Genomic DNA, 72,089 nt, shown 5'->3' on the forward strand with positions numbered 1-72,089 from the left:
AACATTCATCAATACCAAAATCACAGACCCATTCATTTACAAAAAAGTCAACATTGTTTCTGGGGAATTTAGACTCATCGATTGACCCTCAAGCCATCTAAAGTACGTTTTTCAATTATGGTACAATCTTGGGCATTTCTTGGAAACAATACAGATCATTCGCTTTTATCAAGTTTCAAACCACAGATCAAGCCTCTCTGGTGGTTGAATCAATGAACGGTAAATTACTCCTTGGCCGTCTTTTATTTGTTAATTATGCTAAGAAAGATATGAACACCAGGTTTGTGCCCAGGTACGACCAAAACACCACCAACCCAGTCGATCTTAAACCTAATCCGACAACCCCACCTTCTTTGAAACCTGTAATCAATCTTGCAATCAACCTTGAAACTACCAATCACCTCAAACTCTCTGCCCTAATTGTTGATAGAATTCCAATCAAAGCTTTAAAACTCTTTAAATGGCTAAAACAGAGGTCTATTGTCGTTGAATCTGTTTCCACTTGGGGTCACTACGGGTATACAGTTTGCTGTAAAGACGAGTCTAGTTATAAACGTATGATTAGTGGCCCTTTGAATAGTGAATTGGAATTTTTAGATATCATCCCAATGTCTGAAAAAGCAAACAAGTATTCAAGGATCACCAAAATCGCCATTAGAGGTGTTCCTTTTAACTGCTGCTCTTCGAATTGCACCATCGAAGTCGCCAGTTATTTTGGACGCATGATTCAGGTCGATAAACTATCCCACGATCTTCAGAGACCGGATGTGCTACACGCAATTATTGAAACAGACGATCCAGGGATTATTCGACAATATGTTGAAGCAAAAATTGAAAATAAATTCTTTGGTAAACTTTGGATTGGAGAAGTTTATGAAGATGATATCATGGAAACAATTGATAATGTTATCATTGAGGAATACAATGAATTAACTTTAGCCAATTTGCAAGCTTTTAATGATGTTCAATCCTCACCGGTAAATGTTTCTCCGGATATGGCTCTGGTTCCACCTGTCATTATCCTAGAAGAGGGGGAAATTAAAGTTGAAAAAACTCGTTTGAATTTTGAATCGCCAAAAAAAACCTTCAACAATTTTTCAGCTAAAGTACCTAGAGATATCCATAACTCTATGGAAAAGGTTACTTGTGCAGTCAAAAAACAAAAAGACAGAGGTGTTATGTTTAAAAAGGCAGAAAAAGAAATCAAATCAAATCTTTTTAAAGTACATAGTGTGGCTTATGTACCTGACAATGTAAGTGTAGAAACAAGTGATTTGCCTCTTTCAACCCCTACACCACCTAAGGCACATGCTCCCTTTTCTCTAAACCTTAATGACTATCCTACCCTTGCTCTCCATTCCCCAAAAACTTCACCCATTTTACCTTCCAAATCTGTTTCTCATCCTTCTTTGGCCGATATTGTTAAGTCCTCCAGCCCCCACTAAAATAATTCAGGCAAACTCGTGTTTGGACAAAGGGTGTAAATCTTCTTGTGAAAAAATAAAAGCTAGGTGTGTTCCCTCCAATACTGAACCCAGTTTTCTTCAACAAGACATCAAGTCCCCTATCAAAAGCAACATCCAAGTTCAAGAATGGAGTGAACAAAGTCCAAACCTAAATGGATTTTTTGATACATCAAATGAAATCAACCATGTTAATAGAGAAGAACAAGCTTTGAAAGATAAAAATATCTCTGTTTCTCAATTTGGGGGCAAGAAATTAACTTATCATGAAGAACTAGCAGACTTTGGGGCCATGATGCATAATATGGCCGAATATGACTCTCCAACCCCTAAATCAAAGCCATGAGGCTCGCCTCGTGGAACACCCTCGGTCTCGGTAATGGTTCAAGAGGTCGTATGGTGGGTGCTTTAGCTAACCGGTTCCAATTACAATTCATAGCCATTCAAGAGACAATGGTCAAGCAAGTCAATCAACCGACCCTTAATGAGGTATGGAAACACTTCGCCTTTGACTCAATTCAAATGGAAGCAAATGGGCGTTCGGGTGGTTTAGTATCAATGTGGAGACTCGACTTTTTCTCTTTGATTCATAGTTGGTGTCGTCAACATTGGATTGCCACTATTCTACGGTACCTCCCTACCAACCAAATCATTCTCATTGTTAACATTTATGCACCCCCATACCGAACATAAAAAACAATTCATTTGGTCTCAATTATCTAATATGGCAAAACAATGGCCGGGTCCATCATGTTTTTTGGGTGACTTTAATTCGGTATGCACACCCGAAGAAAGATTACGTGAAAACATCGATTTTAATAGTATTGACTCGTTTAAAAATTTCATTAACCATGCTAATCTTATCGATCAAGTGTTATCCAATGATGTTTTTACATGGGAAGGTCCGTTAGGAAAATTCTCTCGCATTGACCGCGTGCTTATCAATAACAAATGGGCACTCTTATGGCCCGATGCTATTCTTCAATCAGCCCCTCCTGATCGATCAGACCATAAACCACTGATCTGGGCAAAAGTGTTAGTTAATTGGGGACCGAAACCTTTTAGATTCAACCATTCTTGGCTCTCAAAACCGGGCTTCCTCAAATTTTGTGAGGACTTGTGGAACGAATTTGATGTACAGGGGTGGGCAGCTTTCAAGATTGCAAAGAAATTGCGTCTGTTAAAGGCGTATTTGAAACTTTGGAGTTCATCCCATCAAAATAATGATGAAGTCAGCCTTAAGATTGTAGAAGGTTACATTAAATCATTGAAGATGTTTTTTCAACAACGTGATCTTTCCAATTCAGAAATTTTAGAATTGGCTGCCCTCAAAAAAAGGAAAAAAGTGTTATCTGTTCGAATTGAATCAAAAAGGCGTTTACACTCTCGTTTTAAGTGGCTGCGATTAGGCGACAAAAACACTCATTTCTTTCACATCGTGTCTCATATACGGCAACAATCATCTTACATTGCAGGCATGATGGTTGATAATGTTTGGTCAGATGACCCTGATGTTGTTAAGGAAGCCACTGTAACGTTTTTTGAATCTCTGTTCAAGTTGCAACCTTCACTCTCGGGCTTAATTGATTTATAGTGGGATTCTTTGAATTTATCCCATGTCCCGCCCCATTTAATTCCTAGTCTTGAAGCCCAATTTTCATCTACTGAAGTCTTTAATGTCATTAAGGGATTCGATGGGTCCAAAACACCGGGTTCGGACGGTTACTCGCTACAATTTTTTAAGAGAGGTTGGTCCTCCTTGAAAACGATATTATGGATATGTTCAATCAATTTCACGCACATCCATCTTTTCCAAAGGGTTTTAACTCATCATTCATTATCTTAATTCCTAAATCCAATTGTGCTAGAGTGATTGAACAAATGCGCCCTATTAGTTTGATCAATGCTCCTTACAAAGTTTTGGCCAAAACTGTAACAACCCCAATCCGTTACACCAAAAATGGAGTACATTTTTTTTTATTAGTTAGGTCCCATTAATACAATACATTTTCAACCTTGTTTTAATCAAAACATAACATCGTAATGATACGTTTAACAACCTATCATGACCCTTGGTACACAAATTACACTTTACAAAATCATTTGTAATAATGACCCGATCACAAGAAATACGGGTTAATACACAATAACATAACCCGATACCAAGAGCATAATCCCGGGGACTACCAAATCCCCCATCCGCGTCCAAATATCCAAAAGCTGCCCCGTCGAGCCCAAGCGCTCCTAAGCATCTAGTCTACAACTAGCTAGCTTCATAATCACAATACCTGTAAAAAGGTAAACAACGAGAGGGGTAAGCTTAACGCTTAGTGAATGCAATAATTATACACATACATATATAATCTACTTACTTGCAATCACTTACACAATTACCGCATATACGCTAGCAATATAATTAGCATACCATTGCAAAGTATAACGCTAAAATCTCCAATATGCAAGCTAGCACAAACAATAGCATATAACACGAACAATATAATATGCTACGCTACATCACACCAAAAATAGTGATGTTCACAACATCCATTAGTATCCAAGATTTCAAGGCTAGCCCCGCGAATGGTATCGTCAACATAGAACTTAAACCCCATTCGCCCCATTTAATGTGGTATCGTCAACATCAAACTTAAAACCCACATATGAGGTATCGTCAACATCGAACTTTAACCCCTCATCAAAATCACTACAATAGTGGAATGGCATCGTCAACATCGAACTTTAACTCCATACATGAGGTATCGTCAACACCGAACTTTAAACCCTCATCCAACAAACAATAAATGGTATGGCATCGTCAACATCGAACTTTAACTCCATACATTAATTAGCAACTCGCACGAGGATATGGTATCGTCAACATCGAACTTTAAACCCATACCCCACAAGTAAATAAATCATATATATACATATATAATTATTTCACTCACCTCGTGAACTCGAGCATTACAAACCATGCGCGAAATCTTCACCACACGCAACCGAGCAAGATTTTTGATAATGCTAAAAACGAACATATATTTCATAGCATTATTCCTCAAGAAAGACAAGCTTTTAGTTGCAATTGTTCTATTTACAAGTGATATTCGTTTAAATAATAAAAGGTGAAGACAAAAGACAGATTCGACGAATTGAAGACGCAAACGACCAAAAATCTCAAAAGTACAAAATACAATCAAAGAGGTTCCAATTATTGATAAGAAACGTCTCGAAATTACAAGAGTACAAGATTCAAAACGCAAAGTACAAGATATTAAATTGTACGCAAGGACGTTCGAAAATCCGGAACCGGGACCAGAGTCAACTCTCAACGCTCGACGCAACGGACTAAAAATTACAAGTTAACTATGTATATAAATATAATATAATATATAATTAAGTCTATTAATTATATATATTATATATATAAAATAAATCGTCGGCAAGAAAGACTCCAAAATGGGTGAGCTATAAAAGTAAACTCCGCGACTCGCGGAGTTTGAAGGTAAAATTGGCCGCGAGTCGCGGAGCCCCAATTTCAGAAACTCCCTATAAAGCTCGCGCATTCTGATCATAAAATCATCTATCTTTCTCTTTTCTCCATTCATACGATATATTTATATTTATAATTTATATTTTAATTTTAATTTTAATTATAATTCTAATAATAAGGGTATGTTAGCGAATATTGTAAGGGTGTAAGTCGAAATTCTGTCCGTGTAACGCTACGCTATTTTTAATCATTGTAAGTTATGTTCAACCTTTTTACATTAATGTCTCGTAGCTAAGTTATTATTATGCTTATTTAATCCGAAGTAATCATGATGTTGGGCTAATTACTAAAATTGGGTAATTGGGCTTTGTACCATAATTGGGGTTTGGACAAAAGAACGACACTTGTGGAAATTAGACTATGAGCTATTAATGGGCTTTATATTTGTTTAACTAAATGATAGTTTGTTAATGTTAATATAAAGATTTACAATTGGGCGTCCCTATAAATTACCATATACACTCAATCGGACACGATGGGCGGGGTATTTATATGTACGAATAATCGTTCATTTAACCGGACACGGGAATGGATTAATAGCCACTAGAATAATTAAAACAGGGGTGAAATTATGTACAAGGACACTTGGTATAATTGATAACAAAATATTAAAACCTTGGGTTACACTCAGTCGACATCCTGGTGTAATTATTAAACAAAGTATTAAAATCTTGTTACAGTTTAAGTCCCCAATTAGTTGGAATATTTAACTTCGGGTATAAGGATAATTTGACGAGGACACTCGCACTTTATATTTATGACTGATGGACTGTTATGGACAAAAACCAGACGGACATATTAAATAATCCAGGACAAAGGACAATTAACCCATGGGCATAAAACTAAAATCAACACGTCAAACATCATGATTACGGAAGTTTAAATAAGCATAATTCTTTTATTTCATATTTAATTTCCTTTATTTTATATTTAATTGCACTTCTAATTATCGTACTTTTTAATTATCGCAAGTTTATTTTATCGCACTTTTATTATTCGCAATTTCATTATCGTTATTTACTTTATGCTTTAATTTAAGTCTTGTATTTATTTTTAATATTTTACATTTGGTTTTAACTGCGACTAAAGTTTTAAAATCGACAAACCGGTCATTAAACGGTAAAAACCCCCCTTTATAATAATAATATTACTTATATATATATATTTGTATTTTTATAAAAGTAAACTAATATAGCGTTAAGCTTTGTTTAAAAAGATTCCCCGTGGAACGAACCGGACTTACTAAAAACTACACTACTGTATGATTAGGTACACTGCCTATAAGTGTTGTAGCAAGGTTTAAGTATATCCATTCTATAAATAAATAAATATCTTGTGTAAAATTGTATCGTATTTAATAGTATTTTCTGTAAAAATATAAGCTATTTTATATACTACTCTGCTAAAACATCAAGTATTTTTGGCGCCGCTGCCGGGGACCGATTTTAAAAGCCGGAAGTGCAACGCTAATATAAAAAAAAAAATTTAGTTAACTTTTATTAAAATTTGTTTTTGTAAAAATACGTTTTAATTATTCGAAAATATAAAAAGAAAAACAAAAATTTATGTATTTTTAGGAGTTTGATAAATATTTAAGTTTTATAAAGTTTCTTTAGTTTGTAAAAATATAAGTTTTATTTAATTTATTTTATAAATATATTTTATAAATAAATAAAAAAAACCGAAATATATATATATATATATATATATATATATATATATATATATATATATATATATATATATATATATATATATCTAGCTTTAAGATTTTTATTTATAAAATTATAAAGTAGTCTATTTTTTTTTATTCTAGTTTTGTTTTAAATATAAGTTTTTATTATACACATATTTTTTTATATATATAAACAGAAAAATATAAAAACAGAAAAAAAAATAATAATAAAAACGCGTCGAATTTTTAAACCTGTCAGTTGAATTTTGAAACCCCGCGAGTCGCGGGGTTTGATGCTTTGAATACCGCAAGTCGCGGAGATAACCTGACACGCCGACAGAACCCTAATCAGGCATTAATTACGAATTATTATTATAATTATTAATATAAAACCCTAATTAGGTTTTAATTAAATATGTATTTTAGTTTTTATTAATATTTTGTTTAATTAGTTTAATTAATTTGTAAAATTAGTAGTTTTAATAAATAAATAATATAAAAATAATATTTTTATAAAAATTGTACTTTTTACAACTTTTTGTATATTTTTATATTTTGTCCCTTTTCAATCGTTTTAACGTAATATTTGTATTTTTAGCTCATATTTAGTTTTAAACTTAGTTTTTGCCATAGTTATTTTTACTTCTAGATTTTTAGGCTTTGCCGTAAAATCCCTTAAGTGCTTTTTATTTAGACTAAGATTTAGGTGCTTTAGAATTTTGCGACGCCTTTTTAAGTTTTAGTTTCTTTTTAAGTTATTTCCATTTGGGATATAGTTTTTCCTGTAAGCTTTAATATTTTTAGACACCTTTTACTATGTATCAATTATCATTCCAATTAGTAATCTCAATTTGCGATTATAATTTTAAGTTAGTTGTAGTAATAAGGTTAGGTTAGTCAAGTATTTTTAATTTTTATAAGTTTCTTTTATTTTTCCGTCACCTTTTATTTTTCAACCATTTTTCTTTTTCGATCTTTTTCGACGAACTCTTTTTCTTTCTTATTTCTCGCTTTTCTAGTTTTAGAACATAGATTTTTATTCTACTTCTTATCTAAATTTCTTAAAATTACGAAAATTTATTTTAAGTGGTTAAATTGATAGACATCAAAATTTTCTGGTTCGTAGTAATAGTTGGATTTGTACGTGAACCGGGTTATTGGAGCCAAACAGTCCTCAATTATATTGAGACCAAACGAATCCTGCCCCTCTGCTGCATCTTTTGGCTATTCGAAACGTGGGCAAAATCAGAAAAGTCTATTGGTTGGATAACTTATTATAATTTTTCTTTCCTTTTAAAAACTAATAGGATATTCAGTGAATGCACCGAGCAAGACGATCACCACCTTTTGTACGTTCACCACCTGTAACTAGATCAAGACATTTAGCAAATATAACCGCCGTTGATTTTTCTTTAGAATCGTCATCCAGTCGACCAAGTACTTCAGTTCAAATTTCCGATAATCCATTTTTTGAACCCGACCTCACAATTGAGAATCCGGAGAATATTCAGGAACGGTTCGTAGATCCTGAACCATTAAACTTTCCTCCGGAACCACCAATCATTCAAACAGAGATTGTTGAGGAACGAACCATTAAATCAGAATCCTCTAGTGATTCCGATTCAACAAATTCAATTATGGAGAATCTGGAACCTTTAAGTATGGAAGACCGAATGATAGCTAAACGCACTGGCCAAGGTCACGCAATTACTCATCCAGACATTAATGCGCCAGATTATGAAATCAAAGGACAAATTCTACACATGGTGACTAATCAATGCCAATTTAGTGGTGCGCCGAAGGAAGATCCAAATGAACATCTACGTACCTTTAATAGGATCTGCACACTATTTAAAATCCGAGAAGTGGAGGATGAACAGATATATCTCATGTTATTTCCCTGGACTTTAAAGGGAGAAGCCAAAGATTGGTTGGAATCGTTACCTGAAGGGGCGATTGATACATGGGATGTTTTAGTTGACAAATTTCTTAAACAATTCTTTCCGGCATCTAAAGCCGTAAGACTTCAAGCAGAAATTGTTACGTTCACACAGAAACTGAATGAAACTCTATATGAGACGTGGACAAGATATGGAAAGTTATTAAGAGGATGTCCGCAACATGGTTTAGACACCTGTCAAATAGTACAAATATTCTACCAAGGATGCGACATCACTACAAGGAAAGACATAGATATAGCAGCTGGTAGTTCTATTATGAAGAAAACCGAAACTGATGCTTACAAAATTATTGATAACACTGCTTCCCACTCACATGAGTGGCACCAAGAAAAAGATATCGTTAGATCATCTAAAGCAGCTAGAGCCGATTCTAGCCATGACTTAGATTCCATTTCCGCAAAGATAGATGCTGTGGAGAGACGAATAGAAAAGATGACTAAAGATATTCACTCAATACGAATTAGTTGTGAGCAGTGTGGAGGACCACATTTGACAAAAGATTGTCTCAATATTGAATTAACAATGGAACAAAGAGAGAATATTTCATACATAAACCAAAGGCCTGGAAATAATTATCAGAATAATTATCAACCGCCAAGACCGATTTACAATCAAAACCAGAATTATAACCGAAATATTCCATACAACAACCAACAAGGTCCTAGCAATCAACAAGTATCCAATAATAATTACAATCAGCAAAGACCGAATTTTCAAAACAAACCACCACAACAAACAGATGATAAAAAGCCGAATTTAGAAGATATGATGACGAAGCTAGTTGAAACTCAAACGCAGTTTTTCACCTCTCAGAAACAAACCAATGAACAAAATGCTCAAGCATTTAGAAATTAACAAGCTTCTATTCAAAATCTGGAACAAGAAGTAAGTAACCTAGCAAGGTTAATAGGTGAAAGAAAACCGGGAAGTCTACCTAGTGATACAAATGCTAACCCCCGAAATGAAACAGCTAAAGCCATTACCACAAGAAGTGGTACAACACTTAAACCACCGGAAATACGTGTAACTTCTGATGAAACTATTCCTACTCCACAAGAACCACAACCTGATCAAGATAAGGAAAAAGAACCGGTAGTTGAAAAGGTTAATGAAGATAACACAGTTAAGGATAAACCTTATGTTAAACCATACCAACCACCACTTCCTTACCCGAGTAAAATGAAGAAAGAGAAACTTGAAGCCGAGCAATCTAAATTTTTGGATATGTTTAAATAGATAAATGTAAATCTTCCTTTCATTGATGTGATTTCAGGAATGCCTAGATATGCTAAATTCTTAAAAGATCTAATCTCAAATAGAAAGAAAATGGAAGAACTCTCGGCTGTTACTATGAATGCTAATTGTTCAGCAGTGCTGTTGAATAAGATACCAGAAAAATTATCTGATCCAGGAAGTTTCACAATTCCATGTTTTCTGGGTAGTCTTAGTTCAATAGAAGCATTGGCAGACTTAGGTGCTAGTATAAATTTAATGTCGTATTCACTATACACTAAACTAGACCTTGGAGAATTGAAACCAACCAGAATAAGCATACAACTAGCCGATAGATCAATAAAATATCCTAGAGGGATAATGGAGAACATGCTAGTTAAAGTTGGTACTTTAGTATTTCCAGTAGATTTTGTTGTTTTGGACATGGAAGAAGATTCTCAAGTTCCTCTCATATTAGGAAGACCATTCTTAAACACGGCTAAAGCAATGATAGACGTGTTCGGTAAGAAACTGACCCTAAGTATAGAGGATGAGAGTGTTACCTTTTCAGTTGATAGAGCAATGCAACAACCACAATCTGCAGATGATACATGTTATTATATTCAAACTATAGATGCACATGCAGAATTATTAGAAGAATTTCCAGAATTACAAGGAACAGGAGAATGTTCTTTAGGAGAAGGTAATGAACCAATTGATGAAGCTGAAATGTTAGCTACACTTATAGCTAATGGATATGAACCAACAACAGAAGAAATTCAAATGCTAAAAGAAGAAGACAAATATCGATACAAATCATCGATAGAAGAACCTCCGAAATTAGAGTTAAAGCCACTTCCAAACCATTTGGAATACGCTTATTTACATGGTGAATCTGAATTACCTGTAATAATATCGTCTTCTCTTACTGAAAATGAGAAATCACAACTCATTTCTGTGTTGAAAGCTCATAAACCAGCCATTGCATGGAAGATTCATGATATTAAAGGAATAAGTCCTTCGTATTGCACACATAAAATCCTTATGGAAGAAGGTCATAAAACGTATGTGCAACGCCAACGAAGACTAAATCCTAATATGCAAGATGTAGTTAAGAAAGAGATTATTAAACTGCTAGATGCAGGTCTAATTTATCCAATCTCTGATAGTCCATGGGTAAGCCCAGTTCAATGCGTGCCTAAGAAGGGTGGCATGACTGTCATTACAAATGAGAAAAATGAGCTTATTCCTACTAGAACCGTAACAGGATGGCGTGTGTGTATTGATTATAGAAAATTAAATGACGCCACCAGAAAAGATCACTTTCCCTTACCTTTCATAGATCAAATGTTGGAAAGATTAGCCGGAAATAGTTACTATTGTTTTCTAGATGGATTTTCCGGATATTTTCAAATTCCAATAGCACCCGAAGATCAAGAGAAAACCACATTCACGTGCCCTTATGGTACTTTTGCTTACAAACGCATGCCATTTAGACTTTGCAACGCCCCTGCAACCTTTCAAAGGTGTATGATGGCGATTTTTCACGGCATGATAGAAGAATGCATGGAAGTTTTCATGGATGACTTTTCAGTCTTCGGTGATACATTTGAATCATGTCAAGTTAATCTGGAACGAATGCTTCTTAGATGCGAACAATCAAATCTAGTACTTAATTGGGAGAAATGCCATTTCATGGTTAAAGAAGGCATCGTTCTTGGACATAAAATTTCAAAAGAAGGAATTGAAGTGGATAGAGCTAAAGTAGATGTAATTGCTAAACTTCCACATCCCACCAATGTTAGAGGAATTAGGAGTTTTCTAGGGCATGCCGGTTTTTACCGACGTTTCATAAAAGATTTTTCTAAAATTGCCACTCCTATGAATAAACTCCTAGAAAAGGATGCTCCATTCATCTTTTCAGATGAGTGTATCAAATCTTTTAATATTCTTAAAGAAAAACTCACTAATGCGCCGATCATGATAACACCAAATTGGAATCTACCATTTGAACTAATGTGCGATGCAAGTGATTTTGCAATGGGAGCCGTTTTAGGACAAAGGATTGAAAAACGATTTCAACCTATATATTATGCTAGTAAGACGTTACAAGGAGCACAAATGAACTATACAACTACTGAAAAAGAACTCCTTGCTATTGTCTTTGCTTTTGACAAATTTCGATCATATCTCGTTCTAGAAAAAACGGTGGTCTATACCGACCATTCTGCTCTTAGATACCTATTTTCAAAACAAGATGCTAAACCAAGATTAATCCGTTGGATCTTACTCTTACAAGAGTTTGATATTGAAATCCGAGATAAAAGAGGAGCAGAAAATCTCGCCGCTGATCATCTTTCTCGTCTTGAAAATCCCGAATTAGAAGTTCTAAATGAATCGGCCATACAAGACAACTTTCCTGATGAATATCTATTGAAGATAGATTATAAAAAAATCCCATGGTTTGCAGACTATGCAAATTATTTTGTATGTGGATTCCTTGAAAAAGGATTATCGTACCAAAGACGAAAGAAATTCTTCAGTGATATAAAACACTATTTCTGGGAAGATCCACATCTGTTTAAAAGTTGTCCCGATGGAATAATACGCCGATGTGTATTTGGAGATGAAGCTAGTAAAATATTAAACCATTGTCACACAGGACCAACAGGAGGGCATTATGGGCCTCAACTAACAGCAAGAAAAGTTTATGATGCTGGATTCTATTGGCCTACAATTTACAAAGATGCACACCTTCTTTGCAAATCCTGTGATGCTTGTTAAAGGGCCGGCAAAATAAGTCAACGTGATGAAATGCCACAAAATGTCATCCAAGTATGTGAAGTATTTGACATTTGGGTATTGACTTTATGGGTCCATTTCCAAAATCTCATAATAATCTATATATACTCGTAGCCATTGATTATGTATCTAAATGGGCGGAAGCACAAGCTCTCCCAACTAACGATGCACGAGTTGTAGTCAACTTTTTAAAACGTCTTTTTGCAAGGTTTGGAACACCGAAAGCTTTAATAAGTGATCGAGGTACTCATTTCTGTAATAATCAACTTGAGAAAGTTCTTAAAAGATATGGAGTAACTCATAAAATCTCCACCGCATATCATCCACAAACAAGTGGACAAGTTGAAAATACCAACCGAGCCTTAAAACGTATTCTAGAGAAAACCGTAGGATCAAATCCGAAGGAATGGTCCATTAAATTGGAGGATGCACTCTGGGCTTTTAGAACAGCCTACAAAACTCTGATTGGAACCACACCTTTTAGACTTGTTTATGGAAAAGCATGTCATCTTCCAGTAGAAATTGAACACAAAGCATTTTGGGCTTTGAAAACATGTAATCTTGATTTACATGAAGCTGGACGTCTACGATTAAGTCAACTAAACGAATTAGAAGAATTAAGACATGAAGCATACGAAAATTCGTTAATCTATAAAGAAAGAACGAAGAAATGGCATGATAAAAGAATCAGAAGTTCAAAAGAATTTAAAGAAGGAGACAGAGTTCTTCTTTTCAATTCACGATTCAAGCTATTTTCTGGAAAATTGAAATCAAGATGGTCTGGACCATTCATAGTCAAAAGAGTTTTCCCATACGGAACGATAGAATTAATAAATTCAAATGGGATTGAATTTAAAGTTAATGGTCACAGAGTTAAACATTACATACATGGTCCGATGGAAGTCGACAACGAAGTTAATCACAATTTCGACACCACAGCTAACTAAGTGTGGGGAGAATCAAGTCTTTAAAGGATAATATGTATTTCTGTTAGAGTTAGATTGTCTGTTTTCGTGTAGTTCTCAAAAATGGAACCCGAATGGTCTTTCCCTAGCAGACCCTAAAGAACTAGTCTTCTCCCCCCATTCTGAATTTTTATTTTTTTTAGGTTTTTACAAAATGAAGACTGCCTGTGAACTAAACCATGGTCTAATGCTACACGCTTTGATCACTAAACGTAATAATGACATACTACCGAGTGAATTAGTATCAGTAATCAGAGAAAGAATGGACGGAGTTAGAAAAGAATCCAGATGCGAAAATAATAAATTACAATTTGGTAAAGGAAAATCAAAATCCGCAGCGAAAAGAAGAGCACGACACCTAGAAAGATGTCACAAATGCGGAAAATGGTCACATGGAGGTAAATGTTCAAAAAATCAAACCTATTCAAATACCGAATTTGTTACTTTATGCAGAGACGGACCGTTCATATGTTTAGAAGAAAAGACACTGAATGCTCGAGGTTACGCCTATGTAGCCATGGAAAACCAATTAAACCGACTATCTTATGAATGGGATAGATCATATAACTAAGAAATCTATTTCACAGGTATGTCTGTACAGTTTTTATTTTTATTTTTATTTTTAACCTTTTGATAATAAACGCTAATTTGTTCGCTAAAAAGTATTAAATTGGTATTGAATAAAATTAGGTTTGGCGACCGAAATTATTGATATCATTCAAAAATTTATTACATCACTGCGAAATTTAACGTTTATTCTTAAGGTATAAATATCTTTAATCAATCAACCCAAAATATTTCAAAAATTCGTCATGAGTTAAATTAGGTTTTGGAACCGAAATTACTTTACCGAAAAGAGGGGCTCATATTTTTGATAATATTTGATTGATTAAAGTGGGATAAAAAGCCAAAAAGATTTTTAATTTTATTTTTACCATGTTTTTTTAAAAATTAATATTTAAAACTTAAATTAATATTGTAAACTTTGTAAAAACAATATATTTAAAATTGTAAATATTTGAAAAATTAATATAAGTTTGGTGTGAATTTATAATATGAATTTTTAAATTAAGATTGGTGTGAATTTTTTTAAAAATATGAATTTTTAATTTTATGCATTTCAAATTTTAAATTTGGTGTGAATTTTTAATATTAATTTTGAATTTTATATTTAAGTTGTGTGAATTTAAAAACAAAAATTTACTTTATCTCATTAAGTTAAAAATATGATTTTTAAAATTCGTCGTAAGTTGAAGACTAGGTCTTTGAACCGAAATTGCTTTACCCAAGGGAGGGACGAGAACTTTTATTATCATTATTTTTAATCTTATTGAATTAAAGTATGCCAAAAACATTAAAAAACCAAAAATCTTAGCTTTTAAAACAATCGCTACAAAAAGACAAATTTTAAAATTTTGTCGAGGGACAGACTAGGACATCGATCCGAAACGACCTCGTCCTAAATAACAAGGGAAACAAAATTTTAAAATTAATTACTTAATTGTTTTATAAGTTAAAGATTATAAAAAAAAAAAAAAATATACCAAACTCCGCGACTCGCGGAGTTTGGAGGTTTAATCCCCGCGAGTCGCGGGAGGACCGAAATCCAGAAAAAAAAAATATAAACTGATCGAATTAATCAGTCCACACACCACAAAACCAAACCTGCAAAATAAACCCGAAATACTGCGCGAAAATACACCAAAAACACCCCCAAAATCACAATTTTTAACCGTTAATCACCAAATCTTTTACTAAAATCATGTTGAGAAGGATGCTATCTAGGAATTACTCAAGAAAAACGGTAAATTTCTACACCTAAACACCATTTAATCCGAAATTTTGTGTTCTTGAGCAATTTTTTCCCCAATTTGATTTTGATGTTTTTTAGTGTAATTAGGCTTAAATTGTTTATGTATTATGCTTGTATAACCTAGATTGATGCTATTTAACATGATTAGAAGCCTTAAAACTTCAAATTTTGAGTAATCTAGGGTTTGTGTTCTTGAGCAAATTTGGGGCTTTTTGATATAAACAGGTTATGGCCGATTTTTGTCATGAATTGTTGCTAAATTAAGTAGTGTAACATGTCTAGGTAGTTAAATGATCCAAACTTTGAGCCTAAACATGATTTTGAGAATTAAAGTGGACTTTTTCAAGTCCAAAAATTCATGAACTTGATTTTTGAAAGATAATGCCATTTGAAACTTGTTTAATTGCTAGTAATGATTATTTTGACATGTTATTTGAATTGAATGCTTATGAACCTGGCGAACATTTTCGTATATGCTTATTTGAAAAAGTGTAGATTTGATGAAAATATGAAAATAAGCTTAAGTTTGATATAAATTGATCATGTTATTGTAATTATTTTGATTGATGATTTTGCTGACACTAATGCATATTTGGATGCACAAAAAATTGTGTTTGATGTGTTTTGCAGACTGAAAGGGGTGAATCTTCATCCCAAGCCCGCAATGCTCCTGCTGAGAATGCGGAACAACAGGAGGTGGATAACTACTACAAGCAGGATATACCTCATCCGGTCATGACCTTTTCTGATATGCACTTGGAAGAGTTGCACCCGAACCTGAGATTTGACAGACTTTGGATAGATTATCCAAAATACCAAAAGGGTCTGCATACTCTTCATTCTAAGGTTGTTGAGGTACCGAGGGTCATAGAATGGGGACCCTTAGAAGCTGTAGAATTGGCCGGGCCAATTAGGGAATTACTTGTACAGAGGTATGGTAATTCTACTTTTAATGACTGGGTACGTTTATTCACCATGCGTAGACCTGTATATAAAGTATGGTGTGAAGAATTGTTGTGTAGTATAGAGTTGAATGATCGGGTAGCTAGTTTAACCGATCGTTCTTTTATTAGATTTTTGTTAGGCGGTTCGATGCGCCACATGTCTTTACTGGACATGGCTCAGGCTTTACGTATATATACGCCTGAGGAGTTAGCATCTGCCGATTGTAGAGGGTTGATACTAAACGGTAGAAAGATAGATGAAAATTTTGATACACACGGTGTGTGGAGTCAAATGACAAGCCATCATCATTTCAAAGGGGGAAATTACTCTTATTTGGATATAGATAGAGCCGAATTAAGAGTGATTCATAGGTTTTTAGCTAATTCGATTGCACAAAGGGGTAAGAACAAGGAAAAGGTAAATGAACAGGATTTGTTTTACCATATGTGTATTCGAGACCCACAAAGCGCTGTAAGTATACCGTATTGTGTGGGTTATTATTTATCAGCTATGGTTCGGGGGATGAGACCGCATAGCATAATAGGAGGTGGTATTTTTATTACTTTGATTGGTGAATATCTCGGTGTGGATATAAGTCGGGGCGAATTATTAGTAGAAGAACCAGAACCCCGCGATACTATAGGTTTAAATGTATACCATGGTGCGAAAGTTTTGAAAAGGCAAAATAACGCCGCAGTACCATACCATGGTAGACATCCACAGGTTGAGAGAAACCAACAGCAAGGTAATGTAGGAGGGGGAAATGAGATGCAAGAAATGCAAAGGTTTATAGCTTCACAAGAGTACGAAAAGGCTAGACAGAGAGCATTTGAAGATTGGCAAGTTCATCATAACCAAATCATAGCTCATTGCCAACATATAGGTAGAAACTATATTCCTACACCGAAACCCATCTTCCCTCCCTGGTCTATAGAGATGCAACCACCGTATCCTACGTATAACCCTGCCGAAGCATTCTATAGCACCTATGGTTATGCCTGGAACCCCTATTGGTACCAGTATCATCCCTAGCATACTTAGTTTTATTTATTTTGTAATGATTGATACGTTTAATACTTTTGTTAATATTGTAATAGTTTTTATAATTGTCTAACTTTTATTCTTAGATTTTAATAATTTTTGAATGTGGGGTAATATACCAAACTTCAAAAATATGTATATATGTTTGCAGTTTATCTTATGTACACAACAGGGTAAAACAACGCATTTTCAAAGACTGGCATTAAGTTCAGCAAAAGCAACTAATTTTGACGACAAGATGCAAAATATATGTGAAATAACAACAAGACGGAATGAACAAATGATGTGCACCATTTATCATTCAGCAAACAAACGCCAATATATTTGGAAACTTTGGTAAAAATTTAATCATTTTCACACAAATCACCCTCAATAATTTAAATTATTACTGATTTCTTGCAAATGAGGGCATTGCAAGATCTTAAGTGTGGGAAGGGGTTAAATTCTTTCGGATTTTAAAATTTTTTTTACTTTATACACTTGGTTACCATTAAAAATACTAGTAAAGCAGTAGTTGTATTAGAATCTAGTGCTCTCTGATAATAAAGAACAGCCCTAGTCTTATATACTGACTACCCAATTCTAGTAAAAATTTTCAAAATTTTCAATTAAATGAACTCAAAATCATGTTTATACATATTTATGAACGATAAAACTAGGTTTTAACACCGAAATTATTGTTACCTCGGAAAGGACATAAATTGAGAAACAAACCAAAATGTTAAAATTCATTTAAAATGGAATAGAGGACGATAAAAAGGAAAATAAAAGCCAAGTGTGGGAAAATTTACCAAGTTATTTTAAACATATGTCACATATATCTGTAACAAATAACTGAAAATACTTTTGCTTTGGACTAAACTAAACTGTTTTACCCGATGAAAGAAAAGAAGAGATGGATCTACACGATGAATCAATTCCATCATTAAAAGGAAGTAAAGTCTTCCGAAAAAGGAACGCGCTTCTTGATTTAGGTCATGAAGTTGTCGTCCAGGCCAGCTGTAGGTTGACGAAAAATCCAGAAAAGTCATCACTAAAATCAGCAGGAAATCCACGGACCTCAGCATTAAACAGGGTCGCCAAGTAGTCAGATTTATCCTAACCATGAGAAGGATTTATCTTGTAAAATGGGGGGGCACCATGCAAATTAGCTGGATAAGACTAATGAATCAGATCCCCAGAAAGGATAATCTCCTTAAAGATTAAAAATCAGCTTTTAAGACTGATATTACTCAATCCTAGAGATTGACCTTAAAGATTGAGAATTACAAACTCATGGAATTCAATGATATCTAAACTCGAGCTTGAACGAGAAAATATTTTGATCAAAATTACAAACCGATTTGTTTTCTGAAAACCCTATTTTCAATGTGTTCATTACCATTGAATGTAAAATCCTAGGAATTCACCTGGAATTCATTAGGTCACCTGAACCAAATCGGGTGTCAACCGTAAGAACGGTGGTTGCATAGCATGGTCAAAGACAAGACCTTGTACCAGACCGAAAAATTATAAGGGTGAGCTTTACTATTGCTCCTACCAAGGATAGTAATTGCGTCCGACACGTTATAGACCATAATTAAAAGCATGTCAGGGGACATTGCCTTAACAGTTGCTTGTTCAACGCTTTCCTTTACAACCGGACGGTAGTTTACCAAAAGGTAATATACGGGACAAGTAAACTGGACGTGTTGCTTTCCAAATACAAGGTTAGCAAGTGGGTGACACAAAACCATAAGTTTTGAGCTAAAATTTTCAAATCTGAAACCCACCAAACCCACAAAAATATTTTGCAAACACCGGTAAAGGGTTATTCCGGAAAACTTATCTAGGGTAAAAACTAGATTTAATTTTCAAAAGATCAAATGTTTTCATAAAGATCCAATTTCCTTAATGGATCTAAATTTTTATAGTCATGTGGGACTGTAAACCATATCGTTACTATCATTTTTTATACCACCGTATAGAAATCACTGATGTACAAAGTGTGAAGAATAAAGAAGTGATTCTAGTATTTCAAGACGATATTGCTTGAGGACAAGCAACGCTCAAGTGTGGGAATATTTGATAATGCTAAAAACGAACATATATTTCATAGCATTATTCCTCAAGAAAGACAAGCTTTTAGTTGCAATTGTTCTATTTACAAGTGATATTCGTTTAAATAATAAAAGGAGAAGACAAAAGACAGATTCGACGAATTGAAGACGCAAACGACCAAAAAGCTCAAAAGTACAAAATACAATCAAAGAGGTTCCAATTATTGATAAGAAACGTCTCGAAATTACAAGAGTACAAGATTCAAAACGCAAAGTACAAGATATTAAATTGTACGCAAGGACGTTCGAAAATCCGGAACCGGGACCAGAGTCAACTCTCAACGCTCGACGCAACGGACTAAAAATTACAAGTTAACTATGTATATAAATATAATATAATATATAATTAATTCTATTAATTATATATATATTATATATATAAAATAAATCGTCGGCAAGAAAGACTCCAAAATGGGTGAGCTGTAAAAGTAAACTCCGCGACTCGCGGAGTTTGAAGGCAAAATTGGCCGCGAGTCGCGGAGCCCCAATTTCAGAAACTCCCTATAAAGCTCGCGCATTCTGATCGTAAAATCATCTATCTTTCTCTTTTCTCCATTCATAAGATATATTTATATTTATAATTTATATTTTAATTTTAATTTTAATTATAATTCTAATAATAAGGGTATGTTAGCGAATATTGTAAGGGTGTAAGTCGAAATTATGTCCGTGTAACGCTACGCTATTTTTAATCATTGTAAGTTATGTTCAACCTTTTTACATTAATGTCTCGTAGCTAAGTTATTATTATGCTTATTTAATCCGAAGTAATCATGATGTTGGGCTAATTACTAAAATTGGGTAATTGGGCTTTGTACCATAATTGGGGTTTGGACAAAAGAACGACACTTGTGGAAATTAGACTATGAGCTATTAATGGGCTTTATATTTGTTTAACTAAATGATAGTTTGTTAATGTTAATATAAAGATTTACAATTGGGCGTCCCTATAAATTACCATATACACTCAATCGGACACGATGGGCGGGGTATTTATATGTACGAATAATCGTTCATTTAACCGGACACGGGAATGGATTAATAGCCACTAGAATAATTAAAACAGGGGTGAAATTATGTACAAGGACACTTGGTATAATTGATAACAAAATATTAAAACCTTGGGTTACACTCAGTCGACATCCTGGTGTAATTATTAAACAAAGTATTAAAATCTTGTTACGGTTTAAGTCCCCAATTAGTTGGAATATTTAACTTCGGGTATAAGGATAATTTGACGAGGACACTCGCACTTTATATTTATGACTGATGGACTGTTATGGACAAAAACCATACGGACATATTAAATAATCCAGGACAAAGGACAATTAACCCATGGGCATAAAACTAAAATCAACACGTCAAACATCATGATTACGGAAGTTTAAATAAGCATAATTCTTTTATTTCATATTTAATTTCCTTTATTTTATATTTAATTGCACTTCTAATTATCGTACTTTTTAATTATCGCAAGTTTATTTTATCGCACTTTTATTATTCTCAATTTCATTATCGTTATTTACTTTACGCTTTAATTTAAGTCTTGTATTTATTTTTAATATTTTACATTTGGTTTTAACTGCGACTAAAGTTTTAAAATCGACAAACCGGTCATTAAACGGTAAAAACCCCCCTTTATAATAATAATATTACTTATATATATATATTTGTATTTTTATAAAAGTAAACTAATATAGCGTTAAGCTTTGTTTAAAAAGATTCCCCGTGGAACGAACCGGACTTACTAAAAACTACACTACTGTACGATTAGGTACACTGCCTATAAGTGTTGTAGCAAGGTTTAAGTATATCCATTCTATAAATAAATAAATATCTTGTGTAAAATTGTATCGTATTTAATAGTATTTTCTGTAAAAATATAAGCTATTTTATATACTACTCTGCTAAAACATCAATTTTACCTATAATACGCATATAGGTATATACATAATCAACATACAACCCCATTTGGACTCTCGACCAGCCCAAATGAACAACAAGTGCAGAATACACCCTTTTGCACTTTTAACGCTACCCGAAGGTCCAAAACTAATTAGACTAGTTCCCGCGTTCCCGAAATACCCAAATATGCAACTTTAACCTCTAAACGCATACTAGCTCGTATTTTACACAAAACCCATTCCATGGTTGACCAAGTTTGACTTTATTGCTAAAACACCAAATTTTAACCTAAAATCACTTCTCGTGAGTAAATACATCAAAAGCATCATTTAACACTTAACAATTGCGTTTAACATCCAATTAATCCAATTTAGTGTCATCCTCAATTTTGGCCCAATTCAAATTGCTCATTTTGACCAAAGTCATAAAACGCCCCAAAATCACTAACGACTAGTGATTATATTTCCAAGACAACCACTAACACTTAAATCAAGTATTTACCTACTTGATTTACCAAAACTTGAATTAAAACTTAATTTGACACCGAATCAAGCTTACTTGTCCCGAAATACCCATTCGACCCGTTTTGACCTAAATTAGGGTTTACACCCAAAAACCAAGTCAACACAAGTGTTCTAACGTTTAACCAACACACGTAAGACCCAAACTCATAATTTCATCACTCGAAATCCATTTTGACACATAAACCCTAATCTTGACCCATTTCAAAATTAGTCAACTCAAATACACCCAAAAGGGTTCCAACGCTTCCAAAATCACTAAACTAAGTGATTACACCCAAAACCAAAACCTAATCATGGCCAAAACGTCAATCATCCCAAAACCCACCATGTAACAAAAATAACTAGTTTCCATAAACCCACTTCATCATCTAAATGGGTTTTACAACTAAAAAGCTTAAATCCCTAACTTGAATATCAAATCATAAAGATGAATTTCAGAGTTAGAACTTACTACAACAACCAAAACGTAGCCAAGAACGAGGAGAACAACTTTAATACTCGGACCTTTGATCGATTCAAGCTTCTCATTCCCCAAATCTCTAACTCTCTCACTAGAAATCTCCCTCTCTCTCTAAGATGAGATGAGAGAGTTGTGTGGATGTGAAAATGATCCAAAATTGGATCCCAAACTGATATTATGGCTACAAATCCGTCCCAAGTGAAAAGACACAAATACCCTTCATTAAAACTCAAAATATCAAGAAAATCACCAAAAATGCGTTTCCAGCCGCAATTTGCGCCTACTGGCCGCAAATTACGGCCAGCCGCAAAAGTGGCCGCAATAATACGCCCATTTGGGTGCTGAAGAACCCCCGCCAGCCGCAAATTGCGCCCACCAGCCGCAATTTGCGCCTGGGCCCTTTTTCGCATTTTTCTAACACTTGTTTTGGTCGTAACTTTCAAACCGTAATTCCATTTTCGATGAATCAAATATCGTTGGAAACGTAATAAGATTTCCTTTCTAATGGTAAGGTTTTGAAACATCAACTCAAACTTTATTTGGCGTCAAAAAGGTACGTACACACCTTGTAACCCAAACAACGTCCAGTTTTCTTCGACATTCGAACAAGCAACACGTACATGCTTGGTACCCTTCATACACGCTTCGTACAATCATATTTATACAATTACACAACCAAGTATGAACATTCTAAAGATCAATTACGTACCTCGGACATGTATGAAGAAAAACGGGATGTTACAAAAACCATTGCTAATAGATTAAAGCTCGTAATTCCTTTAATTATTAGCGAAAATCAAAACGGTTTTGTTCCATCAAGATTGCTTGTAGATAGTGTAATGGTTGTTAGCGAAGTGGTCCATATGGCAAAGTTAAAAAAGAGCCCCCTCATTTTGATTAAACTCGACTTTTCAAAAGCTTACGATTGTGTATCCCACGACTTCCTTCTTTTGATTCTTCATAGAATGGGCTTCGGACTCAAGTTTATTTCATGGATAAAAACGTGCATTTCAATTATTAATTTTTCGGTTCTTGTAAATGGTTCACCCTCACGAGAAGCATCACTTAATCGGGGTTTAAGGCAAGGTGATCCGTTGTCTTCTTTTTTGTTCATCATAGTGGCCGAAATTTTGAGTAAGCTACTCTCAAGAGACTTGAATAATGGGTTCTTAAAGGCATGTAGGTTTGCTAATAATCTTGTCATCAATCACTCGCAATTCGCGGACGATACGATTATTTTTGCCCAACCAAATGTTTGTGAACTTAATCGTATTAAGTTTATATTGGGTTTGTTTTATCAAGTTTCCGGGCTTCAAATGAATTCCATAAAAACGACTCTTTATGGCATTCATGTGTCTAAGGAAGACATGGTTTCCTTTTCGGCTTTGTTCGATTGTAAAGTCGGATCTTTTCCCATGGAATATTTGGGTATCCCGATAAGTTTATCTTCAAGCAAATGTGATATGTGGGATCCAATCATCAACAAATTCAAAAAGAAACTAGCCGGGTGGAAAGGTAGATGCCTTTCGTTTGGTGGTCGTTTAGTAATGGTCAATGCGGTTGTTTCCAACCTTCCCCTTCATTATATGGCTATCTACAAAGCCCCGGTTGCTATCATTAAGAAACTTGAACGTCTTCGAAGAAACTTTCTTTGGGGGGTGATTGCTTAAAAAAGAAAACTAGCCTTGTGAAATGGGACACGGTTTGCTTACCCAAAGAGCTAGGTGGTTGGGGGTCACCCCTCTTCGTATCAAAAATCTTTCAATGCTTTGCAAATGGTGGGCACGTTTCAATGGTCACAAGCCTTGTCTTTGGAAGTCAATTGTTTCTTCTTCCTTTGGTCCTTCATTCCAAGGTAAACTCATTAACAATACCTCGTCCTTACTATTTTCGCAAATTTCGCCTATTTGGAGAGATTTGATTAATCTACAAAGTAATACTTCTCTTCATGGTATTATTAGGCCCAATGCTTGGAGGTGGAAAGTAGGAAATGGGGCTTACATTTTATTTTGGCATGATAGATGGGCAAATGATCAACCCATAAAAGATTTATTCCCTTCTATTTATGAATCTTGTCGTGTTAAATATGCTACTATAAGCAATTTTAGATCCCTTGATCCTTTATTGTCAAAATTTTGTAAATGGGATTTTAAGCTAGTGCACCCACTGTCTCTTTTTTGTTCCTTGTGCCACGATAATCTGATTACTATGTTGACACATGTGGAGCTTGATGACTTGGTTGAGGACCAAGTCGAATGGCCAGTCTCTTCTAATGGGGCGTTTTCGGTTTCCGACGCTATTTGCACTTTGATTAATTCTAACGGGTTCATTACTCCTACTTGGTCGAAACTTATATGGGGTAATAACGTCCCTACAAACGTCATATTGTTCCATTGGCTTGCAATTCGCAATTGTATTCCCGTCAAAGATGTGCTCATTAAAAGACATATTTTACCGGCTTCGCAATCGAATTTGTGTATTTGGTGTTGGGAAGAATACGAAACTACCATCCATCTTTTGTTACATTGCAAATGGTCTTTTAAATTATGGGCCGAATTATTTTCTTGGTGGAATATCTCTTGGGTTCTTCCGGGTTCAATAGAAGCATTCTCGTTTGATTGGTTTTTTGAAATGGGAATTAAAGCTTCTAAGTATTGGAAGTTAATTGGCCCCGCCACTATTTGGGCGATTTGGTTGGCCCGTAACGACTTCATCTTCAACGGTAAGTTCACTTGTCGCTCGGCGCTAATTCGTAACATCAAGTTGAAGACGTTTCTTTGGGCTTCAAATCTCAATCTTTGTAACGGCAATCAATCGCACGTGTGGGAGCACAATCCAAGTTTACTTTGTTTTTAATTACTCGCAATGTATTTTTCAATTTGTTCAATTTCAAGCTAGACCGATCATTGCTTTGATGAAGATCTTTGCACTTAATACAATTCAACTTTTCGCCTTACTAAAAAAAAATAAAAAAAAAAAAAAAAAAAAAAAAAAGTACTACTACTATGTTATGTTTACATCGGTGATTACAAGTACATTTGGATTTAACAGTTACCTATTAAATTTAATGATAGTAGAGACAATACAACTAGCAGATAATATGAGTGTTGTATTGTACATTTGTATCTGATCAAGTACGAAATTTCATTTTTCAAAGTAATGCAACATTTACTTGTAATATACAATACAAGTCATACATGCACAATTTTATTTTTCTCTTTCCATCCTTCTTTCCATTTCCCTTCTCCCTTCCATTCTCATATAGTCATACCTGCAACTCATTTCAATTATGACTGGTTGCACTTTAAGATTATCAAAAAAAACTATGAAAAATATACACTTCGTCATCTTGATTGACTGGTTGCACGTGCTACCACTCCGAACAACGTAGATCCGCCCCTGTGCAACATGTATATATGCTTTTTTTAACGCAAAACAGTAACTATATAAATCATGAAGGAATATAAAAGTGCAAAAATGAGTGGGATGAGTACTATAATAAAACCTACCAACATTTTTACAAATAATAACAGTAGAAATTATAATCAAATGCAGGCCCCGAACAGTATATATGTAGCAGCAGTAGCAGAAAATGTGAAAGAGCAGTAGCAGCATTAACCATAAACAATTAACAAATATACATGAAAACATGAAGCTAAGGCGTTGGCAATAATGAGGTTAGCCGATGCCAACGCGATTAGAAGGTAGAACGAAGAAACTCGGATTGATTAGACCAATCGAGATTCGCTTTTCTATATCTTTTGGAGATCTATTGAAAACTTTTAAGTTGTATGTCACTGAGAATATATAGTCGATGCATTCCATTTGTCTTTACAAAATATTTTGTACTTTCGCCATTTCCAAAGAGTATCTCCACAAACCCACTTCGATGCTGGCCAAATGTGTCTTCCCGAATCCGATTTAATTTCTTAATCCTCACATGAAAATGTTTCCACGATGTTTCCAATCGTTGCAGTATTAAATCCCCACCAACAGAAAAACATATTCCAAATTGTTTTCACGAGCTTGCAATCGACTAAAATATGATCGACAGTCTCTAGCTCATCATCGCATAAGCTGCACCGCAATGTTTCTAAATCAAAACCACGTTTATCGAGTTCAACTTTTACCGGGAGCCTTAATGAAAATCTCAACCTTTAAATGGATAAGATACTAACAATGTTGTTAGTATCATGAGTCAAATGGGTCAAACAGCATGAAACTCTGCCAGAATTGTCATAAGATACTTGCAACATTGTTTTAAAATCCAATATACATATAATACTCCGTACATCAAAAGGCAAAACAGCAATAGTACAATACCACAGTCTACAAAAAACGTTAACAAAAGCATAACGTGTTAGAACATAACGTTAACAAAAGTGTCACAAATTGTTTTTGTCCCTGAACATACTCCAACCGATGAATAAAAAAAGGCACAAGCTAACGTTAACTAAAGCATAAAATATATTCACCTCCCTAGATTCATAGTTAGATATGTCCATGTGCCAGTAACATTAATCCAAATGTCAAAATTATCAACGTTCGGAATTTGTACTGGTATGAGGATTATGACTCTCAGATGGTTGACCTCCGTTTTCGATGGTTTCCAAAGCAGTGTCGAAGTCTGAGCTGGCGCCTGAGTTTCCTGTGCGGATTGGACGGAGGAAACCTTGCATCCTCAACAGATAGCTTTGACTTGATGGTTGACTTCTTAAGTAACGTGATGTTGAAATGGTCACCCGGTCAGGGTCAACAGGGATGGTGGATAGAGCACTAAGGTCAAGGTTCGGGAAGACAGAACATCGACATCTAGGGCATTTCACGTTCAACCGAAGCCATTCATCGATGCATGCCACATGAAAGTTGTGCGCACAAGGAAGTCCACGAACCTAAACTCATTTTAGCAAGAAATAACAGTTTATTGTTACTTTATATATATTCAATTGATAGATTACCAGTATATAACCACCAAAAATACAGAAATTACCTTAAGAATTTTACAAAATCATGGCAGCAGAACCCAATACCACATAAGTGGTGTATGTGGGAGGTGAGATGTAGACAATCTTTCCCCTATCCGAGAATAAAATCAAGTCATTTCTTCACCTAGAGTGAAAACACTCTCAAAAGTAGGGAAAATCATCCCTCTCTCTATTCGACGGATAGAGAAATTGCTTCCGAGTGGACCTCCGGCCAATAAGTAGGAAAAAGCTATTTAAAAAATAAAATTGAGACGCCATGAAAATGGTAAAATCAAATTTCCATGGGTTCTAAATCCTGCCTAAAATTTAATTTAGGCTCTAAGAGTCAGTCAAGTCGCCAATAAATCGACGCTTGTTGTTGACTCAATAACTAGAGCCCATTATAATCATAATTATCGTTTTAGGTTATTTATTTTAATAATCATAATTATCGTTTTAGGTAAACGCAAACATTGACATGTCAGCATTAATTGCAAAATTCCTAAGAAAATGACTTAGAGCTAGTAAACTTAGTCAGCATAATTGATAGATGAGATATTAGGGTGCATTTGATTACCTTTTAATTGAATGATTCAGCAATGAATGCTGAACTATTCGGCGCATTTGTTTCTGACCTCTGAATGAGATATGACAGAGATTAAATACTCTCTTAACCATTAATCACTTAATTTTAATGTAAAATTATCTTTATATTATATAAAAAACACTTATCAAACAACTATATTATATTATTTTTTTTATCAATGCAACATGTTAATAAGGTAAATTTACATCTATCACATTGTTCATTTTAAATGATTATGAAACAGGTTTTTCTCATTCAGAACTTTTGAATCATTCAGCGCTTACTCATTCAGCTTTATGAAACGCACCCTTACATTATAATATGATATATAGACATATAGTGGATATAAAGAGAATATGCAGTACCTCGTTTCCAACGTGGAACTCTTCCAAACAAATCGGGCACTCGCTACAATCAGTCGGAACAGCTTTCAGCATAAACTTTGGAAGTTCTTGAATTAGTGCCTCCACTGCTTCTCTCTACATTAAAAACAAATCTAATCTAATAAATATATAAAACTTACCAGTTTTTAAAAATCTCAAAAACCTAACAAAAGATTCAAGATTTGCGTGTGCATACTTGGGGTTCGGTTAAGTACAGCCCAGGATGATATGAAGCAGTATCTTGACCCATACCTCTCATTTCTTGACCAGCAGCATTTTCAAACGCCCAATCTGGTACACGAACCATATCAACCAAAACCTGAAACACAGAGTTAATGTATTATAATAATTAATAATAAATAATACAGTAATAAATAAAGATGTGTGCTTAAACAAATAGTAATTAAAACTCTAATTAAATGGTTACCCCATATTCAGAAATAGGAATTCCTTGTTGAGCACGTAATAAATGAGCTTTCCTTCTTGTTAACCACTGCACAAAAGACATTAAACTTTAAACATCAACGTTAAAAAACATCCAATTCTGTTAAAAACGCCATTGCGTTGTAATAATATTTCTTGTACCTTTTTCATACACAAGACTGCAATGCAAACGAGCCCACTGTAGCTAAAAAGCAACCAAATAAAGAAACCCCATTTCTGACCTTCTTCGGGCAGCTGAAATGAAAAATATTTATAACGTAACGTACGTGTAATAGGATGCTTGAGGGACCCACTCGGTAACATTGATAACTTGAAATCTAAAGAGTAGATAGAAGACATACACACTCTTTTGCACTACTGAACCATAGAGAACCGATTATAGTCCATGCCCATAGAAACGGATAAAGAAACACGGACATAATAGATAATACAACTACTCTTCCACAAAAACGAGCTTGTCTCTGTTGACGACCAAAATCCCTACACCGTTTTAAATAAATAAATAAAATAAAATCAGACTTAACATTGTACGAAATGTTCTCTACCTTAAGGCAAATAAACTCATTAACTTAAGGTAGCATATTGATGAGTGATGACTCATAGCATCCTCAAAAAGTTCAAAGTTTTACGGGTGTTTTGATGTACATCTAAAGTAATTATGATTGTAGTTTCTGAATTTTAACTATTTAGGCCAAAAAATGATCAACTATGTCCATTTAGCTAGTACTGATTCTGATTCAGACTCACAAAAGAGCTATAATCACTACTATAATACATATTAAAACACTCTATGAACCTAAAATGCAATTTTATAGCTATAAAGTGGCATACACATAGTTTCAACATTAATCACTAACTTCCAACAATGTTTTAATATAATTAAACTAAAAATAAGAAAAAAGCATCAAGAATGTAAATGACTTACAATCCCATTCCGGCAGCAAGGCCATTATCCACAAACATCAACAACCGAAAAATAAAAATTGTGGAATAGTCAACCTAAGTCAAATAACCAAAACCACCAAAAAGTAAGCTAACAAAGATTAAACCAAAATAAAAAAAGACAGAAAAGATCAAAACTTTATTCACTAAACTACCCACCACGATCCATATGTGTAGTGGGTGTGTGCACAGATGATATCGCTTCCAATTAATAGCAACAATAATTCTATGTTATTAACAATATTCAAGGATCAACAACCCTAAACAAAAAACTGAATAAAACCCAAATATTTACACTAAAAAAAAAAAAGGATACATGCTAGTGGCAAGCATTGACAGAAAAAACCCATCATACCTGCAAAAAAGTACAACTCAAAATTAAACTGTTGAATTTTATAATAAAGTTTAATTATTATAATGTGTGAAAAATGGAACTAACCACTTAAAATCAACGCCCCTAACCGCCATATTTAAATGATTATAATGGCAATAAATGTATAAAATCCAACAGATAAATAAACCCTAGTTATTGCAGAAGAAAATATCGAATTTTGGGTAAGGGTTTAAATAAAAAGATGAAAAAGGGGGAATTTTGGGTATGTGAGACTGGTATAAGTTAAGATAGGAAAATGGGTATTTGAAAAGTGAGAAACTTTGGTTGATTTGAAAGGGAAAAAAGGGTTTTGAAGAAATATGGAGAGAGAAAAAAAATGAGGAAACTGGTGATGGAGAATGAGAAAGAAAGAAGAGAATGCAAATGAGAAATAGTAAAGATGATGGTGATGGAGATAGGCTTGTTGTTTAATTGGTGTAGAATTTTGAGGGGTCTACTACTTGTGCTCTACACTGCAAATATAGTGGTTTTTTAGGTAAAAAAATGTTACACGAAAAATGAAGGGGGCCATGGCCCATGGCCTCTGTTTTTTTTTTTCCCCCCTTAAAAAGTAGGACAATGGTTTTATTTTATTTTATTACTATTACTATTACTTTACTATTAATATTATTTACGGAGTATAATAAAACATTGTACAAAACTTAACTGCACAGACTAAGGGTGAAGCATATGCAGCAATATTACATCAACAAAGAAACTACAGAACATGCTATAACATGATATACTCCATAATTTGGCAGGCTGCATATATGTAGTGGCGAATCCAGTGGCGGAATCAGGATAAAAATTAAATCGTAGCAAGTTTTTTGGACAAAATTTGAAGATTTGCGGGCAAAATTTGAAACTTTTAGGGCAAAATTTGAAGATTTTTGGGCAAAATTCGAAGGTTTTGGGCAAAATATGTAGGTTTTGGGGCAAAAAAAAAAAATTTAGCGGGAACAAAGTCGACAATCCAAAATTTTAACACAAAAATGAAAATCCACTGGGGGCGGGCGCCCCCGCCCCCAAATAAAAACGCCCCTGGGCGAATCTAAAGCTTCAAAAACGAGCTAGATAGTGGGGTTCTCAAGTGGGTCACTTCAAATTTGGTCTAATTTTACACAGATTTTACACTAAGCTTTTGTAGTTAATGAGGTCCTAGGACACCCCTAAAAAGGGCTAGAAATGTACATATTGAATGATGCAGAGATTGAAATAGCAGCTAACACGAGATTAATGCCACAAATCTTTGTACCTGTTAGGTAAAGCAAACGTATATAGAAGGCTGTTTAGCACTTTAGCTCCTGTAGATCTCGTGTTGTTCGGCATGAAACTGGTCTAATCCATTGTGAAACCCCTACGGCAACTGTTGTTGTCCACTCGTTCGATCCTGTCAATAACCAAAGCCTCTTTGCACGACTCTAGCCTGAAGAGCCTGTTGTACTTGGTCTTCATTACAAAGCCACGGTTCACTCCAGAACTTCGTTTCCGGTCCATCTCCAATTGTCTTGATGAAGGAGTTTCTAAAAGGAATACCCATGAGGTCTAAATCAGCATGGCAAAATCTGCACAAATAACATTAGCCCAAATACCCTCAATGGGGCTGTCGTATAGCTTCACCCATTAGGAGACCACCAGATGTACCATAAAGACTCGAAATAACCTTGACTCACAAAGAGGGGGACTCGCTTTTAAACCTATACCACCAATTGCCGATTAAGGATAGATTTTTTACTTTTTAAAGACCTGATATTAAGTCCACCTTCTTCATAAGGAAGAAGGATTTTATCCCACACGACCAAATATTTTTTTTTTGACTCTGAACCAGTTCCTCTCTAAATAAATGTTCACCTCACTTTTTCTAGAGCACTCAACACACAATTCGAGACACGAAAGATCGAGATATAATACAACGGAAGACTATTAAGAACCGCTTTCACAAATGACACCTCTCACCCTCTAATCCGAAAGTTTTCTTTGGAATTTTTCAATGACCGGCATCCGATATATCAATCTATTCATTGCAACATCGATAGGAAGGCCTAAATATGAGAAAGGAATTATATATATATATATATATATATATATATATATATATATATATATATATATATATATATATATATATTTTTTTTTTTTTTTTTATCAAATTGAAATACATAATACTTCTGGAATAAGTATCTGAATGTTTTCTTTCGTTGCCATCCAGTTTTAAAACAAAGTATTTAAAGATGAAAAAAATGTGAGTACAATTCATACCTTAAATTAGAGTTTTTAAATAAGAAAAACACTTCATCGGTCTCAAAATAAATGTGTTATTGGTGTCGAACACACAACTTTATGTAAAATATAAATGTTTGCTTATTTACTAGTCAAATACTCCGTATTACTTTTACGATTCACTATATGTATAGGTATTTGTGATACAAGGGTTTCTCTATAATGTAACCTCATAACAAACAATTTATGAGAATGAAGATAGGTTAAACTGTATTTAATATTTATGAAATTTCTAAAATAAAATATGTATTTAACGTAATATTTTGTTTAGAAATATTTATAAGATTAATAAGGATCCTTCCTAACATATGCCATAGGATCACATGTTAACAAAATTCAACAAAATCTTTGGTACTCCGTATAAGGTAAAATTAATACAAACTTTGTAAGTTAGAATTTATAACTATAAACATTATTGCCATCGTTCAAAATGTTCCAACCAAGAATAAAAATACATTTGTTACCAGAATTTAGCATAACTATGGTAGCACTAATCAATGATAACATAACTTTACCATATATTACGCCGAAATCGAAAGTTATTTTTAAAAAATTATGTGCAACTGGGCGGGTTTAGGCACTTATATAAAGCCGAAGCGGGTTGCTTGTAAGTAGGAATGGTACTAGGATCGAAATATCGAACTTCCCCGGGCTCAAAGGATAGTTCACTATGCCTGTAAAAACCAAAATGTATATCATTTGTTCAGTATATATAGTATAATATGTGACAATTTAGTTTTCAAACGATTTAGTAGGTTCAGTTTATCAACATATAGTGTTGACTTTTGACCTGACCCATTTGACCACCCACCTTCTAAGATCAAGTCCAACTAAACCAGCTTGCAGTATGGTCAAGTTATCTGAGTCTGGTGAGACAATGATAACGGTGTCCTCAGAATATTGAGTTTCAAGAATTGACATTAATTGTGTCACACGAACAAATACATCAGCAACGCTCTCGTTTGGAGTTCCATCGTTAATTGGTGGCGGCTTAATATTTGTAGATACACCATCTGCTGCATATATCTGTCACTTACAGCATCACATATGATAAATATGAAAACATTCAACTGAGGTTTAATCATCTAGATAATTTTAATACATTTTTTTGCACTGAAAGTGGTTTAATTCACCATCACTCATCGTTGGTTCTTGTCATAAATGTGGTGTAATTATAATAATGAATCTTACTTCTGAAACGGATTGTAGCTCTCTGCCTTCATACGCTCCTAATCCACGAGCATCCAAGAAGCTATACTCCGGAACTATATTACTATTCAAACACATTATTTGCAAGAACACGTGAGACAAGAACAAGAAACATTGTTAAACCCAATATTGATCCTATACACACACGAGCAAGATCAAAGACGGAAGAGACATTTTTTTTTTTTTGAACAACAGTTTGGGATCACCCAGGGGACTAAACCACCCACACGATCATCTCCCGTAGTTGCATAAACCGCACCAACTGCTGCTCTGGAGGAAACCCGGACCAATCTAAGGGCATGACAGGTAAAACCCCCCTCCCCGCTACCCCCACAACACAATGTGCGAAAGGCAACCCTGGGTGGATTTCAAGGTCAGGGAATAACCTTGTGTGCGATGTTGTAGTACCCAGGAGTCGAACTCCTGACACCTAACAAAGAGTGTTAGGCCACTGTCACTTGATCTACAACACAAGGTTGACGGAAGAGACACATTGAATCAAAGTACACGATAATATTATTAATAAACGTCCAAATTACAATCGTTTAAACAAAGCAACAACGGTTGGCCAGGTAAGATCGAGCATGATCTCCCCTAAGCTCCGGAATCGGCAAAAACGGCTCTCCCAAATAGGTTAAACTCTTAACCCTAAAGGCATATGAGACTAGTATATATATATATAGGACCGTAGCCCGATCGCACGAACGGGCCTAGGTTCGTACGAAGGAGTCCTTCATTCGTATGAACATTCTATGGACATGGCCTTGATTCACACGAATGTGCACGAATGTGCACGAATGAGACACTCATTCGTGCGAATGAACACTCCATTCGCATATGCTCCTGCAAACGACCAGTTTCAAGCGTTTACATCAAACCAGGTGTACAACATAAATAATAAACATTCCTAAACTATTTGCGAGCCTACAAGCATCCAAAATATGCATCAACAAACATAATGAACAAATAGTAAATAAGAGTAGCCAGCAGAAATCATCATTAGAAGTTGTTTTAATGTGCACTGTGAAAATGACCCCATCATTAATCATAGCAACCGAAGCATATCACTTGATCACTACAAATGGTTATTTATCTAACAACTCAAATTTCAAAATCATATGAATGTCTTCAAGAGTATAACTTTAAGCATATATTTGATTCTAAGAGTAATAAATAGAATCTAATACCTCCTGTTAACTACATTAACAGCAGCAATAATCTCAGCAGCTTGATAAGCTCTCTGAGTAATTGAAGGCCAAATCCAACAATTATTTGCACAAGCCCTCATTTCCTTCAATTTCAATGCTGCTTTCACCGCCTGCTTCTTTCCAATTTCCGATAACCCGTTATCGACAGACGTTTTCGCTACTGGATTCGTATTGATTACCCCCATACTCTCAAATTCAGACTCCCCTGCCCTCACCAAAAAGTACCTGCAACTTCAATTGTGTTAATATTTCACTGTGCTCATAATATCATAAGTTTATGGTACCAATTCAGTGATTAAACATTGAAGAGATCAATAGCTTGAATCCTGATGTTGTTACTTACCGATTGGAGAGACGAACAGGTGGCATTTGAAAGAGACCACGAGCATCCGCAGATGGAAATAAAGAAATAGGAATTAAAGAAGATTGTTCGTGATTATTAGGTGGTGTGAAGAATGGAGTGATTGTGGCGGCAAATGAAGTGAGAATGCGACGGCGATCGATGGGATTTAGGTGAAATTGTGGGATCTCCGGCTGGTTGAAGGCGGTTGGGATGGTGGTTGTAGATGGTGGCGGAGTTGTTTTAGATGCGAATGTTGTTACCAACATTTTCACCGGAGAAAACTCGACCACTGGCGACAGTGGATTGAATAAATTAAAATCGGTTTATAGTTAGAAGCGGAAAATAGAAAAATATCAACGGATTTAAGAAATATACATTTTGGCCCTCATTCTTTGATATAATACTAAATTGGTCCCATGGAAAACCTTTGCAGTATTTCTTGTAAAAATTATATTTCCCCTTTGTTTTTCCATCAATAACTAACTAAATTTATTTATATAGCTCCCACCACAGATTTCCTACAATTATATTTTGGATTCTTCAATTTAAATGTTTTATTGTGTTTCAATCGATCAAAAGATAAATTATATGTTGGCCATATTCGGGCTCAGCTTGGTGAGGCCACTATCTTTTGGGTCAGGCTCAGCTTGGCGAACCTCTAACTCTCTAAGTGGGCCGTTAGACCAACTCAATGTTGGTAATCCTCGAATTAGACCGGAACGAGAGTATTGTTTAAATTAATTAATTTAAATTGTTTAAATAAAATGAAAATAAAAAAGTCTCTCCCAAAATTGATCGTCAATTGGACTACGAAAACCCTAACAATCATAAATTACAAGATACTATGCTATCACAATTTTCATCTCTTTCACAATTTTCAGTCGTATGCTATCAAAATTGTAACCTAAATAAATACATTAAGCTCGGGCAACATTGTTACATGCCCTAATTGATAATGCACGCTGATTGCATTTTGTGCCGATCGATCCTAGCTTCTACGCTTCATATTAAAACATCAATGAGTAACTTATTATAGTGTTCTACCTTATCACTTGGTATAAATTGAACTGTTACTTCATGAAATTATTGAATACACATGAATCTAGGTTTTTACTTCTTATTTGACTTGTATTTTGATTGATATTCTATTTTGAGTAAAAACTATGCATTCAGGCCAATTCATTGATGCTTAACTATAAAGCAGAATTTGTAACACTGTCTTAGATTTTGTTCACATTTCACACTTTCTATATGAATTAATGGACTTCAATTTCCATTATTTCAGGTTCTGTTTGATATCAATTACTACTACTATTACACTTGTGCGAAAATCTATGATATAGACTGATCATGCATATTTTAACCGAGGGGTCTTAACATGCTTGCTCAACGTAAAGGAGGGGTTTAAGGATCTTAGAACGTGGCTCTCCGGTCCGGCTACCGTGAATAACCCTGGCCGACATGATGATGTCGGCGGGGTGGCCAAGTGATTAAGTCCACCTTCGATGACGTCCGTCGATCAGAAGGCCCCAAGCAAGGTTGTAGGTACCAGTTAATAAAGAACTAACCTGTTAACCTTTAGAAGATGATAGAGGATGTAAGTTACGTAGGATATGTGGTAGAAGATGGCTACGTAACGTGGTATGTTGCTAACGACGATTAGGGTTTGTATTTATAGGCAAACCCTAATTCTAGAACCGTCATAGGATAGTGATAATCGTTTCCATAACCATCTCCCCCGAATCACGGATATAATTATGGAAAAGATATTTGCTTGTTAGCTAAGCAACCGCCGTAAAGGGACCAGATACGGATCCGCATGCCGCATGACGCATGAGAGCACCATAGCGCATGCCCGTGTGTATGTTACATGCGCATGCGGGCTGCGGTATCATTAAGTCCCCCCAGTTTGATGTTATATGACGCAAGTCATATGATATCAAACTATTAAGCGAAAAAGAGAAAACAAAAGGACGACGAGCATTTAATGTCCTCGCGTGCGCCTCGATGCCTGTCACAATCGCAGAAGCCCATTCGGCTGACAAGACATAAAGTAACAGTGCCGCAGGCGCGTGCGAACCACGCGCGTGTTTGTAATCATTCTTAACTGACACCACGCGCGATCTGCAAATGCTACCCGTCGATTGCATTACACGTGTATGGCCACGATCACACCATTCCAACCCACGCTCCCCCAATCTTGCCTATAAATAGCCCCAAATCACACACATTTTCACTTTTCCGGTGTCAAGCTTCCCAAATACGCTCTCGCCTCCAAATCCTATCAATTCCGATCAACTCCGTCATATTCCGATCGTCATTTAAAGGTCAGTCGTTCTCCATTCATCTAAAAATGACCAAAGCTAATGAAACTTTCGTAGAGAATGTAGAGTCCAACATAGGCCAGAAAAAACATCGACCACTTAGTTAAGCAATACCCCCCTCTAGCGGGTTACAATCCGGTACCACCACTGCCTAGCCAGCGAGCCCATCAGCCACCAGAGAATAAGGTGGCGATCTACGAACATGCTTTTAAGCATGGTAATTTTAGGGTTCCACCCACCGACTTCTTTTTAGGCGTACTAGATCATTTCAAAGTAGGGCTAGGGCAATTGCACCCGTATGCTATAGGCAAAATCGTTCTATTCGAGATGTGGTGTGTTGCACTCAACACAGTACCATTGGTGAAGGTTTTTTGCCACCTATTCCGCTTAGCCAACCACCATAAATCTTGGTTCACCTTCTTCGCACGCCAAAATTTCACAAAAACCCCGAAATCGAATGCGGGAAGTTGGAAAGAAACTTTTTTCTTCATCGACCAGACCGTAGTAGGCACTGGCTTCCCGCAGACGCTCATTTGGTGCGAGAAGGTAGAAAAAGATGTGAATAAGATGCCAGCGTTGGATGACGAGGAGAAAAAGTTGTTGAAGCAGTGCGTCAACGCACAACTGGTGCACCGTTCGTATGGTAATGTTATGCTGCGGTTGGGGAAGATCTCCGCGTATTGGCCTTGGGAGGATGTGCGGCCGGCCATAGTTGGCCCCGATGGAAAGGGTAGGAATAGCATAAACGCGTACTTACATAAATTTTTGTATATTTTCTAACGCAGGCGTTTATTGTTTGCAGAGATGAGGATGAAGAAGGTGCTTACCGCGGAGGAGATTGCTGGGATCTCTTTCTGCAAGCAGGATGTGGACAAACAGCTAGAGCAGGCAGCTGCTAGCGAACATGTGGAGGAAACGCCGGCGGAGTCAGGCAATAAACGCAAGGCGGCTGGGACGTCCGAGGCTCAGAAGAAGAAGAAGATGACTCCTAAGTAGCTGGAGGACATGCGCAACGACAATTTTGTTGCCATCGAGCCGCGGTCCGCAGACCTACCTCCCCCCATTAATGGTGAGCGTTTATTTTTTTGCATGTATACCGCGTAGAAAAATCTGCGTACTAATCTGAGTATTTTGCAGAGCATGTGGAGGAGACGCAGCCAACAACACCGCGGGTCAACCCCGAGCTGGAGGCCACTGCCAAATCCAAAGACAAGGCGATACCCGTCGAGTCTGAGTCTACATTACCTCCTCCGTAAGGCAGCTTCTGTGTTGCCAACCTCCGCCAACTTTGCCAGTCCTCCGCAGAAAATGCTGCGGAGCAATCTGCATTCTTGCAGCAAATCTTCCCAGCAGAGTTCCGCGAGCAACTGGCCGCGCTGCCGTTTAACCAGGCGCTCAACGCCTTTGTCCAGAACGGGCTGGTATTCTTTGGGATGTTTGCGGATCAAGCCCGTCGATCCTCCAGCCTATACGATGTTGCACTGCGCAAAGAGGTGGAGTTGGGTTTGCTGCAGGCGGGTGTAGATCAGGTCAAGAAGGACAGGGACGCTGCTGAAGAGGCCCGCAAAGCTGTTGAATTGACTGCGGCCGAAACCAAGACCTTCTTGATTCAAGAAAGAAAAAAGAATCAAGAGCTTGTGGGTGCGGTTGATCAGGCAAAGGGGGAAACTGAGCGAGTGAGGCTGGAGTTGGAAAAGGTGACGAGGGAGAGGGACGATGCGGTTACCAACCGCGAGCTGGCCGAGGCAGATATGACAAAGCTGCGCACCGCACTCCCCGCAATTGCGCAGAAAGTGATGGACTCCGAGCCCGTGTCCGACCGGTTTAATGCCTATGTCGATGCGGTCAAGGACCATGAGGTGAACAAGGCTGTGCGGGAAGTGATCCAGGCATGCGGCCTAACTCCACCGTTCCCCGACATTGTCCAAAAGAAATTAAAGGAGGGAACGGCCGCGGCGCTGCTGGAGGCGGAAGAGGCAATCAAGTCCATCCCTATCCCTTTGATCAATGCGTTTGCGGCTGACCCGACGATGCCGCTTGATGGGTTTTTGAATGAGGATTACTAGAGTAGTTTGTGCCGTAAGCCCTAATCTTAGGCAGGTAATTGTAAATGTATTTTGGAGCCCTAAGTCCCATGTTGGGCAGGCATGTGAAACAATTACTTATGTAATAATTTATTTGGATGTGTATATATGTTTGTCTGTTATGCATGCGTGATATCCTTGTTTATATATTGCGAATCAAAACAAATTATGAACCGCATGCGCATGCGCATAGTTAACCACAACTTATGCGTATGCGGATGGTACTGCATAAAATAAACCAATATTTTAACTTACCTTTAATAATTTAGACTCAAAAGCTACTGCGCTATTGCTTTGTCATGTACTAGAGGTGCACTATTAGTTGTATGGTAAGCAAACGCAACTAAAAACAAACCAATGTTTTTATGCTTAGGAGTTCCTCAAGCAAACCAATGCGAGAGCGATTACGCACAAGCAAACCAATGCTTGTATTTTTTTTTTTTAAATTCGACTTTGCAGCCATCTAGTCTGCGTGGCGCTTGGCTAGGGGAAAACCAATTCCCTTCGCATGCCGTTATTGTCTAGCCTTGTAACCAAACAGGCTTCTGCCGCACGGGGGCTAGAGGACACCCCTTAAGTAGGCAGGAACCGCATACAAAAAATATAAATGGACAACAAAAGTATGCGCATGTAATTATGTTTATTTGGCATTAATTATGATTACAACTGCGACATATCCGAAAGGATGAAAAATACAAAAAATAATGTGCTAAACAAATTGGAGTGATCAAGTCCATCTAGCTACATGTTACATTTTTTCAATAACGTTGCATGCCAAGTGCGTTTCACAGGTTTGCCATCTAATGTCTCTAGATGGTATGCCCCGGTGTTGCTTGCTTTTTCTACCCTGTATGGGCCCTCCCAACGAGGTCCCAGTTTCCCAGTATCTTCCGCATGACTTGCATCGTTCTGGCGCCAAACCAAATCACCGCACTTATAAGTGCGTGAACGCACACGCTGATTGTAATACTTTGCGATTTTCTGCTTGTAATTTGCTTCGTTAACAGCCGCAGAGAGTCTGCGTTCTTCAAGCAGATTAAGATTTTCCCGCAGAGCTTCAGAGTTATTTTGCTCATCAAAGTTTTGTATGCGGAACGTTGGTACCCCAATCTCTGCGGGTACAACAGCTTCTGACCCATAAACCAAACTAAACGGAGTCTCACCAGTGCTTGCTTTGGGTGTGGTTCTATGCGCCCATAAAACCTTTGGAAGCTCATCCACCCAACCAACGCGGTCATGACCCAACCTTGCCTTGATTCCAGCAACTATATCTCGGTTGGTAACTTCGCACTGGCCATTCGCCTGCGGATGTGCAACTGAAGTAAAAGTTTGCTTAATATTAAGCTCCGCACACCAACTGCGAAAAGGATCGCCGGCAAATTGTGTACCGTTATCACTAACAATTTCATTGGGTATGCCGAATCGACAGACAATGTCTTCCCATACAAAATTCCGCACTCTTTTCCCTGAAATTGTTGCCAGCGGTTTCGCTTCGACCCACTTCGTGAAGTAATCGATTGCAACAATTAAGAATTTGACATTTCCTGCGTGTGCAGAGTATGCGTAAGATAATGACGTAAGTAGCATATTTAGCAAATGAATGGCAATATTACCTTGGCCTTTGGGGAATGGTCCGACTATGTCGATCGCCCATTTGCAGAATGGCCATGGTGAGGAGACCGGTATCATTGGATGCGCAGGTGCCCTGCTGATAGGTGCATGTATTTGGCATGATTCGCATTGCTTGACAATACGCGCCGTGTCTGCGTACATAGTAGGCCAATAATAACCTAACCGCATGATTTTTGACACAATGGACCTGTGTCCCGAATGAAGGGCGCATGCACCCTCATGCACCTCGCGTATAACTTCCTCTGCCTCTTTCGGACCTATGCACCTTAAATGCGGTCCCAAATAGTGTTTTCGATACAAGACGTCACCCTCAAGGGCATAAAGCGGTGCCTTTGTGCGGACTTTCTTCGCATCAGAGGAGTCCGCGGGTGAAGTGCCGTCCCGTAAAAAAGCGATGATGGGCGTCATCCACGTTGGGCTTGATTCCTCAACCGGTGCCACTAGAGGCATCATGACAATAGATTTTGCGTTGAGTTCCTCTATTAGAATTTTCTTACCCATATGATCAAAAGCCAAGGCAGCTAGTTTGCTTAGCGCATCCGCCTTCTTATTTTGCCCCCGCATTACGTGCGAGATTTGAAAAGCCTCGAACTGGTCAGCGAGATTATGAACAAGCGATAAATATTGCTGCATAGCAATGTCGTGCGCTTCGAAGTCTCCGCAGACTTGATTGCATACTAGCTTTGAATCCACGTAAGCGTGCAAGATTTTAACATTTAACTTATGCGCGATGCGCATACCTGCTAGCAGAGCCTCATACTCTGCTTCATTGTTTGTGACAGCAAAATTAAACCGCAGTGCGTACGTATGTTCCTCACCGCCTGGACCTGTCAAAATTACACCTGCGCCTGCGCCAGATGCGCTACACGCACCATCGGTGTATAATTCCCATGGTGATAGAACAGGTGTGGGCGGATCTTGATGGTCTGCTGACGCTTCGACATCCGCAGGTATTTCTGCTAGGTAGTCAGCAAGTATTTGACCCTTAACCGCACTGCGTGAAGAAAAGTTTATTTCATGTTCTCCCAATTCGACTGCCCACTTGGCCATTCGGCCAGAAATCTCGGGCTTGTACAGTACCTGAATGAAATAAAATGATTGCGTTAGTCAATGCGGTAACCCCGGTCATTGCCGTAAAGTAATCATGTACCAACCTGTTTGATTGGCTGATCAGTTAGAACCACAATCGGATGTGCTTGAAAGTATCGGCGCAAACGCCGCGCTGTATGGACAAGCGCATATACTAGCTTCTCTATTGGCGAGTAGTTTACTTCGCTTGATGTCAGCGTCTTGCTTACGAAGTAGACCGGCATTTGTGTCTGAGAAAACCTCAGCGTTAAAGTTCTGCGAAATAAATAATGCAAGTAAATTGATAGGTTACCTTTTCGCGGTCTGCGATGAGAACTGAACTGATTGCTTCCTTTGATGCCGCAAGGTACAGCGTTAACGTCTCCCCAGATACTGGCGCAGTAAGTGTTGGTAACTCTGCAAGCACCTTTTTCATCTCCTGAAAGGCTGATTCTGCTTCCTGAGTCCAGACAAAATCCTTTTTCTTCAAACAGTTTTTCAAAGTGTTAAAGAATGGTAGCTGACGCTCTGCGGCTTTTGACAAAAACCGCGTGATTGCTGCGAGCTTCCCAGTGAGACTCTGCACATCTTTCTTTGTTTTCGGAGATGGTAAATTATCAATAGCTTCAATCTTTTTGGGATTAGCCTTGATACCCCGCGCTGTCACCACATGACCTAGAAACTTGCCTTCCTCCTCTCCAAAGCTACATTTAAGCGGATTAAGCTTCATGTTGATCCTTCGCAGAGACGCAAACGTTTCTAGGATGTCTGCGAGCATGTCTTCTTCGGTGTTGCTTTTGATTACCAAGTCATCGACAAACGCTTCAAGATTTCTGCCAATTTGAGGCTTGAATGCTGCGTCAATTACACGCTGATAGGTCGCGCCCGCGTTCTTCAAGCCGAAAGGCATCTTTGTGTAACAATAAATACCCTGCGGCGTATGAAAAGAGTCTTGTCTTCGTCTTCCGCAGCCATTAGAATTTGGTGATAACCTTTGTATGCGTCCAGAAAGCACTTATATCTGAATCCAGACAAAGATTCAACCTTCCAGTCTATCTCCGGGAGAGGGTAATTGTCTTTAGGACATGCTTTGTTAATGTCTTTAAAATCAACGCACATTCGCCAGTTACCATCAGCCTTTTTCACCAACACCGGATTGGCAACCCATGTTTGATAACGCACTTCGCGTAGAATGTTTGCTTTGACAAGGTTGTCTACTTCTGCGCATAGCCAATCACTGCGGTCTAAAGCCATATGCCGCTTCTTTTGTCTAACAGGTGTGAGCGATGGATTAACATTCAATTTATGTTCCGCAATGTCCCGCGGGACACCTGTCATATCTGATTCGCGCCATGCGAAAACATCTGCGTTTGCGGACAATATACCATGTAACTTAGCCTTGGTTTCAGCTGATAAACCTGCGCCGATTTTTATGCCCTTATCTGGATGCAAGCGATTAGCAATGACCGCACTGCTTGCAATCTGCTCCCCGACGCTAGGGATGTTAATTTGCACAACTGACGCACATATCTCAATCGTTTGATGTGACACCATTGTGGCAACTCCTCCCTTAGTAGGAAACTTAATCAAACCGTGCACTACCGAAGGTATGATGTTAAAACGCCGTATGAAATTTCTTCCCAGTAGCGCATTATATCGCGAAGTCGAGCGAACCACATAAAAGTCAACTAATTCGTTCCTTATTAACTGCGGATTCTTGTCATCTTCGAGCTCTATTAATAACTCTATCCGTCCCACGGGCCATGAGCTTTCTCCGGAAAAACCAGACAGCGTGATATCAGACGGACGTAGCTGCGCCTTCACGTGTGCGGGAAGAAATTGATAGCAATGCTCGTACATAATGTCAACGCCGCTCCCAGTGTCGACATGCATGCGCTTGACCTGCACCCCGCAAGAAGGAATGCGGCACTTGATAATGATAGGTTCATTCACCCTGTCAATTGACATCACAGGAGGGAAAGTGATTGGAAGAAGTTCCCAATCCTGATGATCGTTATACTTTCTTCGCTGACCTAATTTCTCTGCGTCAACCATGTTAATGGTTAAATCAGCATTTTTGGTCTTATCCACTTTCTGCCACGCGAAGGTTTTAGTTTTTGACCCCTCTTCTGCGGCTTTCCCTTTATCTTTCTTTGGCGGTTTGAGGTGATCCAACTTACCCGCACGGAGCGCCTCCAGTACCCGTTCCATCAAGTTTTTACACCTATTCGTATCATGCCCGTAATCATCGTGAAATTCACAATACTTTGTCTTATCCCGCTTACCAAATTCTGTAAGCGGAGTTGGGACCGCTAAGGTCGCGCATACTGGCTCCGTCGCCAAAATTTCTTTGGGCATTTTGGATAAGCTTTTAAGAAGCGCATAGTTCTGATTGTTGATGCCGCGCTGATTATTGCTTCGATAATTGCCATTAGATCTCCCCTTTTCACTTCTGATAGGACCGCCACTATGGTAACGCCCGCGAGAATTGTTTCCGCGGTTTTGATCTCGTGAGCGGTCATCATCATCCTTTTTTTCATTTCGCGAGCTGCTTGTGGGAACATCGTTATCTTCGCCACTCCGCATATAATCGTGACATTCTTTAAGCGCCTCAGCGTAAGTTGTTGGCACCGTATGACGCAAACGCTTGACTAGCGTTGGGTGCCGTTCTGAATTGATGCCATGTATGAGTCCTGATATCTGTTGTTCTGGCTTGAGATCTGGAATGCGCAAACATTCATTAGTATACCTTGTGAGATACTCTCCCAAAGATTCCTTGGATTTCTGCGTAATATCATGGCATTCAATGTGAGTGCGCTTGCGTGTTCTTTGATTCTGATACTGCAATAAAAACTTTGTTCGCAGATCCATGAATCCGGCAATACTGCCCGCCGGGAGTTTATTGAACCATTTGCGAGCAATGCCCTGCAAGGTCATTGGAAATATTTGGCACGCAACCGGATCCACCCAACCTTGAGTGCGCATTGCACCCTCAAAGCGCTGTAAAAAGTCATCCGGATCGGACAAACCATTGTAAGTACCTAGCGTACCAGGTATCTTTGGTGCTGCTAGAAACGGATATGCAGTTATGTGCGGAGGAAATTTGTCAAAAGTAGTCGGTAGCTCGAAAGGTGGTTTAACAGGATCCCCTTTTAAACCCGCAAAGAAACGCCGCATCATGTCCTGAACGAAGTCAGGCTGCGAAAATAAGTGAACCATGTCAGGGGGTGCGGCCTGCATAAATTGCCCTGCAAGATTAGCCTGCCCCTGAATATTTTGCCAAGGTTGACCCTGCATCTGCGGATATACCCGCGGCTGCGGTGTTGGAAAAGAGGGATTACTTGAAGATGCCGAATACACAGGTTGTAAGGGGAGCGAGACCTGTGGCGCAGATGCCTGCGAAAACTGAGGATACACACTCAAGAGCCCAACCGTTTGCGCTGTGCTTTGTTGTTGCGCTGTTATTGGCGCCCAATGAGAGTTTGCGTCTGGAATGACACCAAATCCCCAGCTGTTAAGTAACGCCTGCGCATCCGCAGGGGTTAAGAATTGAGAAACTGGGCGCGGTGGTTGCCAAGGTTGCAGGGGTGTAAACGACGAGTTTTGCTGAATAGTCTGCGTCTGCAGAGGTATCGAAACAGTGGTACTGTAAATAGGTACCTGGCCGCAGCAAACTACATGTGGTCCCATGGTTTCGCCACCAGCGTTTATCGGGATAACCCTTGGATCCACCGATGAAAAATCCAACCGCGTGGTTGTGACTGGTGAGTTTGCTCTTGGCGGTGTAACCCCATCCGGATATATCGGCTTAAACCGCTGAAAGGGTTCGCCGGATACAGGTGGGGGGTACATTGTGTACCCTGCTTGAGCAGCCGCCTCCGTAGTCAAAACTGGCGTTTGCTGACTACCAGACGGCGCGTGTTGAATTGCTGTTTGAGTATGCTCCGATGATTCCTCGGAAGTCATGATACTGTTAAAAAGAAAAAATTCAAAAAATTCTGTAAATAGCGAATCATAATTCAAAACCAAAAAAGAAAGAACAATTAAATAGTTTTGAATTAATTCGACTCTCAACGAAAGCACCACTTGATCATGCATATTTTAACCGAGGGGTCTTAACATGCTTGCTTAACGTAAAGGAGGGGTTTAAGGATCTTAGAACGTGGCTCTCCGGTCCGGCTACCGTGAATAACCCTGGCCGACATGATGATGTCGGCGGGGTGGCCAAGTGATTAAGTCCACCTTCGATGACGTCCGTCGATCAGAAGGCCCCAAGCAAGGTTGTAGGTACCAGTTAATAAAGAACTAACCTGTTAACCTTTAGAAGATGATAGAGGATGTAAGTTACGTAGGATATGTGGTAGAAGATGGCTACGTAACGTGGTATTTTGCTAACGACGATTAGGGTTTGTATTTATAGGCAAACCCTAATTCTAGAACCGTCATAGGATAGTGATAATCGTTTCCATAACCATCTCCCCCGAATCACGGATATAATTATGGAAAAGATATTTGCTTGTTAGCTAAGCAACCGCCGTAAAGGGACCAGATACGGATCCGCATGCCGCATGACGCATGAGAGCACCATAGCGCATGCCCGTGTGTATGTTACATGCGCATGCGGGCTGCGGTATCATTATAGACTAAAAGGCTCTACTTGGTGTTTTGATCTGTAAGGATATTAGGACCCAAGATCACTCACCGATAGTAATTCTACAAGATTACTAACCCACTTAATGAACGAAACATTATAAATGCAAGAAATGTAAATCGACACAAGAGATAACGTGGTTATATGCAATCGTTGTGATTGCTTTAGTCCACGGACCAACTAGAGAATGTATTTACTGAATATTTGTGGTGTGTTTGCAATGAGTTACAAGAGGGTCTATTTATAGAATGGTTTAAGGAGTAAACTAAAAACAATTCCTTGAAGTTTCATGTGAGTTTCCTGACAGCTTCATGGAAGCTACATGTGAGTTTCCTGACAGCTTCGTGGAAGCTACATGTGAATTTCCTCACAACTTCGTGGAAGCTACACGTGAGTTTCCTAACAACTTTGTAGAAGCTACATGTGAGTTTCCTAACAACTTCATGGAAGCTTCGTGTGAGTTTCCTGAAATCTTCCCTCTAATTGTTTAAAGTTCTCCATATCTCCAACAATCTCCCACTTGGAGACTTTGAACAAACCCAACCTTCGTCAACCCAAAATATCAACGATCTAACCAAGAACGTTAAACCACCATTATACCGCCAAACTTTATTTGGGACACGCACACTCAACACATACTTCGGATGAGCAGACTTTCGATACAAGGTCTTCAACACTACTTGTTAGAATTGAAACATTAACTCTCTAATTCTCTAGTTGGGGTCTTCTCTCATCAATTCATTAGAAGACCAATTGAAGTAATGCAAAACCTCAATTTCTCCGTCGTAACCACCTTAGTAAACATATCGGCAGGATTCTTCGTACCAACGATTTTCTCCAAGAATAAAGTGTCATCATTTATATGTTGTCGAATAAAATGATACCTTATCTTGATGTGTTTCGTACGACTATGAAACACTGGATTCTTCCCAAGATGAACCGCACTTTGATTATCACAATTCAAGACGCAATGGTCTTGTCTTTTACCCAACTCACCTAAGAAGTTTTTCAACCAAACAAGCTCTTTAGAAGCTTCTGCAATAGCCATATATTCGGCTTCGATGGTTGATAAAGCAACACTCTTTTGTAGTCGATACATCCAACTAACCGCCGTCTTCCCTATTGTGAAAACATAACCCGTAGTGCTTTTCCCCGAATCATCACATCCACCTAAATCAGCATCCGCATAAACCCTAATTATGAGATTGTTTTTGGAGAAACACAATCCCATATAAGAAGTACCTTTCAAATAACGAAGCAACCATTTGACCGCTTCCCAATGCTCTTTCCCCGGATTAGACATATAACGACTTACAACTTCCACTGCTTGAGAAATATCGGGTCTTGTACAAACCATGGCATACATAATACTACTCACGGCCGATGCATATGGAACCTTTTCCATATCCGTTTTGTCTTTTGCCGTCTTTGGTGATTGGCTTTTTGATAACTTAATCGTGCTACCCAAAGGCATAGAACGAGCCTTTGAATTCTCCATATTGAACCTCTCTACTACTTTCTCAATATATTTGGATTGAGACAAGTATAGAGTACCTTTCACACGATCACGCACAATACTTATACCAAATATTTGCCTAGCAGCACCAAGATCTTTCATCTCAAATTCACGGGAAAGTAATCCCTTCAACTTATTAATTTCAGACATGTTGTGTAGCGACCCCGACAAATCGTCAAATGACGGCGTCATCTACGTATGGTCCCATTACATGGTCGTAAGTCTTTATAACAAAGTTTGACCGAAAAATTATGTCGCATTCATTTCATAAATAAGGATGTTTCAAAGTTTACAAAAGTAGTTTCCATAACAAGTACATAACAATGTTTAAAGTTTGTATGAAACACGTGCGACACAATTAAAAGTAGTCAAAAAGACGCTCCACGTATGCAAGTATACTCGACATCCAATGCAAGTATCAAAAAGTATGAGCGGAAGCATGTATCACCTAAGTTCAAGGACCTGAGAAAAACATAGAGAATCTGTCAACGAAAACGTTGGTGAAATCATAGGTTTTAATAAGTAAGTGAGTAAAAGTAAGTTGAACCACAAGATTTGCAACATCGATAAAGTCATAGTACATTCTAAAAGTTAATATTCACGAGCACTCAATTATCAAAGCTTAACATTCCGTCCGTTGAACCTCGTAATAATAGTGTTAGAACATACACTGTTTCCCGAAAATATATTTCACCCGTAGACGGTAGCGAACCGTCCGAAGTGAGGGTTTGTCAAACCCATATGGCCATATAACATAAGTTCTCGCTTACACCATCTGATGTAACTAATGATAATCGAATTGAGGATTTGTGTTCAAACTCGTATGTAGAATGTTTGTTTTCCCTGTACTTGTGTTCACGTAGTTTAAAAGAACGTTTATGTTCTCTCATCCCAAAAGTAAGTTCAAAAAGAGTAAAAGTGGGACTATGATCTCACCTTGTATGCACGAACCAAAAAGTACTTCGACAAGTAACGTGTGCAAAGAACAATGCTAATCTTGACCTAAACAAATAGGTTGTATCAATAACGATAGTCACGAAGGGTCAAAGATGTTCAATTAGTCCTATGGCTCGTTACGACTCGATTATGTAGCATGTGAATCAAATTGTCACGTTTCATGCAAGATACAAGTATAAAAGCATGTTAGAACGATTGCACAACCATTTGGTTAAGTTTGATTAAAAGTCAACTTGGTCGGGTCAAAGTCAACGAAAAAGTCAACATGTTCGGGTCGGGTCCCGAACTATTTTTCTGAGGTTTTTAATCATATATGAGCATGTTAGAACAAGTTTCATGTGAATCGGAGGTCTAGAACGTGCCAAACATTTTTCACATTTGGGACAAGGAGGTCAGAACCTGGCCCCCTTATATGTTGCGCCGCGACAGGAAGGGGCCGCGCCGCGGCAAAGGCCGGGTGCTGGTGCCTGGCCAGTCCCAAATGTTCAAGTCTCAATTCAAAACCTTTTTGTGCATAAAACACAAACCGCTAACTCTTAGAACTCGCACCTTATATCGTTGGAAAGGTATTTTGACGAGTAAAACAACTAAACACATATCATCAATCAAACTTCCACTTGCAACAACCAAAAACCGCAATTAATGTTCCTCATTCAATGCATACAAGTCATAAATGCAATTTAATGATTTGGCATCCAAATTACATGAACGATATGCCGTTTCGAAGGTAATTAAGCATACAACACAACCTAACACTTACAATTAACATTATCAAGCATTTAATGCATCAAGATTCAATTTACTTCTATCAAACCCTAACCCAAATCACAAATTCAACAATCATGATTATGAAACTAATCCATGTCAACCTACATACCAATTTGAAGCTAGTGATGTTAGGAACACAATTAAAACATGAACTTTCATCATCAAACAACATATGAACACCTAAAACTCAAGATTATGCAAGTGTTCTTTCATAATGAACTAGTTACATCAAAATTGCAAGAATAAGCATACAAATCACATAATCATACTAGACTTGAGCCATAGACACTAATTAACAACTTTATAACTCAAAAATCTCAATAACACATAAAATTAGTGATTTTAGAAAGTTACCCAAAATTGATGAAATCGGTATGGAATCGAAGAGGAGATCACAAGGAGTTCAAATATGTAATTTGTTTTGATTGAATCCTTCTTGAACGAATTTGGATGATGATTTTCTTTTGATGAAATTAGAGAAAAATATGGAAGTATTTTAGAAAAAGAGAAATGAATGGATAATGGTGGGGAGGTGGTTGACTTAGTCAAAAGCTAGTCACCACTTTAGTGTTTTGGCGGAACTAGTCCCTCGAGTTCGGTTGCGGGTGCGTTAAATAACCTAAACATGATAATTTAAAACGCGTATTAACGAGATGTGTTATAAACATATAACGGAACTTAAATAGTTAAACGGAAAGTTGACGGAAAAAGGCGGGATGTTACATGTTGGAACCTGCAAGTAACATGTCATCAACATACAACAATAAGATTATATAAGAAGACTTGAGTTTCTTCAAGTAGCAACAGTGATCCGCTTCACATCTTAAGAAACCAATCTTCTTCATAAAATCATCAAACTTCAAGTACCATTGCCGAGGTGCTTGCTTCAATCCATACAAACTTTTCTTTAGCTTACAAACCCACTTCTCTTTACCCTTTAACTCAAAGCCCTCGGGTTGCCTCATGTAGATCTCTTCAGCAAGATCACCATGCAAGAATTCGGTCATCACATCTAGTTGCTCTAGATGTAAGTCTTCGAATGCAACCATAGAAAGTATCAAACGGATAGTAGTCATTTTAACTACTTGTGAAAATATCTCTTTGTAGTCAACCCCTTCCTTTTGTTGAAAGCCTTTGACTACCAAACGAGCCTTGTACCTTTTCTTTCCATCCGACTCATTCTTGATTCGATACACCCATTTGTTTTGCAACGCCCTTTTATCATGAGGTAACTTCACTAGTGACCAAGTTTTATTCTTCTCAAGTGACCCCATCTCTTCTTTCATGGCAAGCTCCCATTGTATGGATTCTTTTGTTTTTCTCGCCTCAAAGTAACTTTCGGGTTCACCATTCTCGGTATAGAGCAAGTAGTTTGCTGATGGAGAATACCTAGGATTAGGTTTGGGCACTCTAGTCGAGCGTCTTGGTGTAGGAGTAACCGAAATGGTTGGACCGGTTTCATTTGTGTCCTCCTCATCACTAGAACTCGCACTATGTTCGGAATCATCACCGCTTTCCGAATCATCCCCATCATTAGCATTTTACGATGCCTCACCGTTATTTGGCAATTCATTGTTCCCCGTACTCCCACTAGAACCTGCAATATCATCAATAGAAATATCGTCAAAAGTAACTTGACTCGGTTTAGGACTCCCCGTTTCCGGTTTGCCATAGACCGAATCTTCATCAAAAGTAACATCTCGCGAACGAATTACTTTTCTAGCCTCGTTGTCCCAACAACGATAGCCCATTTCATCCGACCCGTACCCTATGAAAATACACTTCTTTGACTTAGCTTCAAGCTTGTCTTTATCCGCATCTTTGGTCTTCACATATGCATTACACCCAAAGATCATAAGGTGACCATAACTCACCTTCTTACCTTGCCATTCTTCCTCGGGAATTCGAAAACCCAACGGTGTTGAGGGTCCCCTATTTATCAAATAAGCCGCCGTGTTAACCGCATCCGCCCAAAACATCTTAGGCAAACCGACATGTAGTCTCATACTCTTAGCCCTTTCATTTAACGTACGATTCATACGTTCGGCGACCCCATTGTGTTGCGGTGTCTCCGGTACCGTTTTCAACATTCTAATACCGAGCTTTGCACAATTTTCTTTAAACTCAAGACTACCATATTCTCCTCCATTATCCGACTTCAAGCACTTGACTTTCAAGTTAGTCTCATTTTCTACCATAGCTTTCCACTTCACAAAAGTATTAAATACATCGGATTTAGCTTTAAGAAAATAAACCCATACCTTTCGAGTGGAGTCGTCAATGAAGGTGACATAATAGCGAGAACCTCCACGTGATTCTACATTGGTTGGACCAAACACATCCGTATGAACGAGCTCCAATTTCTCCAACTTAGGTGCATTCCCCGATTTTCCAAAAGTCACCTTCCCATATACACATGGTTCGCAAAACCCAAGTTCTACCTTTTTAAATCCGGAATTCTCCCACTCGAAACAAGCATCTTCATACTCTTCTCACTCATATGCCCGAGTCTTCGGTGCCATAGAGTTTATTCGGACTCAACATTAACCGTAGCAACCACCGTGTCTTCATCAAATACTTCAACCATATAAAGTGTTCCCCTTTTATGTCCACGAGCCACAATACTACTACCATTAACCACCTTCCATTGACGGTTTTCAAAAGTAACCGCGTTACCTTCATTATCTAATTGACCAACCAAAATAAGTTTCCTTTTCAATTTAGGAATGTACCTTACGTTCTTCAAAGTTCAATTAGAACCAAGAGTAGTCTTCAAAACAACATCTCCAATGCCCTCTATGTTGAGTTGCTTGTTGTCCGCCAATCTCACCTTGCCTTGGTATGAACGAAAATTCTTCATCATGCTTTTGACATGAGTAGCATGAAACGAAGCTCCCGAATCCAAAATCCAAGACTCCATAGAATTTTCAACACTACACAAAAGTGCATCATCACTTTCCCCTTCGGCCAAGTTTACACCTTTCGCGGAACCATTTTTGCAATTCCTTTGAAAGTGCCCTTTTTGATTGCAACACCAACAAACAGCTTCACTTCTATCTTTCGATGGATACCTCTTCTTAGACTTCTTTCTACCCTTATTCTCACCGCTGTCAAATTTCCTACCACGATTGTCGGTACTTAACAAGGAACTGGATGTCGATTCCCCCGAGTTTCTCCTACGAGTATCTTCACCAAGAATCAAATCCCTTATTCCTTCAAACGATAGCTTAGTAGTTCCTGTAGAGCTACTAACTGCGGTAACCGTACCCGACCAACTTTCCGGTAATGATGAAAGCAAGATTAGTGCCTTTAACTCATCATCAAACACAATATCTACCGATGCTAACCTCGATATGATGTTGTTGAATTCGTTGATATGATCCGTTGCACTCGTACCTTCCTTCATCTTCGTATTGAACAATTGTCGCATGAGAAAAACCTTATTAGAAGCGGTAGGTTTCTCATACATGTTAGAGAGTGCTTTCAAGCAAGCAAACGTCGTCTTCTCATTCACAACGTTGTATGCAACGTTCTTAGCAAGTGAAAGACGAATCGCACCCAAAGCTTGACGATCCAAAAGCGTCCAATCGGCATCGCTCATGCTTTCGGGCTTGGTCTCTAACAGAGGTTGATGTAGCTTCTTTTGATACAAGTAATCTTCAATTTGCATCTTCCAAAAGCCAAAGTCTCTCCCATCGAATCGGTCGATTCTAAACTTTTCGTCTTCCGCCATCGTTCCCAAAGTCGAAACCTTGTGCTCTGATACCAGTTGTAAGGATATTAGGACCCAAAACAACGCAAGTGATTCAACAAGATCACTCACCGATAGTAATTCTACAAGATTACTAACCCACTTAATGAACGAAAGATTATAAATGCAAGAAATGTAAATCGACACAAGAGATAACGTGGTTATATGCAATCGTTGTGATTGCTTTAGTCCACGGACCAACTAGAGAATGTATTTACTGAATATTTGTGGTGTGTTTGCAATGAGTTACAAGAGAGTCTATTTATAGAATGGTTTAAGGAGTAAGCTAAAAACAATTCCTTGAAGTTTCATGTGAGTTTCCTGACAGCTTCATGGAAGCTACATGTGAGTTTCCTGACAGCTTCGTGGAAGCTACATGTGAATTTCCTCACAACTTCGTGGAAGCTACATGTGAGTTTCCTAACAACTTCGTAGAAGCTACATGTGAGTTTCCTAACAACTTCGTGGAAGCTTCGTGTGAGTTTCCTGGAATCTTCCCTCTAATTGTTTAAAGTTCTCCATATCTCCGACATGATCTGCGTCCTACGTAAGGTATTTATTCTTGATCTTGTTTCGGGTAAAGTCATTGCATATCTTGATATGATCTTATATGTTATAAAAAGGTATTGCATATCTTGATCTTGTACAAGATAAAGCTCTGCAAATGTTTGCTTTAAGCATTGCTTCCTTTTCTTTATGAAATGTACTTTAGTTTATACTTTATACATATATACATATATACATATACAACATCTATTGAATTGAATTACAATGCATTGAATACAGCTGCTGCCCCCTAACAACCTTTTCCTGAAATTGATAACTTTTTTGGTGATGCACACGTTTTTATCAGGTGTGTGTTAGTAGTACTTTTTTAAGACATCCCAAAATGAGGTGCTTATTTTTTAAATATAAGTTGTATTGTATTTAATGAATAGTAAATCTATAGTATACTCCAAATGCATAAGTATTTGAATGCCTTTTACATAATGACAGAAAAGGATGTGCAAACAAATTAATATTTCAATGTAGTATACATAAAGTATTTCTTCTAACAGTAATACCCAAAACACACATGTCAAAGATAAATAATTTATCTACAAAGTATGTGTACCTATTTGACTATCTGTACTACATAAAGTAAAGCAAAGTATAAAAACGTATCAAAGTTAAATTGAAGGCACCCTCATTGTATTTATTCCATGTAAGTACCATTTATTTGTAAGTAGATTAATATTTGTACCATTAATAACAAAAATAAACACGTAGAGTTAACAATTTTTAGAGATCGTTGAATCTTCTCAATTACGAAGTAGTAGCCTCTAATACATTTGTAACGCAAATAGATGTTTCCAATTCTAATTCTAATCTACTTTAATATAAAATTATTGTTATTTGCCAAAAAAATAAAGGAATTTTCTAACGTCAATCTTTACGGCCGTCGCTAACATACATTAATATGTTGTACGTAACGGTTATTGTTGACTTTTTAATGGCGGTTATTGAGATGTTCAAGCCTTTTTTTTTTTTTGCATGTTAACGACAACTTTAAGGGCAGTCGTTAGAAAAATTCAAAATTAAATATCAAAAATAAACACGTAGGGTAAATAATTATTTTGAGACCGTTCATGATTAGTTTCTTACTTTTTTTTTTTTTTTTTGGCAAAAGAACGAAAACTTATATTATAACAAAACTTATCTCTAAAAGAGACAAGAAAACATGGAAACAAAAGGGCACCCGCGAGGCTCGTACATAGTAAACGAGATCTAACATCAAAAACCTACCGCTAACCAAACCCGAGCTTCGCCGTAAAAAACCTAACAAACACCTAAACAATCAACCAAAGTAACGAACCAACACCAACACAAAACACAACAAAGCAAAAACAATCAAGTACTAAGTAGATAATGTAAGAGTTTTGTATGTTGCAGACATCATCTATTTAAGCTCTAAAATCAATATTAGTCAAGATGAATACAAGAAATAAATAAAGTTAAACCTCAAAAATGCTAAAAATGTGTAAACAGTATGTTACCATTTACTGAGTTAAAATAAGGTTAGGAAATCAGGATAATATAATGTGACAGTGGTGGGTTTGTGGAACTGCAAAATTTCATTAAGATTCCTGGCATGTTTTTTGTCTCATATATCCTCTCCCATTTTTTTGTCTTAAAAAACGGTGCCTGTTGCAGGAGGAATCTATTCTACTATTGGTCCATATGTAATATTAAACCACTCTTAATTCATTGTTTTTTGTGCATCACATAGATATTGCTCATTTGTTTATAACTATATTAGCTTATTATATACCTATATTAAAAGGTATAGGAAAACGAATAGTACTATTCTCTTTTTTAATTTCCACAAAGTTAACTCTGTAACTTTTAATAAAATACAAATCGAACACCCATTTTATACGTATATTTTTCCCAATTTTTACAAGCTTAACTCCCTAACTTTTATTAAAATACAAATCGAACCCCCACTTTACTAACTTTTTTTTACTAATATTCAATTTTCACAAACTTAACTCCCTAACTTTTATTAAAATACAAATCGAACCCCCACTTTATACGTAATTTTTTTTCAAATTTCACAAACTTAACCCACTAACTTTTATTAAAATACAAATCGAACCCCACTTTACTAACTTTTTTTTTTAAAAATAAAACCCGAACGCTAAAAGAAGCAACTTTCACAAAGGGAACAACCCTTCAATGTTATGTCGAAATTTTTTTTTTTTTACAAAATAGATCAAGACTTTTTTTTTTAACTCGCATTCAAAACGGAGCCCCCGGCGCGAAGCGAGTGCTCCACAACTAGTTAGATCTACTAAATGTTTTGTACACATTAAGTATATCTACTTCTACTTTAGGATTTTAAAATTGAGTAGTTGTTATCCTTCTGATGAACAGCGAAGGTTAGTTGTATAACTTGATTTATAGGGAAAATTTTGAAACTATTTAGGTTGATCTATTTTTCAAGTAGATATTTAAGATTATCATTGTTGTAAAAGTTGGGCGACTAGTCGGATTTGGGGACTAGGCCCCACTCGGCCAAAGTCGTCGGTCAACACCAATCAAAGTCGGTCAATAAGTCAATATCGGTTAAAAGTCAAATTTAGTCCGTAAAATTAGGATTTATTCAGTCAAAATTGGTCAAATTTAGAGTTGGTCAACAATTGACTAGTCCCTCCAAGTTCCCGATCGAGTGTTGACTAACGACTTTTACAACCTCAAAGATTATAAACTTATATGTAATGATATAAACGAGTCAGGAAGTCCACGTGTTGCGGCAGGGGTAATAATTTTTTTTAAATAAAAAGTTTGAGAGAAATGACAAAATAGCTGACGTTAGCACCTAGCTATTGTTCATTTCACTCCATGTTTTAGTATATTCATTTCATTTTATGTTTTAGTATAGAGGTTAAATTAATGGTAGTTTAATGTAGAGTGGTGCTTGTAACTCGTCCCAAGTTGCCCACTATGCTTGTTGTCTTTTGTTTTGATACCTTCAAATCCCTTAATGTCACGCACATTGTTTAATATTTTCAAAGTCTTGGTTACCAACCCTGTCAGTGAATGTTGACAGATCAGGGTGAGAGAAACTAATGGAGTAATAATTAATTAATTAATGCAAATCATTTGTTGGTCAAGTAAACTGTAGTGTTACACCATTTTGAAGTTATGGGAGGGTGATTTATACTGTAGTATTTTAAATCAGTTAAGTTGATTCATACATTATAAAATCAGTTGAAGGGATTTAAAACCGAAACTAACACTTTATGGGTCACCGTAATTCGTAGCATTTATGGTTCTAATGGTGGTCTTGTGCTTGGAAACAGGCTTGTCCGGAAACCAAACGCTAGCCTTTGGAATTCTATTTGTGTTGCAGGAAAAAATGTGGACGGGTTAGGGATTTCTTTCTCTAAGTCGTTCATACGCTTGATCGGGGACGGGAACAACACCTCTTTTTGGAATGACATTTGGGTGGGGAACGCAAGCTTCAAAGACAGATTCAAAAGATTATACAGGCTCGAGATTGACAAAGATATCAACATCAGTAACAAAATCGAAGAATTTAAGGGAGATAGGCTCGGCAATTGGGCCTATCCACCTATGGGCCGAACGGATAGTGAACTAATTGAGTTGAGAGATACTGTTCAGAACTTGCAGCTGATCGAAGATAAAAAAGACTGTTGGAACTGGAATCTCAATTCGAAGGGTACATATACGGTCAAGGACTGTTCGGTTCTAGTGGATAAAGTCATCCTACCACGTGCGGTTAATTCAATTGAGTCGTTGCGAAATGGTTTGGTTCCAAAAAAAGTAGAGGTGTTTATTTGGCGGGCGAGATTAGGTCGTCTACCGGTAAGGTTCGAGTTAGATAAACGGGGCATCGATTTGAACAGCGTGAGATGTCCGATTTGTGATGGTGACATTGAGACGGTGTAGCATATACTTTTTTCTTGTCAAATGGCAAAAGACATATGGGCTAAAGTCCTTATGTGATGACCCGGAAATTTCTGACCAAATTTAAATTTAATCTTTGTATGATTAACATTTCCGACACGATAAGCAAAGTCTGTAAAACTGAATCTCAAAATTTTTGAACTACTTTTATATATTTAAATACCCTTCGGTTGTTTTTGACGATTCGCGAACAATTATATGTAAATAGATACATATATATTATAACTTGAAAAGGTAACAATGTATTAATTATTTGATACCATACATTAAACTTATTGGTTTAAATATCTATTTGAATATATATGATAAGTTGAAATATTTATTATTAAAATTTATTTATAAATAACTTCCAATGTGTATTTAAAAATTGATTTATGTATATTAAAAAGATATATACATATATATAATTTCAAGTTATTTAGTAAACGATAGTAACATTCGTTTATTGATTCGATTGATATTTAGATAAGTTAACTAAAGCGTTTAAGATGAACCAGTAAAACACTAATTTGCTACAGTATTTTCAAATTGCTACAGTACTCAAAATGCTACAGTGTTTCCGAAAATCACTATTTGCTACAATGAAATTGCTACAGTAAAAATTGACTTTGCTACAGTGAATTGCTACAGTAACTTTGCAACAGTGGTATAGTTTATGGATGATTTAAGACTATATTTTGACAAAGGTAAGAGTCACGAAACGAAAAGAACTAGTTTTCTCAGCGTACGAAAGGGCGTTCGAAAAACCGGAACCGGGACATAAGTCGAGTGACGACGTACGACTTTTCGGGACAAAAATTACAAATCAACTATGCACATGAATTTAATATAATATATAATTAATTATATAAATTATAAATTATATATATTATATTTATATTAAAATATGTCGACAAGCAAGAAAACAAAAGGATTGTGTGCTGGACAGCCGGCCCATGCGATCGCATGAGATATAGCCTTCCCAGCCATGCGATCGCATGGCCACCAGGGACAGGCCACAACTATAAATACCCGATCATTTATGTTTCTGATCTCATTTTTAATTACTCCGTAGATATTTATTTATTATTATTATTATATTATTATTATTATTATTATTATTATTATTATTAAGATTAATATTATTATTATTAATCTTATTATAATATTATTATTAGTAGTATATATACATAAAATACTACGACGAGGTTATGAGCGTGTCACCTTCAAAATAGTTTTATGGTCTGGATAAAGCTAAGGAAATTATGGGTTATTGCCAAGGAGGTTATGGGTAATATTCATGGGTATTATTTGCAAGTCAAACCTAGTGTTATCATCTCCGTTACGTCTACGTACTTTTCCACAATATTGAATCTCAATATTGATATGTTGAGATTTACGGTTATTTGGTAATCCGTGTTTCGATCACATTTTGGTGAACGACTTTATATGCTGCTAAGGTGAGTTTCATAAGATCCCTTTTACTCTCTACATTTTTGGGCTGAGAATACATGCAAATGCTTTATTAACCGATATACAATATTTATATGTGTGAGTTCATTTGCTCCCTTTTTAATTGCTTTTGCAATCTATATTTTTGGGCTGAGAATACATGCAATATATTTTAAACACAATGGATACAAGTACATACTTAATTCTACACTGAGTTTGAACCGAAAATCCCTTAGCTTTGGTAACTAGTAACTGCCGGTTATAAGAACTGGTGGGCGCGAATAGTGGTATATGGATCCATAGGGCTTGATATCCCCGTCCGAGCTAGAGCACTAGCCTTTTAACGGACGTATGCTATTTGAGAAGCGTACACGTTGGTTTGCGTGTATTTTTAAGATGATTATACAAAGGGTACAAATTATATATACGTTAAGTTTAGTTACCAGGGTGCTCAATTTCGTAGAATATTTTGATAAACGTTTCTGGATGAAACAACTGAAATCTTGTGATCCACCTTTATGTACAGATTATGCAAAACATTAAAACTATGAACTCACCAACCTTTGTGTTGACACTTGTTAGCATGTTTATTCTCAGGTTTCCTAGAAGTCTTCCGCTGTTGCTTATATGTTAGACAAGCTATGTGCATGGAGTCTTACATGACATACTTTTCAAGGAAACGTTGCATTCACCAAATTATCACCATGTATCTTATTTTGACTGCATTGTTAACGGAAGTACTATTGTAAACTATTATTTACGGTGATTGTCTATATGTAGAAATCATCAGATGTCGAAAACCTTTGATTTAAATATTCATTTATGGTGTGCCTTTTCAAAAGAATGCAATGTTTACAAAACGTATCATATAGATGTCAAATACCTCGCAATGAAATCAATGAATGACGTATTGTCCATATGGATTTGGAGCAATCGTCACACCTTAAATGGTGGGGGTATAATTCGGCTTTATTCGGGTATGAGGATATTTTTAATGGTACCTTCGGCTACGTAGCACATGATCACAAAAGGAACCAATGGCAAGCTGTTTGTTGGGTGGTTTGCTACATTCTATGGAAGAATAGAAATGCAAAGGTATTCAGGAATAAGCTCGAGACGGTACCATCTTTATTTAACGAGGTTCAAGTTCTTTCATACTATTAGATTTCACGACGTTGCAAGGGTCATATTATGGATTGGCTTCAATGGTTCTCACACCCTTAGTTTTTTTTTTCTCCTTTTGTTAGTTGCAATCTTTGCAATTAGCTTATGGCAGTGTAATTTGTTTTCTCTATTTCTTTCGTGATGTATCGTGTTGTTAAGGTTGCCCAGTCAACCATGTACTATTCGTGATTGTTTATATAAGTTCTTCTTGCTTTAAAAAAAAAAAATTCAGTTCAAGGGATTGTTTAAGTACCATAGGTGTTACATGTAGGAAAAGTAAGAAAAAAGACAATTAGGAAACTACAAATGAGAAGAAACACTGAAATATATTTTTGCTTAATATTTGATCAGATATGCAAAATATTTGACAGCTAAATTGTACTGTAGTTATACTAGACACTTGGCATTTTCTATCTTGGTTTAGAGTTAAATGTCATGTAGTATTATTTGATAAATAAAATAATATGGTCAAAAAGTAATGTATAATTTACTAGACCTTATTAATTATCTTTATGGTCCTTGCTAGAAATTAAAAGCATGGTCCTATGGAGGTGTCTTTTTCATCATTCCTGTAAAAGAACACTTAAAAGGAAAAAAGAGAAAGAAAATGTATCCAACCTAATGCCCATATTGTACCATTAGAACAAAGATAACGGTGACGCCTACGTAGAGTGAAAAAGGGGTACTTTTTAGGTATGACGCTGACATAGTCATGATGGGGGAATGAAGGAGTTGTAATGGGGGGCTTTTGTAAGGGCGTTTGTGGGTGGTATGTCAAAATATAATTGGAGGTTGGGTTAAAAAGTGGTGAAAAAAGTAGAAAAGAATTAAAATAAAAATAAAAAAATTACAAACGCACATTTTCATGGCCGTGCTTTCTTGACAAACGCCCCAACACAAACGCCCCATTCCGAGCGTTTGTGGGGCGTTTCTCACGACACATCATGGGCATTAGGGGGAAAAACGCTGCATTATTCATGGTCTTAGTAAGTTTCACTCTCACTTATTCGAATCGGTCAATACTTTTCCTAAGATACCAAAACATACTTGGTTTATTTGGAAAATTGTACATATAAATAATACTAAAAAATTATTGTACTTCACCTAGTCCACCCATTGCTTGCAAGAGAAAAAGGTAAAAAAGTGAAAAATTCAAAATTAAGTTTATAAAAAAATTACAAAATATTGAGTAATATATAATTTTATGGGATCCCACTCTTCTACATAAATCTAACCACCATCCACACCAAATGCCTATCTTCTACAAACACATGCATAGACAAATCAAGATGGACAAAATAGTCAAACTCAACATTTGCTTCTTCTTGTTCTTATTACTATCTTCCTTAACTGTAAGTTCTTTAATTTGGCTTCTTGTTCATCTTCTATACTTGTCTTTTTTCCTAACTTGTTCTTATGTAATTTGTTAACACATTAATTATTAATTATAAATTATATGCATGCAGGCTTCCAGACGTATCCCTATTCCTCCTCGTGGATCAAGTAAACATGATTTATTAGTACCTAAATCAAACCCATTTTCACCTAAATCTTCATTAATCCGTTATTGGAACAACCAAATCACAAACAAACTTCCTATTCCTTCATTTCTTATTTCAAAAGCATCTCCACTTCAACCCATTGAATTTTCTTTATTTACCAAATTAGCCTCCAACCATACACTTTCATCACATCTTTCGTCCTTTTGTTCTTCAGCTAATTTGTTTTGCTTCACTGAATCCAAATCTACAAGCTCTACTCATCTTAATGACTCGAACTTCGCCGTTTACGACGCTAAACGTTTCTCGAACTACGGCGCGAGCCGCGTTGGCGGTTTCGACACGTTCAAAAACTACTCAGAAAACACAAATTTTGCATCTACTGGTTTCTCTAAATACAGTGGTGCATCAACTGGCCATAATGAAGGGTTCAGTGCTTATGCAACTGATGGCAATGTGGCTAACTCTAACTTCACCAGTTATGCAACTGATGCAACTGGTGGGACCGGTGAGTTCAATTCCTACATGCCACGTGTCAATGTTCCAGATCTTCAGTTTGCGTCGTACTCTGCGAATGGGAACAACCACCCAATGTCGTTTAATAGCTATGTCGATGATACGAATTCAGGTAACCAACAGTTTTCGAACTATGCTAAGAATGGGAATGGTGTTCCTGTTGGGTTCACGAGTTATGGTGACACGTCGAATGTGATCGGGTCGAGTTTTTCGCACTATGGTGAGTTGGCAAACGGTGCGAATGATACTTTTAAGGCGTATACATCCAATGCTAATAACCCGAGAAATGATTTTAAGGCTTATGGTGGTAGTGGTGGAAATGCCGGGTCGGATACTTTTACGGGTTATCGTGACGGGGCGAACTCGGGTACCGACACATTCACGTCGTATGGTAGGAAATCGAATTCGGGCAAGACAAACTTTGTCAACTATGGAAAGTCTTTTAACCCGGGATCCGATTCGTTTAGAGAATACGGTAAAGGATCCACGGGTCAAAGCACCAGTTTCAGTATCTACGCTTTGAATGCCACGTTCAAAGAGTATACTAAAACCGGTGTCAAGTTTGGTGAATATACAAAACCCGGTATCAAAGACGGGTCGAAGAAGGTCAGTGGCAGTTTGGTAAATAAATGGACCGGACCGGCCAAATTCTTTAGGGAGAAAATGCTAAAGAAAGGGACCGTTATGGTGATGCCCGACATCGTGGATAAGATGCCTAAACGTTCGTTTTTGCCCCGATCCATTACTTCAAGATTACCGTTTGCAAGTAACAAACTATCCGACATTAAGGATGTCTTTCAGGCTCGGGACAACTCTACTTTGGAGCATGTGTTAACTAACACGCTCTCAGAGTGTGAGCGGGCCCCGAGTCCGGGTGAGACCAAACAATGTGTGGGCTCAATCGAGGATATGATCGACTTTGCGGCTTCTGTTTTGGGTCATGATTTGATAGCTCGGACCACGGAGAATGTGGAAGGGTCAAAGAAGGAGGTGATGATTGGAGAAGTCAAACGGGTCAACGGTGGGAAACTTACGAAGTCGGTGTCGTGTCATCAAAGCTTGTACCCATACCTAGTGTATTACTGCCACTCTGTCCCGAAAGTGAGAGTCTACGTGGCGGATATACTTGACGTGGATAGTAAGGCAAAGATAAACACTGGTGTTGCTATATGTCATATTGACACGTCAGCGTGGAGCCCGGGTCATGGAGCATTTGTTGCACTTGGACCGGGTCCAGGTCTCATTGAAGTTTGTCATTGGATATTTGAGAATGATATGACCTGGACCACTGCGGATTGAAGATGGAAATGTTTGTGGTAATTTTTACATTCATAAATTCATTTCAGTGTTGTTTTGATGAGAACCTAGAACTTCGTTGTTGTCTAAATTTATTATTAGTGTTCCTTTTTTTTTAAGGTTTCGTAATTTACATGTTACAATTGTACGGTAACTATAACATAAAATCAATGACAAGATTATGAAATGAATGTTAACGAATTCTAATGTTTGGCACAAAAAATGTTTATTGATGAACTGTTTCAACTATTAATGACTCGTATTTTTCGGGTAGCCTGATTGATGAAGTCTTTCAACTTTAATTATACAAACTAGTGAAATGACCCGTGGAAGTACATATTTTTTTAAACGAAACAGTTTAATAATATGTTTTAGGTATTAAGTGAACGTAAATGCTAAAGTTATTTAGTTTAATAACTCGTTGAACCACAAAGTTTGACTAAGAAATTCGTCAGCTGAACATTTCATCAAACACCTAAAATGCATATTAAACAATCCACATCCAATCATAAGAGATAATATTTGTTGTCATTTTATTTTAAAAGTGTAAATTAAAATATAAATTTAGAATTGGTTTCCTTCTGTCTAGTTTTTATACCTTCTCGTACTTAATTCAAAATAATTAATTAAAATAATTTAAAATTATTTAATTTTAATAATTAAAATAATTATTAACAAGGTTTAATAATAATTCATTAATTAATAAGATTTGATTTTATTTCAAAATTATTTAGATTAATGACATTACTTACCATGCTTAAATTTTTTTTCTTTTTTTTTTTGTATTTTTTCTTAACAAAGGAATTAGGCTAATAATGAAAGTTGATAATATTATGAATGCAGATTTAATAATGTTGTACTGATATCTTGAAATATATGTCTGTACGTGCATCAGCGCATGCTTGACGTCATGAGCACATTCGACCAAAGTTTTTTTTTTTTTGAAAGGCAAGCCCCCCAAAACTTGGGTCCCTTTGGAACTTTTCCAAGCATCCTACCACCAAGCCAACCCATTGGGGTGCACATTCGACCAAAGTTGATGTGATGAGGGTGAAGGGAAAGAAGGATACATTTGCAGAAGCACATTTAAGCAATTCATGATTTATACTTGTCCTTTTGTGTTCACGCATGCTTTCCTTATCAAATCAACTTATTTTTTACAATTTTTGAATATTATTAAAAAAAGCTTTCAAGAAAGGAACACAAAGTTACAATGGAAAACAATTCCAATTGTTTCAAGAAAAGAATGTGATCTAATAAGTCTTTCTGCTTCAAGCAATTAGATTTAAAAACCACAATGTTCCGGAACTGCCAAATTATGAATTTTTTTTTAAAATAGTAATATTTTTTAATATGTTTACAAAACTATAAATTTTGAAAAAAACTTTATAAAACTAGTAAAACCGGAGTTTCAAACTCCGGTTTGACCAAATCGGTGTTCCAAAGTCCGGTTTCTATCTACTTTGTCCACATGGCAGAGTGACATGGCAAACCTGACTTTGAAACACCGGTTTGGCACGTGGCCTTTTTTTTTTTTTTTTTTTTTTTTTTAAGGAATTTTGGGATGAGCTCATTTATTTTTTTAGAAAAAAGTTTTAATTATTTTTGCTATATTTAAGGGATGAATATCAATTATTAATAAGCTAATTTGAAACTTCTTTTAATGTAGTTTGAGAAGTGAAAGTTCAGATAGTTATTACTCCGTAATTAATAAGCTAATTCTTTTAACTTTAAGGGATGAATATCAATTATTAACAATTACATTAAAAAAAATTCTAAAAAAATAAACGAGCTCATCTCAGAATCCTTAAAAAAAAAAAAAAATGCCACGTGGCAAACCGGTGTTTCAAAGTACGGTTTGCCATGTCACACTGCCATGTGGACAAAGTAGATAGAAACCGGACTTTGGAACACCGGTTTGGCCCAAACCGGAGTTTGAAACTCCGGTTTTACTAGTTTTGTAAAGATTTTTTTCAAATTTCTAGTTTTGTAAACATAATAGAAAATATTACTATTTCAAAAAAAAATTCCCAAATTATCCGAAGGGAAGCCAAACTTTTAGCTTCATTTTTCTATTAATATTTTAACTGCAATATTGATATATAGATATATTTATACAAATTCAAGATAATTAATCACTTCACTTGTATATAGTGCTTACAAATCTATATATACTGGTTTTGAATTTATGTACCGAAGTTTGCTTGCGTTTTATGTACCAAAATTTGTTCGCATTTTATGTACCAAAATGCCTATCATGATTTCGCCTTCAACAATATAAGGTACGTGCAGGTCCACTGTACTTTTGAAAGTGAACAACCGTCCTTTAGGGACCCTTATCAAGAACACAACTCCAACCACCTTCAAGTACGTTTGGATATATATCTTCATTATATAAACCTAATATATTATACTCCGTATATTATTATTCATCAATCCTCTTAATGTGATATTAGAAATGGCCAAATCTAAGCTTACACATTATACTTTGTATCAATCTTCATATATCATTTTCGAGATAGCCTGGTGATTATGTCCTTATATCCTTACACTAGTTCTCATTTTCAAACCTTTTTTTTTTTTTTTTTTTTTTTTTTTTTTTTTTGTGACTCAGGAACCCCCTACGAATGAATCCTTTGGACTCCCCCGCAGAGGGTAAACCTGGGGGAACGGGCCCGCTGAGCGCCAGACCCGCTACCGGGTGAATTGCCTGTGAAGGCACCCCTCATGGTCAACCTCCCTTTTTGAACGAACTAGGCGGAACTCAGATTCGAACCTGGGTGGGCTGCCAGCTAGGGCAACTCAGTGGCCATCATCATACAATTGGATTAATAGCGGAATCAAATCGTTGGTCAAACAAGAAACACAATTGAAGATAAATAAGAACTAGGATTATATTGTATTCCTTCTAATCTTCTTAGGTTCTTGCTAAGTTTTTCTTTAATATAATTTTGCCGTTCCAAAAAAAAAGGATTATATTTGTTTGTAACTTATTTTATTAATTCATTCAAAATAATAAAGGTTAAAAACCAAACATATACAGCTTGCCAAGAGCCTTTGCGGCTGTGATAACTCTCCAATTATTTTAAAAACTCAAAACTAACTTCAAACAATAGCAAATATACGGTTTAAATACTAGCTAAAAGGATAAGTCCAAAACCAATTAAAATAACAAAACTAATTATGAAAGGATTCAAACTCTCTGCTTTTCCTTGCTAAATAGTTCAGTTATTATCCTATCCCTACTCGATCTCCATATGGCCCAATATACTCTTGTAGCCCAACTAACGAGAGCCCAACATGCACAGATCGTGCATCATAGATGACCATGGAAAAAAGTGAAAACAGTCACAAGATCTCTTCTCCATTCTCATTCGATCAGGGCAGGGGAGTGAGTCAAAATAGAAAAACGTACATCTTGATAAAAAAATACTTGCTTTCTCTCGAGTAGTCTGGACAGAAAAACTTTACTTGTGTACCCATTTCATACTTTATTTGTTTACCCATTTCATATATCTTTTTCAAACACCTAACAATGGCTTAATCATGATAAATGAGTTTTTGTCTTTTGATGAGTATTTTATAACTAAAAATATAGCCATATAGGTAGAGGATGCCAAATAAAATGTCGTCTTATCATACACACTATGGTCGCACTCATATAATCAGATTTAGATCTTGAATCAAAATAATAAGGGATATCCAATGAAGTAGGCAAGAAGTCACCATCCAATCTCAAGACTATATACCTATCCATCAAACTTCTTTAGTTGAGTACACTTCACTCTCTATATCATGTTCTTCCAAAAGGCCAACTAATCACTTTAAATTACAATTACTTCCAATCACCATATTATCTATGAAAATGACCTAATGAAGTTGCTTTACTCATACGCAGTTTCTGAATAACATCAAACAGATAGTAGTAATAAATATTAGAGGTAAAGCTGGTAATTTGTAAAACAATACTCCTATCATTGAAGTGTTGTTCTTGGTATTCATATGTCAGTATCAGCATCAACTAATGATGTTGTCATATACAATCATTTTTCATAGATTACAAAAATCATAACAAAGCAATATATCAAATTTGTTTTGCCCACCAAACTTCCCTTACCCTTCTTCAAAACTACATTCATACATATCTCCACTGTTCAATTAATCTTTTTTAATGAAAAGGGAGCCAAGATCAACCATGGTGCTAGAAATTGTAACTTCCATGGCATTATTGTTTGTGGGTCTTGCTGTATTGATCATGATTCATATATGTGTAGCTGGAAGGACATTCGTGATGACACGAGAAAGTATCGAGAGTAGTACTGTGGTGCAAAGGAGTAGCACGATGTCAGATGATGACATAAAGAGGCTGTCATGGTATGACTACAAATTGGATCAAGAAGATCATGATGATGATGATGATGATGATCCAGAAGAGATGAAAAGAGACAAGTGCGCAGTGTGTTTGGAGGGATTTAAGTGTGGAGATAAGTGCAGATTGTTGCCTAATTGTAGGCATAGTTTTCATGTTAATTGTATTGATTCATGGCTTCTCAAAAATGCTGTCTGTCCAGTTTGTAGAACTTGTGTTGATTTGGGGAGTACTGAATCGGGTAGTAGATCATTGAATGATGTTTCTTTAGAGTTGACTTAAAATATGAAAGGGTCAAACGATGATAAGTGTTCAGAAGGACGAAAGTGCAGTTTTTAAAACAACAAAGAAATAACAGAGGTGAGTTAGGTTTTGGGGCATGGGGATTTTCTTGATTTTTAACTTTGTGATAACTTTTATCATGACTTAAGGATAAGATAGTGTAATTACTTATGCTACGAGATTCATACTATGCAACAAAGTATTTGGGGTTACACTGTGTGTAATCAGCTTTCAATCTATTGCTATTGTATGTAAATCGGTGATATGACAACTTGTAATGATGCCACGTGTGACCTCATACAGCTGACACACAAGGAAGAGTATCATAGATTACATACAATAGCAACAAATATTTAGTTCACGACACATAACGGAAGGCCTACTAGTTTGATGCACACTATGAATGTCATAGCATAAATAACTACATTTGCGAGCACTTAAGCATTTTAAAACTGAGTTCTGTCCTAGGACTAGATCTTATTCTATATAATGACTATAGGTTATCAAACATAAAATTAAATTGAAAATAATCTTCGAATATATGATTTGAAACAGAGTCATTCGTAAGTTTGACAAAGAGTATTTATTGACTTAGACGACCCACTATGGGCGTAGGATTTCCGCGTCAAAATGATGTGTGCTGCTTTTGACGAACTTAACGGCTGTTATGGGGCATGACTTTTGACGGATATGGGGCGTCAGTCAAGGTTTTGACGGGCAAACACTAAATTTGACTCCCAATCAATTTTAGACACCTATTATTTATAATAGTAATTACTTTTTTTACACTCAACTCTCAATCATATTTTTCCAAATCACTCAAAACATTCCCACAAAAATTTGACACTCAAATTTGACATTGTCACATCACAATCAAAAACCCCAAAACACCAAATTTGCCTCCACATCACAGTCACGTTAACAGGTGGTTTTACAAGCAGTTTTTTCTGATATGAAAACAATACTAGAGTTGTTGATTTCACTTACTTTCTATCAGTGCTGCTTTTGAGTCGTCTCCTCAGCTGCAAAGAGAAATAATAGTTCAAATGAACGTCATCCCAACCTTCTTCCCACTGTGGGGTTACTTCCCGCCCTTCCCTTCTTCCTTGACATCACACTATACCAAAAAAATAATATCATAATCATATGTTAAGCAATAAAAGATGGAATGATTTAGAATTAGCCTCTTGATGCAATCAGAAAAAGAAAAGCAACAACGATTAAATGCACAGTAGTCAAGGTACGATAGAAGCAGGTCAGATGAATCCAAAATGCCGTAACCATTAGACACCATTTCATACTACCTAATAATAACACATACCAAACGATTACTAGCAACTAAAAGTTTTCATTAAGTATGAAATGATAGTTGGAAGATTAACACAAACAGCATAAATTTTCATAATCCTCAGTTCATCCAACTCATAAGATCAGTTAAGCTTGATATCATCATTAACACCTTCACGAATCATGCTAGGGGCTGGAAAGTCAACTAATAGAATCTAAACTACTACCGATTCTTAATATATATCATCATTTTTCAAAACTAGGTACCACCAATAGTCCATCGTTATTCATTAACAATTTTAACCTAAAATAATTTACAACGATATATGACATCTAAAATTTGCAATTGAACTTCAAGGACTATGAACTAACTATATGAATACCACCTTGATCAATTTCAAATTCATCATCTTCGAACAGATCAACCTTGGCTTCTTCAGTAACTGCTTTCGGTTACTCAGTTGTTGCCATTAGTTAGAAACAAACACCTGCTGGTTAAAATCCTAATTTTAAACACTGATTCGTATTTTACACTAAATATGCAAACATTTAACAACTGTAATAATTATAATTAAATAAATATTGCATAAATTGAAAGATCAGTCTCACAATGATTTGTAGGAACCGCAGTTGATTCAATTGAAGACTCGCGAAAAATGCTGATGAATCCTCAGATGCCGCTTAAGTTTCCTCATCTTTGATCAAATGACCGATAAGACCCCAAACTTTGTTATGTGTTGCATAATATTCCAATTATGTTATCATCCATCGTACGCGAACCCAATGGCGACTCCGCTTAGAGTCAAGTGGGGTCAAAGGACTCCATTAAATAAATTTTTTTATATATAAAATACTATTAAAATTGTATAGGATACCACTAAATTTATAGATTGGACCCCGTATATTTTAAGAATTAGTGATTTGTATGGAAGTAAATGGCCATTTTTTATGAAATTTTTTTTTAAAAAGTACCACTCAAATTGGATAGGACCCCATTGAATTTACATCCTAGAATCGCCACTGCGCGAACCTGGATAATATTTCATAAATAAATATAAATTAAAAGCGATCCAGTAGATAAACCCAGAGTTTTTTTGTTTTGTATATGTTTGAGAATCGAAAGATATCAAAAATGAAAGTTTTTTATGATGAAAATAAATGTTTTCTCGACAACATTTTTGTAGGAATGAGACATTATCTGGAAGAATCAAAAAAATATCGAAAAATCTTATTCAAAAGACTTATTTGAATTTGAATATGGTCGCTAGTCGCAAGAATCGGCTTGCAGTTGATTATCGAGTTGAAAATGGTGTGTCCGGCAATAGCAAGTGGCAAGTTGGCTTTTGCCACTTGTGTAGGCCTTTTCAAAATATTTTTTCGGTTAATTGTTTTAACATGTTTGTAAAAAGGGTGTTTTGGTTAATATTCCTAGTAATTAAAGTTTATGTTCAATAAACCCGTTTAAAATGTAATGAATGTGGTTTAAAAGTTAAAAGTGACTCGTTCGTGATTAACAGAAGGATAAAATAAGGTTATAAGATAATTTGAATAGAATGTATATACATGCGTAAAAATATTCATTCTCATCATGTCATCATTATTACAAGAAGCTACAATAAGCTACAACAAAATTCTAAATAACCGCTCATAATATAGATGTCTAAGAGCAAAATAATTCGTGACACTGAGTTCAGTGTCTAGGTAGAAACTGAAAATAAAAGTGAATAAATGGTTTAGAGTTTAATTTATTATTTGATTATTTTTAATACTTTTAATATTATTAAAATATATATTTCAAATAACAAAGATAAATTAATAAAACAAGATAGAAATTCCATTAATAAAAAAGATATAATGCTTAATTAAAAAACAAA

General features: G+C 36.5%; 5 protein-coding genes and 1 long non-coding RNA gene across 6 annotated transcripts; 3 read left to right on the plus strand and 3 right to left on the minus strand.

Annotated features, from left to right (window-relative positions):
- The first annotated feature begins 2,187 nt into the window (after positions 1–2,187).
- On the plus strand, positions 2,188–3,057 carry LOC139859042 (uncharacterized). Its single transcript, XM_071847859.1, has one exon. It carries the CDS (start codon positions 2,188–2,190, stop codon positions 3,055–3,057), a length of 870 nt encoding a protein of 289 aa, XP_071703960.1.
- A 23,421-nt stretch (positions 3,058–26,478) lies between these two features.
- Positions 26,479–30,435, minus strand: LOC139857577 (E3 ubiquitin-protein ligase SIS3-like). Its single transcript, XM_071846391.1, has 10 exons — positions 30,174–30,435; positions 30,051–30,089; positions 29,894–29,960; positions 29,718–29,791; positions 29,134–29,272; positions 28,934–29,026; positions 28,776–28,841; positions 28,545–28,667; positions 28,331–28,444; positions 26,479–27,307 (listed from the first exon to the last, which is right to left on the minus strand). The coding sequence occupies exons 1-10, from the start codon at positions 30,200–30,202 to the stop codon at positions 26,954–26,956; spliced, it is 1,098 nt and encodes a 365-aa protein (XP_071702492.1). The 5' UTR covers positions 30,203–30,435; the 3' UTR covers positions 26,479–26,953.
- A 2,372-nt stretch (positions 30,436–32,807) lies between these two features.
- On the minus strand, positions 32,808–35,454 carry LOC139858569 (uncharacterized). The gene is made up of 5 exons (XM_071847406.1): positions 35,148–35,454; positions 34,784–35,029; positions 33,579–33,660; positions 33,199–33,413; positions 32,808–33,061 (listed from the first exon to the last, which is right to left on the minus strand). Exons 1-5 carry the CDS (start codon positions 35,411–35,413, stop codon positions 32,941–32,943), a joined length of 930 nt encoding a protein of 309 aa, XP_071703507.1. The 5' UTR covers positions 35,414–35,454; the 3' UTR covers positions 32,808–32,940.
- Positions 35,455–57,424: 21,970 nt separating this feature from the next.
- Positions 57,425–58,353, plus strand: LOC139859043 (uncharacterized). Its single transcript, XM_071847861.1, has 2 exons — positions 57,425–57,472; positions 57,652–58,353. The coding sequence occupies exons 1-2, from the start codon at positions 57,425–57,427 to the stop codon at positions 58,351–58,353; spliced, it is 750 nt and encodes a 249-aa protein (XP_071703962.1).
- A 3,884-nt stretch (positions 58,354–62,237) lies between these two features.
- LOC139859044 (polygalacturonase 1 beta-like protein 1) lies at positions 62,238–64,432 on the plus strand. The gene is made up of 2 exons (XM_071847862.1): positions 62,238–62,318; positions 62,433–64,432. Exons 1-2 carry the CDS (start codon positions 62,238–62,240, stop codon positions 64,278–64,280), a joined length of 1,929 nt encoding a protein of 642 aa, XP_071703963.1. The 3' UTR covers positions 64,281–64,432.
- A 3,796-nt stretch (positions 64,433–68,228) lies between these two features.
- On the minus strand, positions 68,229–70,850 carry LOC139857196 (uncharacterized). The gene is made up of 2 exons (XR_011762385.1): positions 70,602–70,850; positions 68,229–70,045 (listed from the first exon to the last, which is right to left on the minus strand). It is a non-coding gene; the product is annotated as an uncharacterized lncRNA (long non-coding RNA).
- Positions 70,851–72,089: the final 1,239 nt, after the last annotated feature.

Source organism: Rutidosis leptorrhynchoides, chromosome 7, assembly GCF_046630445.1.
Source record: "Rutidosis leptorrhynchoides isolate AG116_Rl617_1_P2 chromosome 7, CSIRO_AGI_Rlap_v1, whole genome shotgun sequence".
NCBI classification, from domain to species: domain Eukaryota; kingdom Viridiplantae; phylum Streptophyta; class Magnoliopsida; order Asterales; family Asteraceae; genus Rutidosis; species Rutidosis leptorrhynchoides.

Excerpts from the sequence above, each read along its gene's own strand:
- LOC139859044 (XM_071847862.1), top strand. The coding sequence starts at position 62,238 with ATGCATAGACAAATCAAGATGGACAAAATAGTCAAACTCAACATTTGC. Across the intron at positions 62,319-62,432 it reads TATTACTATCTTCCTTAACT|GCTTCCAGACGTATCCCTAT; the intron begins GTAAGTTCTTTA and ends ATATGCATGCAG.
- LOC139859043 (XM_071847861.1), top strand. The coding sequence starts at position 57,425 with ATGTCACGCACATTGTTTAATATTTTCAAAGTCTTGGTTACCAACCCT. Across the intron at positions 57,473-57,651 it reads AAGTCTTGGTTACCAACCCT|TTGAAGGGATTTAAAACCGA; the intron begins GTCAGTGAATGT and ends TTATAAAATCAG.
- LOC139859042 (XM_071847859.1), top strand. The coding sequence starts at position 2,188 with ATGGCAAAACAATGGCCGGGTCCATCATGTTTTTTGGGTGACTTTAAT.
- LOC139857577 (XM_071846391.1), bottom strand. The coding sequence starts at position 30,202 with ATGGCGGTTAGGGGCGTTGATTTTAAGTG. Across the intron at positions 28,842-28,933 it reads CAGTCTTGTGTATGAAAAAG|TGGTTAACAAGAAGGAAAGC; the intron begins GTACAAGAAATA and ends TCTTTTGTGCAG. Across the intron at positions 27,308-28,330 it reads AGTTCCACGTTGGAAACGAG|GTTCGTGGACTTCCTTGTGC; the intron begins GTACTGCATATT and ends AAATGAGTTTAG.
- LOC139858569 (XM_071847406.1), bottom strand. The coding sequence starts at position 35,413 with ATGTTGGTAACAACATTCGCATCTAAAACAACTCCGCCACCATCTACA. Across the intron at positions 33,414-33,578 it reads AGCTACAATCCGTTTCAGAA|ATATATGCAGCAGATGGTGT; the intron begins GTAAGATTCATT and ends TGTAAGTGACAG. Across the intron at positions 33,062-33,198 it reads GTTGGACTTGATCTTAGAAG|GCATAGTGAACTATCCTTTG; the intron begins GTGGGTGGTCAA and ends TGGTTTTTACAG.